Source organism: Oncorhynchus gorbuscha, linkage group LG23 (genome assembly GCF_021184085.1).
Source record: "Oncorhynchus gorbuscha isolate QuinsamMale2020 ecotype Even-year linkage group LG23, OgorEven_v1.0, whole genome shotgun sequence".
In the NCBI taxonomy this organism is placed as follows: domain Eukaryota; kingdom Metazoa; phylum Chordata; class Actinopteri; order Salmoniformes; family Salmonidae; genus Oncorhynchus; species Oncorhynchus gorbuscha.
Window position 1 is genome coordinate 18,315,211 of NC_060195.1, and position 72,089 is coordinate 18,387,299.

At 44.1% G+C, this 72,089-nt stretch overlaps 2 protein-coding genes and 1 pseudogene across 3 annotated transcripts; 2 read left to right on the forward strand and 1 right to left on the reverse strand.

Annotated features, from left to right (window-relative positions):
* Positions 1–10,803: 10,803 nt before the first annotated feature.
* Positions 10,804–42,561, reverse strand: LOC124010360 (monocarboxylate transporter 8-like). Of its 2 annotated transcripts, none has more exons than XM_046322724.1 (8): positions 41,559–42,561; positions 27,534–27,678; positions 25,607–25,844; positions 25,208–25,462; positions 19,326–19,469; positions 17,240–17,468; positions 11,675–11,929; positions 10,804–11,454 (listed from the first exon to the last, which is right to left on the reverse strand). In XM_046322724.1, exons 1-7 carry the CDS (start codon positions 42,064–42,066, stop codon positions 11,691–11,693), a joined length of 1,758 nt encoding a protein of 585 aa, XP_046178680.1. In that variant the 5' UTR covers positions 42,067–42,561; the 3' UTR covers positions 10,804–11,454; positions 11,675–11,690. The 2 variants fall into 2 exon arrangements, with proteins under 2 accessions (XP_046178680.1, XP_046178681.1); XM_046322725.1 differs by having other exon boundaries at positions 41,563–41,668.
* Positions 42,562–60,988: 18,427 nt separating this feature from the next.
* LOC124011686 (leucine-rich repeat neuronal protein 4-like) lies at positions 60,989–63,929 on the forward strand. Its single transcript, XM_046325169.1, has 2 exons — positions 60,989–61,223; positions 62,723–63,929. Exon 2 carries the CDS (start codon positions 62,725–62,727, stop codon positions 63,526–63,528), a length of 804 nt encoding a protein of 267 aa, XP_046181125.1. The 5' UTR covers positions 60,989–61,223; positions 62,723–62,724; the 3' UTR covers positions 63,529–63,929.
* Positions 63,930–63,996: 67 nt separating this feature from the next.
* On the forward strand, positions 63,997–68,069 carry LOC124011687 (annotated as a pseudogene).
* Positions 68,070–72,089: the final 4,020 nt, after the last annotated feature.

A 72,089-nucleotide genomic window follows, 5' to 3' on the forward strand; every position in this document is an offset into this window, starting at 1 on the left:
ATGAAGTGTCATATCTAGGTTGTCCCTAGAAACAATAGGGTTTAGTTGTGTTCAATAGTTTTACAGTATGACTCACTGTGTTCTGAAGGGGAGAAGGTCGCCCTCTTCTGGAGACAATGTGTAAGTGCATCACTTAGCTACTGTTCGGTCCCTACAGGCCAACCAAGCAACCTATCCTTCCTACAAGAGCCATCTATATAGCCCCTTCCCCATTCACACACAGGAGAAAGCAGACAGTAACAGAAAACCATCTGTGCAACATTTTGGCAACAACCCCCGTCTCCAGCCACACAGTCCCCTGCTCCCAAACACTGTACTTAAAACTAATTCACTCAAAACTAAATATCCACCCATCCATCCATCCCAGGCCAGGCTCAGACCTGCTTAGCCTGAATGTAAGCCACCAGAGAGGGGTGCAACAGGGTAGTACAACATGCCTGACTGCTGGTAGTTCTAAGACCTCACCAGAATTCTGGTGGTTATTTTCTGGTGCATTCAACGGCGCATGCTCGCTAACTCATGTTTGATAGGCAATTACGGTGATGCGGCCTCTGCAGAAGTCAGCCCATTCAAACGTCTTGCGCTTCGCTTATCAGCGCACTGAGCGCAGTTGAGAAGTTGTCAAGGAAGTGTGTTTAAACAAGACCTCACACCATCACCTACCGTCAACCAATCATGTCAATGCAGCTATAAGGAGTCCTCCACACGTGTCACCGACCGCCATATGGAGCCTCTGACCACATTTTTGGATCAATCATAAATTGTATTTCAGTGAGTGGGTCAAATGGGAGAGCGGGGAGCAGAGTGAGAGTCTACATTCCAAATGGCACCCTATTCCCTATGTAGTGTACCCTATTTCTTATGTGTAGTGCACCCTAACGGCTCTGTTCAAAAGTAGGGCACTATGACAGACAATTTATGCTTGATCCGAAAATGTGGTCAGAGGCGCCATATGGATGGTGTTGCACAATCGCGGAGTCTCTGGGGGCATGCAGAGGCCACATTGAGTTCCATACTGAATCGCTGTATAAACACAAACTCACTTCCTTGACAACTTCCGTCACAACAGCTCTGCGCTGCGAAGCGCAAGAAGTATGAATGCCCTTATTTCTGCAGAGCCCATATCACTGTAAATGCTGCACTGCCAATGCAGATGTGAGATTGACCGTATAGCGATTTTAAAGGTAATAGGGTAAACTACATAGGGAATAGGGTGCCATTTGGGATGTAACCAACAGCTTGACACTTGGCTGCACTGATCATGGAAATATGTCGCAGTCAGGGCACGGATAACAGGCATCATTTCATTTATCCCTGAGTCATACTGAGACTGAGCTAACAGAACATCACATCATTTAATTTATCCCTGAGTCATACTGAGACTGAGCTAACAGAACATCACATCATTTAACATCACATAACACATTTACGGTAGTCATAGCTACTGTCAGACATAACGAAACCATGTTCATATGCAAATATGGAAGTTATTCACAGGGCTAAAATATACACTGTTTCCCAATTAGTCAGACATAATATCACATAGTTTAAACTATAGCATATCGAAATATGCCAGTTAGTCAGAGGGCAGTTAACACACACCATGATGCTCAGCCCCTCAGTGCATTTTGCAATGAGTCATACTGTGTCTCTCACACACACACACACACACACACACACACACACACACACACACACACACACACACACACACACACACACACACACACACACACACACACACACACACACAGTTACTAGTATGTTATTTCCAGAGACATACAGTATAATGCTGTGGATGGCATTACTCAGCTGGCCAGAGAACTCATGCAGTTCCCATCATATTACACGATAACAAACTGTTTTATTACAGATCCAAAATAATGTATCTAGCAGCATCTTCATTTAAAATCTTGTGGTTCCGAGCATTTCTGGAAAAAATACAATGGAAAATATATATATCTGAAAAGTTGAGGTTCAGGAAGAGATTGGTGACCGTTGGTAGGAAATATGAGGTGAGAGTTGTGATGAAAATAACAGCAGAAACATTGTGCAAGAGATCAGATAAAATATTAAATAAACAAGGGCAGCACAGTCATGTACAGTCTACAGGTGACAGTCAGGGTGATGTACAGTCTACGGGTGACAGTCAGGGTGATGTACAGTCTACGGGTGACAGTCAGGGTGATGTACAGTCTACGAGTGACAGTCAGGGTGATGTACAGTCTACGGGTGACAGTCAGGGTGATGTACAGTCTACGGGTGACAGTCAGGGTGATGTACAGTCTACGGGTGACAGTCAGGGTGATGTACAGTCTACGGGTGACAGTCAGGGTGATGTACAGTCTACGGGTGACAGTCAGGGTGATGTACAGTCTACGGGTGACAGTCAGGGTGATGTACAGTCTACGGGTGACAGTCAGGGTGATGTACAGTCTACGGGTGACAGTCAGGGTGATGTACAGTCTACGGGTGACAGTCAGGGTGATGTACAGTCTACGGGTGACAGTCAGGGTGATGTACAGTCTACGGGTGACAGTCAGGGTGATGTACAGTCTACGGGTGACAGTCAGGGTGATGTACAGTCTACGGGTGACAGTCAGGGTGATGTACAGTCTACGGGTGACAGTCAGGGTGATGTACAGTCTACGGGTGACAGTCAGGGTGATGTACAGTCTACGGGTGACAGTCAGGGTGATGTACAGTCTACGGGTGACAGTCAGGGTGATGTACAGTCTACGGGTGACAGTCAGGGTGATGTACAGTCTACGGGTGACAGTCAGGGTGATGTACAGTCTACGGGTGACAGTCAGGGTGATGTACAGTCTACGGGTGACAGTCAGGGTGATGTACAGTCTACGGGTGACAGTCAGGGTGATGTACAGTCTACGGGTGACAGTCAGGGTGATGTACAGTCTACGGGTGACAGTCAGGGTGATGTACAGTCTACGGGTGACAGTCAGGGTGATGTACAGTCTACGGGTGACAGTCAGGGTGATGTACAGTCTACGGGTGACAGTCAGGGTGATGTACAGTCTACGGGTGACAGTCAGGGTGATGTACAGTCTACGGGTGACAGTCAGGGTGATGTACAGTCTACGGGTGACAGTCAGGGTGATGTACAGTCTACGGGTGACAGTCAGGGTGATGTACAGTCTACGGGTGACAGTCAGGGTGATGTACAGTCTACGGGTGACAGTCAGGGTGATGTACAGTCTACGGGTGACAGTCAGGGTGATGTACAGTCTACGGGTGACAGTCAGGGTGATGTACAGTCTACGGGTGACAGTCAGGGTGATGTACAGTCTACGGGTGACAGTCAGGGTGATGTACAGTCTACGGGTGACAGTCAGGGTGATGTACAGTCTACGGGTGACAGTCAGGGTGATGTACAGTCTACGGGTGACAGTCAGGGTGATGTACAGTCTACGGGTGACAGTCATGGTGATGTACAGTCTACGGGTGACAGTCAGGGTGATGTACAGTCTAAGGGTGACAGTCAGGGTGATGTACAGTCTACGGGTGACAGTCAGGGTGATGTACAGTCTACGGGTGACAGTCAGGGTGATGTACAGTCTACGGGTGACAGTCAGGGTGATGTACAGTCTACGGGTGACAGTCAGGGTGATGTACAGTCTACGGGTGACAGTCAGGGTGATGTACAGTCTACGGGTGACAGTCTACGGGTGATGTACAGTCTACGGGTGATGTACAGTCTACGGGTGATGTACAGTCTACGGGTGACGATGTACAGTCTACGGGTGACAGTCAGGGTGATGTACAGTCTAAGGGTGACAGTCAGGGTGATGTACAGTCTACGGGTGACAGTCAGGGTGATGTACAGTCTACGGGTGACAGTCAGGGTGATATACAGTCTACGGGTGACAGTCAGGGTGATGTACAGTCTACGGGTGACAGTCAGGGTGATGTACAGTCTACGGGTGACAGTCAGGGTGATGTACAGTCTACGGGTGACAGTCAGGGTGATGTACAGTCTACGGGTGACAGTCAGGGTGATGTACAGTCTACGGGTGACAGTCAGGGTGATGTACAGTCTACAGGTGACACGGTCAGGGTGATGTACAGTCTACGGGTGATGTACAGTCTACAGGTGACACAGTCAGGGTGATGTACAGCCTATGGGTGATGTACAGTCTATGGGTTATACAGCAAAAGCTAAAGAAGAAGAAACTAGGTAGGTGTGGTCAGAAGTATGCAGATGTGGGATACGTCCCAAACGGCCCTCTATTCCCTATATAGTGTGTTTGTTTTTTTACCAGGATCCATAGGGCTGTGGTCAAAAGTAGTCCGCTATAAAGGGAATAGGGCTCCATTTGGAACAGATACTTGGTGTACATCAGCCCAAGGACATAATAAAAAGAGGACTATATTTGACCTTATCTAACAGCCCTGTCTAACACACACTGGGCTGGATCAGACAAAAAAATGATATATTGTTTGGGAGAAAACTCCCAAAAGATCACCGGGGTTCAGAATGCTATGGCTGCTATGGGGTGAGATACAATTAAAATACCAACAATATTAGGAAACAAAATGTAATAATGTAGTTATTTTAGCCGTGTACATATGAAGATGTATAATGAGATGATTCTACTCTCATTGAGTACATGCAAGCCTATGTGACCATTCCTTGAACTGGTACTGGGCCTAGACATTTCAGGTGCAATATGCACTAGTGCCCACTCAGAAACCACTGCAGAGACAACAGGACTTTGACTAACCAAACAGTGGTTCAGCAAACAACACCATGAAGGCTGCATGTTTCACCATCAGTCATTATCCACTCCTGTCCAAATATGTCTCAGTGGTTAAAAATCGCGTATTTCAATAGCTGATCTCATCAAAACAGAAACAGAACAATGACCAGTGCCAAACTAAACAAGAGAATGAACAAAAGTACATCTTGTAGTGTTTGATTACTCATCTACAGTATAAGAATAAGGATGCTTGGTGAGCCAACAGCATAGCCAGGTAGGACCAGACTGAATGCTGCACTCACAATGGTTGAATCTGGTTTAAACCAGGCTATATCCAGCAAGCTCTCTGACCAACTATAGGAGAATGATCCAAATAAATCATCAATAAGTACATTTACATTTACATTTAAGTCATTTAGCAGACGCTCTATTGTATTGCAGCTTGCATGATCAAACAAGGTTTCCTCTTTCCATCTATCCTAAGGATGATAATGCACGGTGAGCAAGCGGGCTCTCCGACCAGATGTAGGAGATATAGGAGCAGCATGGCGGTGAGATCAACAGAAGAGAGAAGAGACGGAGGAACTTAATGAGGTAGAGATAACTTGGTGACCCTTGTCCACTCAGTCTGCAGCCTTAATGGAGGCTAGGACCATAGGGATAAAAGCTATATTATAATGGCAGGTACTGAACTGTCAGAGGGAATGACATTTAGAGAAGCAGGAAGGAAAAATAAAGAGTTTAAAAAGTATGGATCACAGCCAGATGGGGGAGACGGAAGGTACATCTCATATACACATACAGGTCTGACCAGAGCATCTAGTAGAGCAACAATAATGAGTATTAATAACTGGAGTTTTTGGGAAGATGTTGGCAGTATGTGTAGCTCTGTGGCTCTGAAACTAACAGCTGGTATAAAACTACTACAAGCAACCATTTCATTTCACTTGGAAGTATGATGTCATGATTTGAAGAATGCCAATATATTTAACTAGATTACTGAGGTCTTTGTCCTCTCTCCGTTTCCCTCTCTGTCCCACCATTAGTTCTAGGCTGTGTCCCAAATGTCACTCTATTCCCTTTATAGTGTGGTACTTTTGACCATAGGGAATAGGGTGCCATTCGGAGGACTCATATTCAACCCGTCTGTCGTGCGTAAAATGTAGTATCATGTAGGTAAAGTGGTCCGTTTAAAATGTATGAAATGTAACAGCAACTGCAATTTATTGAATTTCACTACTAGGGTGAAATCTCCATGAGACAGTATCTGGTTATTACCGTGACGACGCATGAACCCAACAACCAGTATGTTGTCATCTGAAGATAAGAAGCAGCAAACTCATCAACAAAGAGTCATCAGTTTGATGTGGACCAATGGAAATCATGCTGAAAAAAGGACCTAGCCAATGAGTGCATGCATGTAATATCAATCGTTCTCTGGTCTGTGGACCAATGCCCAAACACACACAGCAAAAACTATGGCCTTTCGATTCAAAATTAAGCTCAATGCACTTCATGTAGATTTGGATTGTTTGCAAAAAACCTGGCAGACTAAAAGGTTATTTTTCTTTTCTTTCCAATTTTCACTTAGTCATATATTGACGCCAATGGGAGTCTGAAAGTGGATGTTAGGATTCACCCCCATAGGAATAACAAGATCCAAATGCCACTGTAAGAGACAGATCGTAAAAACAAATTTTAAAAACCATTTAGAAACATAAAAACAACAAAAACAAATCTGCAGAGTAAATAAAACATTGGCAAAACTTCTCAGAGGTGTGTTTACTTTAAAGTATCTGATTGACTTAAAGTCTTAGAAATGTGACTGTTAAAAAATCCATTTAAGGCTCTACAAAGTCAGAAGCCGGTAAATAATGTTCTGTTTGGTCTGGTACTCTCTATCCGTAGCTCCGCCGTGGCACAGGTTACATGGAAAAACTGCATAAGTACGTACAGTGGGGAGAACAAGTATTTGATACCTGCAAAATCGGCAGTGTTTTCCTACTTTCAAAGCATGTAGAGGTCTGTCATTTTTATCATAGGTACACTCCAACTGTGAGACGGAATCTAAAACAAAAATCCAGAAAATCACATTGTATGATTCTTAAGTAATTAATCTGCATTTTATTGCATGACATGAGTATTTGATAACCTACCAACCAGTAAGAATTCCGGCTCTCACAGACCTGTTAGTTTTTCTTTAAGAAGCCCTCCTGTTCTCCACTCATTACCTGTATTAACTGCACCTGTTTGAACTCGTTACCTGTATAAAAGACACCTGTCCACACACTCAAACAGACTCCAACCTCTCCACAATGGCCAAGACCAGGGAGCTGTGTAAGGAAAACAGGGATACAATTGTAGACCTGCACAAGGCTGGGATGGGCTACAGGACAATAGGCAAGCAGCTTGGTGAGAAGGCAACAACTGTTGGCACAATTATTAGAAAATGGAAGAAGTTCATGATGACGGTCAATCACGCTCGGTCTGGGGCTCCATGCAAGATCTCACCTCGTGGGGCATCAATGATCATGAGGAAGGTAAGGGATCAGCCCAGAACTACACAGCTGGACCTGGTCAATGACCTGAAGAGAGCTGGGACCACAGTCTCAAAGAAAACCATTAGTAACACACTACGCCGTCATGGTTTAAAATCCTGCAGCACACGCAAGGTCCCCCTGCTCAAGCCAGCGCATGTCCAGGCCCGTCTGAAGTTTGCCAATGACCATCTGGATGATCCAGAGGAGGAATGGGAGAAGGTCATGTGGTCTGATGAGACAAAAATAGAGCTTTTTGGTCTAAACTCCACTCGCCTTATTTGGAGGAAGAAGGATGAGTACAACCCCAAGAACACCATCCCAACCGTGAAGCATGGTGGTGGAAACATCATTCTTTGGGGATGCTTTTCTGCAAAGGGGACAGGACGACTGCACCGTATTGAGGGGAGGATGGATGGGGCCATGTATCGCGAGATCTCTGCCAACAACCTCCTTCCCTCAGTAAGAGCATTGAAGATGGGTCGTGGCTGGGTCTTCCAGCATGACAACGACCCAAAACACACAGCCAGGGCAACTAAGGAGTGGCTCCGTTAGAAGCATCTCAAGGTCCTGGAGTGGCCTAGCCAGTCTCCAGACCTGAACCCAATAGAACATCTTTGGAGGGAGCTGAAAGTCCGTATTGCCCAGCAACAGCCCCGAAACCTGAAGGATCTGGAGAAGGTCTGTATGGAGGAGTGGGCCAAAATCCCTGCTGCAGTGTGTGCAAACCTGGTCAAGAACTACAGGAAATGTATGATCTCTGTAATTGCAAACAAAGGTTTCTGTACCAAATATTAAGGTTTGCTTTTCTGATGTATCAAATACTTATGTCATGCAATAAAATGCAAATCATACAATGTGATTTTCTGGATTTTTGTTTTAGATTCCGTCTCTCACAGTTGAAGTGTACCTATGATAAAAATGACAGACCTCTACATGCTTTGTAAGTAGGAAAACCTGTCAAATCGGCAGTGTATCAAATACTTGTTCTCCCCACTGTATGTGGCTGAGGTGACTTCGTTTTAGTGGCTTTTCCAAGATGGAATCGCCATTGAGACCTATAGTACAATACAAAATTGAAACCGATGTGTTCTTCCTTGATCGATCAGAAACAAAAAATAAATTGAAACTTGCAAAATATAACTGCAATAAGTTATCATAATAACAGAAATATTTCAAATGTCCTATATTATGCCCTAGATCTACACTACCGGTCAAAAGTTTTCAAACACCTACTCATTCAAGGGTTTTTCTTTATTTTTACTATTTTATACATTGTAGAATAATAGTGAAGAAACTATGAAATAACACATGGAATATGAAAAAAAAAGTGTTCATCAAAATACAAAATATACAGTTGAAGTCGGATGTTTACGTACACATACAGTGGGGCAAAAAAGTATTTAGTCAGCCACCAATTGTGCAAGTTCTCCCACTTAAAAAGATGAGAGAGGCCTGTAATTGTCATCATAGGTACACTTCAACTATGACAGACAAAATGAGAAAAATCCAGAAAATCACATTGTAGGATTTTTAATGAATTTATTTGCAAATTATGGTGGAAAATAAATATTTGGTCACATACAAACAAGCAAGATTTCTGGCTCTCACAGACCTGTAACTTCTTTAAGAGGCTCCTCTGTCCTCCACTCGTTACCTGTATTAATTGTCACCTGTTTGAACTTGTTATCAGTATAAAAGACACCTGTCCACAACCTCAAACAGTCACACTCCAAACTCCACTATGGCTAAGACCAAAGAGCTGTTAAAGGACACCAGAAACAAAATTGTAGATCTGCACCAGGCTGGGAAGACTGAATCTGAAATAGGTAAGCAGCTTGGCATGAAGAAATCAACTGTGGGAGCAATTATTAGGAAATGAAAGACATACAAGACCACTGATAATCTCCCTCGATCTGGGGCTCTACGCAAGATCTCACCCCGTGGGGTGAAAATGATCACAAGAACGGTGAGCAAAAATCCCAGAACCACACGGAGGGACCTAGTGAATGACCTGCAGAGAGCTGGAATGAAAGTAACAAAGCCTACCATCAGTAACACACTACGCCGCCAGGGACTCAAATCCTGCAGTGCCAGACATGTCCCCTTGCTTAAGCCAGTACATGTCCAGGCCCATCTGAAGTTTGCTAGAGAGCATTTGGATGATCCAGAAGAAGATTGGGAGAATGTCATATGGTCAGATGAAACCAAAATATAACTTTTTGGTAAAAACTCAACTCGTCGTGTTTGGAAGACAAAGAATGCTGAGTTGCATCCAAAGAACACCATACCTACTGTGAAGCATGGGGTGGGAAACATCATGCTTTGAGGCTGTTTTTCTGCAAAGGGACCAGGACGACTGATCCGTGTAAAGGAAAGAATGAATGGGGCCATGTATCGTGAGATTTTGACTGAAAACCTCCTTCCATCAGCAAGGGCATTGAAGATGAAACGTGGCTGGGTCTTTCAGCATGACAATGATCCCAAACACACCGCCCGGGCAACGAAGGAGTGGCTTTGTAAGAAGCATTTCAAGGTCCTGGTGTGGTCTAGCCAGTCTCCAGATCTCAACCCCATAGGAAATCTTTGGAGGTAGTTGAAAGTCCGTGTTGCCCGGCAACAGCCCCAAAACATCACTGCTCTAGAGGAGATCTGCATGGAGGAATGGGCCAAAATACCAGCAACAGTGTGTGAAAACCTTGTGAAGACTTACAGAAAACGTTTGACCTCTGTCATTACCAACAAAGGGTATATAACAAAGTATTGAGATTATCTTTTGTTATTGACCAAATACTTGTTTTCCACCATTTTTTTGCAAATAAATTCATTAAAAATCCTACAATGTGATTTTCTGGATTTTCTATCTAATTTTGTCTGTCATAATTGAAGTGTACCTATGATGAAAATTACAGGACACTCATCTTTTTAAGTGGGAGAACTTGCACAATTGGTGGCTGACTAAATACTTTTTTGCCCCACTGTAGGTTGGAGTCATTTTTCAGCCACACCACACATTTCTTGATAACAAACTATAGCTTTGGTAAGTCGGTTAGGACATCTACTTTGTGCATGACACAAGTCATTTTTCCAACAATTGTTTACAGATGGATTATTTCACTTATAACTCACTGTATCACAATTCCAGTGGGACAGAAGTTTACATACACTAAGCTGACAATTGGAGGTGTACCTGTGGATGTATTTCAAGGCCAACCTTCAAGCTGAAATAAATCATTCTCTCTACTATTATTCTGACATTTCACAATCTTAAAATAAAGTAGTGATCCTAACTGACCTAAAAAAGGGAATTTTTATTTGGATTAAATGTTAGGAACTGTGAAAAACTTAATTTAAATGTATTTGGCTAAGATGTATGTAAACTTCTGTATTTTATATTTGAGATTCTTCAAATAGCCACCCTTTGCCTTGATGACAGCTTTACGACATGATTCCATATGTGTTATTTCTTAGTTTTGATGTCTTCACTATTATTCTACAATGTAGAAAATAATTTAAAAAAAATAAAGAATAATGAAAAGGTGTTCTAAAACTTTTAACCGGTTTATATAATGAAACACCTACAGACAGAAAGAACATAACATTAAATAAAGTGTGAGATGCTTGTGGTCTAGACAGAGAAGTACAAAGTACTCCATTCAATTACTCTAATACCATTTATCTTTCTGAATAATCTGAACATACTGAAGCATATTAAAACATTTACATACTCTGATTCCAGACTTAACAGAATTTTACAAATATTTGTTTTCAGGCGGCCAGCTCTATATGGTACACACTTATTGTGTGAATTCACATTTTGAAGTCTAAAACCATTTTAAATGAGCTGAAAGACACAGGGAACGAGTGCACTGTTTTGGACTGTGTGACGCCCAGGTCCTATGATAATGCCAATCGTCTCTCTCTTCGTTCAAGTAGGATGATCAGTGACATGTTCCTCCTTTATTTCAGAGGGGGGAAAAACTTCTCCCCCTCTTTCCTTAGGCCATAGGAAACACTATAAGGAATGAATGGCGTTCAGAGAGGAGAGGGCTTTCTATAGAAACTGTGTCAGAGGTTGAGAGGTACATCATCAGGTAGTCCGTGGTCAGGGGCCGGGGTTCAGGGGCCGGGGTTCAGGGGCCGGGGGAAGGGAGGAGGTGCAGGGACGGACAGATCTCAGGTGCTGGTGAATAGAATCCCTGAGAGCAAGAAGAAGGAAGAGAAAAATATAAAGTATCTGTGTGTGTGTGTGTGTGTGTGTGTGTGTGTGTGTGTGTGTGTGTGTGTGTGTGTGTGTGTGTGTGTGTGTGTGTGTGTGTGTGTGTGTGTGTGTGTGTGTGTGTGTGTGTGTGTGTGTGTGTGTGTGTGTGTGTGTGTGTGTGTGTGTGTGTGTGTGTGTGTGTGTGTGTCCTCTCATACCTTTGTGTAGTGCTCCTCAGATGTGTGTCTCCACATCAGTGTACCCAGGCATCATGTTTCCGTTAGAGCAGGCTGCCGGGGGCAGCATATGATCCCTGCTGGGGTCATCCGGCCCCCCATCCTGACCCGCAAAGGCTCTCTGCTGCCGCCGGTGTATCAGGGGCACAAAGAACAGCACAATGCCCCCCACGATGGGAGGACCCCCTGCCAGGTAGAAGGCCACGTTGTAATCACCACAGTAGTCATGCAGGAGTCCTGGGGTACAAGGGAGGGAGAAGTTTCAGATGTAGTGTATAGAAGCACTACTTGTTACTCAAGATAGAATCACTGAGCAAATCTCAATTGTATTTCCATGATTCCTCGTGTCCACTCTCAACGTCTCTTTCTCAAAATGAATTGGTGGAGAAGATCTAAGGGAGCAGCTTTGATATTTCCTTGATTCCTTGTGTCCACTCTCAATGTCTCTTTCTCAAAATGAATTGGTGGAGAAAATCTAAGGGAGCAGCTTTGATATTTCCTTGATTCCTCGTGTCCATTCTCAACATCTCTTTCTCAAAATGAATTGGTGGAGAAGATCTAAGGGAGCAGCTTTGATATTTCCTTGATTCCTTGTGTCCACTCTCAATGTCTCTTTCTCAAAATGAATTGGTGGAGAAAATCTAAGGGAGCAGCTTTGATATTTCCTTGATTCCTCGTGTCCATTCTCAACATCTCTTTCTCAAAATGAATTGGTGGAGAAGATCTAAGGGAGCAGCTTTGATATTTCCTTGATTCCTTGTGTCCACTCTCAATGTCTCTTTCTCAAAATGAATTGGTGGAGAAGATCTAAGGGAGCAGCTTTGATATTCTCCCACTATCTTGGTGATTCAAGTTGTTTTACCTGTTTGTCTGTTTTATTCCAGGAACTTGCTCAGAACTTATCATTAGCGTTCTTAAAAATGTCTAAGAAGCTAAGAAATAGTTTATTATTCTGGAGGGCTGTCAGATGGTACAGCATCAGCAGTCAGGCGCCAGCTCGGGGCATGTCTTTGCGTGATTATTTTTTACAGGGTAACCATAGAAGCCACGTGTACCACTAAATTGGGGTACATTTTGATAAAACGTTCCTCAGCAAAGTGTGGCTAGTGTATGTCCAGGGTGATGGGCAACACTGGCCAAAATATTCAGTCAGGAGCTAGCTAGCTATGTGGCCCTGCCATAAGCAAGAACTGAAAATGACAGATAATTCCTCCAACATCTGGCACTAAGAAAATAAAGAAATAAAGAGAGAGAGAGAGAGAGAGAGAGAGAGAGAGAGAGAGAGAGAGAGATATTCAGCCAGGCCTCACAGGATGCAATGTCAATACAGAACACTGAGGCTCTGAGAAGGAGGACGAGCCGGGAGACAGACCGGGGTTTAAATATTATTTAGAATCTTTCAATTACTTAAGTCATGCTTGATTGAGCTTGCCTGGTGTGATGTAATCACTTATTCAGTCTACTAAAGTGTAGTCTGCAAACCTCGCACATTACATTTACATTTACATTTAAGTCATTTAGCAGACGCTCTTATCCAGAGCGACTTACAAATTGGTGCATTCACCTTATGACATCCAGTGGGACAGTCACTTAACAATAGTGCATCTAAAACTTAGGGGGGGTGGGGTGAGAGGGATTACTTAACCTATCCTAGGTATTCCTTAAAGAGGTGGGGTTTCAGGTGTCTCCGGAAGGTGGCACCTGAAACCACATCTGGCACTCAAGGCAGATTCAAGCAAAGCTCAATGTATAAACAAATATATCTAACACTATTTGAACCCAGGTCTGCCGGGAGGCGAGCAGACAGGCTTATGTCTAGTCTGGGTGCTCCTGCTGCAGACTGACGGGGCATGATTCCTCCTCCTTCTCACTGGGATCTCTGGAGTGTTTTCAGCCAGAGAAAACTATTCTGAATATTGCAGATAGACATATAATGACTCCATATTCAACATGACTGATACTTGTTCTACGTAATACATTTCTATCAGAAACATTGCATCACTCTGAACAGCACCCTGGTGGTCTGAACAGAAATGTGGCGAGTGGAGGGTAGCAGAGCCCCATAAATGCAACCATAATGTCTACAACCCATCGCTAAATTATCCACTATCCGAGACTACTACTCCGTCTGTAACAAATTACCAGCCCTGGTGCTCTTTGGGCCCTGGTGAAAAATAGTGCACTCTAAAGGGGATAAGGTGGCATTCGGGATGCACACTCACTCTATTTACTCTATAGACCAGCTACATTCAGAACCAGGACCAATGACGTACATAAACGCAGTGTATGTATATGGAGGAGACATGTCAGCTCAACGGCATGATAAACACAAAATACATTATTCTAATCCTACCCCATTTATAATTCCATATGGAATGTGGCTATCCTCAAATAACTTACAGTGCCTTTGGAAAGTATTCAGACCCTTTGACATTTTCCATATTTTGCTAGGTTACAGCCTTATTCTAAAATTGACTAAAACGTTTCCCCCTAATCAATCTACACACAATAACCCATAATGACAAAGCAAAAACATGATTTTATAAAAAATATAAAAACTGAAATATCATATTTCCATATGTATTCAGACCTTTGGCAGCTATTACAGCATCACGACTTCTTGGGTATGATGCTACAAGCTTGGCACGCCTGTATTTGGGGAGTTTCTCCCATTCTTCTCTGCAGATCCTCTCAAGCTCTGTCAGGTTGGATTGGGAGCGTCGCTGCACAGCTATTTTCAGGTCTCTCCATAGATGTTCGTTTGAGTTCAAGTCCGGGCTCTGGCAGGGCCACTCAAGGACATTCAGAGACTTGTCCCGAAGCCACTCCTGTGCTGTCTTAGCTGTGTGCTTAGGGTCGTTGTCCTGTTGGAAGGTGAACCTTCGCCCCCAGTCTGAGTCCTGAGCGCTCTGGAGCAGGTGTTTAATCTATCCTGACTAGTTTAACCTCTATCCTGACTAGTCTCCCAGTCCCTCCTGCTAAAAAACATCCCAACAGCATGATGCACCGTTGGGATGGTGCCAGGTTTCCACTAGAAGCAACGCTTGGCATTCAGGACAAAGAGTTCAATCTTGGTTTCATCAGACCAGAGAATTTTGTTTCTCATGGTCTAAGAGTCTTTAGGCAAACTCCAAGTGGGCTGTCATGAGCCTTTTACAGAGGAGTGGCTTCAGTCTGGCCACTCTACCATAAAGGCCGATTGGTGGAGTGCTGCAGAAATGGTTGTCCTTCTGGAAGGTTCTCCCATCTCCACAGAGGAACTCTTGAGCTCTGTCAGACTGACCATCGGGTTCTTGGTCACCTCCATGACCAAGGCCCTTCTCCCCAGATTGCTCAGTTTGGCCGGGCGGCCAGCTCTAGGAAGAGTCTTGGTGGTTCCAAACCTCTTCCATTTAAGAATGATGGGGGCCACTGTGTTCTTGGGGACCTTCAATGCCGCAGACATTTTTTGGTACCTTAACAAAAACTGTTTTTGCTTTGTCATTGTAGGGTATTGTGTGTAGATTGCTGAGGATGTTTTTTTTATTTAATCTATTTTAGAATAAGGCTGTAACATAACAAAATGTGGAAAAAGTCAAGGGGTCTGAATACTTTCCAAAGGCACTATATATGATACTACTACAGTGCCTTGAGAAAGTATTCGGCCCCCTTGAACTTTGCGACCTTTTGCCATATTTCAGGCTTCAAACATAAAGATATAAAACTGTATTTTTTTGTGAAGAATCAACAACAAGTGGGAGACAATCATGAAGTGGAACGACATTTATTGGATATTTCAAACTTTTTTAACAAATCAAAAACTGAAAAATTGGGCGTGCAAAATTATTCAGCCCCCTTAAGTTAATACTTTGTAGCGCCACCATTTGCTGCGATTACAGCTGTAAGTCGCTTGGGGTATGTCTCTATCAGTTTTGCACATCGAGAGACTGAATTTTTTTCCCATTCCTCCTTGCAAAACAGCTCGAGCTCAGTGAGGTTGGATGGAGAGCATTTGTGAACAGCAGTTTTCAGTTCTTTCCACAGATTCTCGATTGGATTCAGGTCTGGACTTTGACTTGGCCATTCTAACACCTGGATATGTTTATTTTTGAAACATTCCATTGTAGATTTTGCTTTATGTTTTGGATCATTGTCTTGTTGGAAGACAAATCTCCGTCCCAGTCTCAGGTCTTTTGCAGACTCAATCAGGTTTTCTTCCAGAATGGTCCTGTATTTGGCTCCATCCATCTTCCCATCAATTTTAACCATCTTCCCTGACACTGCTGAAGAAAAGCAGGCCCAAACCATGATGCTGCCACCACCATGTTTGACAGTGGGGATGGTGTGTTCAGGGTGATGAGCTGTGTTGCTTTTACGCCAAACATAACGTTTTGCATTGTTGCCAAAAAGTTCAATTTTGGTTTCATCTGACCAGAGCACCTTCTTCCACATGTTTGTTGTGTCTCCCAGGTGGCTTGTGGCAAACTTTAAACAACACTTTTTATGGATATCTTTAAGAAATGGCTTTCTTCTTGCCACTCTTCCATAAAGGCCAGATTTGTGCAATATACAACTGATTGTTGTCCTATGGACAGAGTCTCCCACCTCAGCTGTAGATCTCTGCAGTTCATCCAAAGTGATCATGGGCCTCTTGGCTGCATCTCTGATCAGTCCTCTCCTTGTATGAGCTGAAAGTTTAGAGGGACGGCCAGGTCTTGGTAGATTTGCAGTGGTCTGATACTCCTTCCATTTCAATATTATCGCTTGCACAGTGCTCCTTGGGATGTTTAAAGCTTGGGAAATCTTTTTGTATCCAAATCCAGCTTTAAACTTCTTCACAGCAGTATCTCGGACCTGCCTGGTGTGTTCCTTGTTCTTCATGATGCTCTCTGCACTTTTAACGGACCTCTGAGACTATCACAGTGCAAGTGCATTTATACGGAGACTTGATTACACACAGGTGGATTGTATTTATCATCATTAGTCATTTAGGTCAACATTGGATTATTCAGAGATCCTCACTGAACTTCTGGAGAGAGTTTGCTGCACTGAAAGTAAAGGGGCTGAATAATTTTGCACGCCCAATTTTTCAGTTTTTGATTTGTTAAAAAAGTTTGAAATATCCAATAAATGTCATTCCACTTCATGATTGTGTCCCACTCGTTGTTGATTCTTCACAAAAAAATACAGTTTTATATCTTTATGTTTGAAGCCTGAAATGTGGCAAAAGGTTGCAAAGTTCAAGGGGGCCGAATACTTTTGCAAGGCACTGTATGCTAGCTCGAGACTTGACTTTTCTCGTTGGGAAAGAATCGGTTCCTGTAGAGGAGAAACTAACCATCTTTTTATTATGTTGGCTTCCACTCAAGTTTTGAGGTGATACTCAGCAGCGATTGCCTGTCATATAGGAATAAACCATATCTTTATCACGTTGGCTCCCACTCCTAAGTTGAGGTGATACTCAGCAGCGATTGCCTGTCACATAGAAGTAAACCATATCTTTATCACCTGGCATTCAAAATGTTTGGAGGTCAGTGTTTAGTAACCCAAGGAACCGATAGTACTCACCAGCGATGGGGGGTCCTGCGGTCATGGGCAGGGCCATGAGTCCCAGTAGGTATCCTATAGCCTGGGAGGCCTGCATGGGGCCCACAAGCTCAAAGGCTATAGGAGCCATGATGGTGATGAAGCAGCCATCACACAGCCCTAGGAACACACACACTACAATCAGCCCCTCAAACACCGTGCACTGGGGGATCATCATGGACATCAGCCCCAGCACCATGAACGACACCGACTGGGGGAGAGAAGAGCAGGGACAAAAAACACGCAATAATTAATGCCATTTAGCAGACACTTTTCTCCAAAGTCACTTGGAGTACAGTGGTGTGGGCGTACATTTTAATTTGGGTGGCATTGTGTAACGTGTCGGAGAGAAGAGTCTTGGGTTAATGTTGTCCAATAACTCTACAGACTAATACCTTCTCCCTTATACACTCTTCCACTTCATACAGAAACAACAAAGAAACTGACCAACATGGCAAACAAGTCCATGTTAAATACTTTCAACCACTTCAATTAGTTCCATTTTATCAAGCGGAGCGAGTATTTTACTACACTACCGTTCAAAAGAATGGGGTCACTTAGAAATGTCCTTGTTTTTGAAAGAAAAGCCATTTTTTGGGGGGGGGGGTTACATACACTTAGATTGGAGTCATTAAAACTCGTTTTCAACCACTCCACATATCTTTTGTTAACAAACTATAGTTTTGGCAAGTCGGTTAGGTCACCTACTTTGTGCATGACAGAAGTAGTTTTTCAACAATTGTTACCAGATAGATTATGGTACCATTCTTTATTCATGGTTGTGTTCTTAGGCAAAATTGTGAGTGAGCCCACTCCCTTGGCTGAGAAGCAGCCCCACACATGAATGGTCTCAGGATACTTTACTGTTGGCATGACACAGGACTGATGGTAGCGCTCACCTTGTCTTCTCCGGACAAGCTTTTTTACGGATGCCCCAAACAATCGGAAAGGGGATTCATCAGAGAAAATGACTTTACCTCAGTCCTCAGCAGTCCAATCCCTGTACCTTTTGCAGAATATCAGTCTGTCCCTGATGTTTTTCCTGGAGAGAAGTGGCTTCTTTGCTGCCCTTCTTGACACCAGGCCTTCCTCCTAAAGTCTTCGCCTCACTGTGCGTGCAAATGCACTCACACCTGCCTGCTGCCATTCCTGAGCAAGCTCTGTACTGGTGGTGCCCTGATCCTGCAGCTGAAGCAACTTTAGGAGACGATCCTGGCGCTTGCTGGACTTTCTTGGGTGCCCTGAAGCCTTCTTCACAACAATTGAACCGCTTTCCTTGAAGTTCTTGATGATCCAATTAATGGTTGATTTAGGTGCAATCTTACTGGCAGCAATATCCTTGCCTGTGAAGCCCTTTTTGTGCAAAGCAATGATGATGGCACGTGTTTCCTTGCAGGTAACCATGGTTGACAGAGGAAGAACAATGATTCCAAGCACCACCCTCCTTTTGAAGCTTCCAGTCTGTTATTCGAACTCAATCAGCATGACAGAGTGATCTCCAGCCTTGTCCTTGTCAACACTCACACCTGTGTTAACAAGAGAATAACTGACATGATGTCAGCTGGTCCTTTTGTGGCAGGGCTGAAATGCAGTGAAAATGTTTTTGGGGATGCAGTGAAAATGTTTTTGGGGATTCAGTTAATAATAATAATAATAAATGCCATTTAGCAGACGCTTTGCAATTCATCTGATCACCCTTCCCAACATTCTGGACTATATGCAAATTGCCATCATACAAACTGAGGAAGCAGACTTTGTGAAAATGTATATTTGTGTCATTCTCAAAACTTTAGGCCACAACTGTACATCATATTTCTGATCAATTTGATATTATTTTAAAGTACAACAAATGGTATTTTCTTTAAAAAACAAGGACATTTCTAAGTGACCCCAAACTTTTGAACGGTATTGTATGTATTTGAAATAGTCATGTATTTGAAGTATTTAGTAGCAGTCACCACCCAGAGGAAAAGACCAAGGGGATGTGGCTGACGTGCTTACCCATATTTAAACATCGGAATTGGTTCCAATTAAGCTGACAATTGAATGCCGAAGAGGGTTACTTCACCTGCATCCAGATCTTCTTGGCTCCGGGAATGAGGTCTCCTACTTTCCCGAAGAGGAGGCGTCCCACACCAGATGAGGCTCCTATACACACCAATAGGATCCACTCCTTCTGGGGCTCCTTGAACTGCTCCTTCACGAAGTTCATCTGGTGGAAAAGAACAAGAGGAATACTTTAAAATGTCCATTGCTTAGAGCCTCCCAAGTGGCGCAGTGGTCTAAGGCACTGCATCGCAGTGCTAGCTGTTGGGTTGTGTGGGTTCGAGTCCAGGCTCTGTCGCAGCCGACCGCGAATGGGAGGCCCATGGGGTGGCGCACAATTGGCCCAGCGTTGTCCGGGTTTGGGAGGGTTTGGCCGGCAGGGATATCCTTGTCTCAACGTGCACTAGCGACTCCTGTGGCGGGCCTGGCACAGTTGGCCAATTGGATACCACGAAAAAGGGGTGAAAAGAATCTAATTGCTGCTTTCAAACCAAGCCCCCTGGATACATACACCCCTGAGGGGTTGGAAGCAGCCACACCAAGCCCCCTGGATACATACACCCCTGAGGGGTTGGAAGCAGCCACACCAAGCCCCCTGGATACATACACCCCTGAGGGGTTGGAAGCAGCCAAACCAAGCCCCTGGATACATACACACCCTGAGGGGTTGGAAGCAGCCAAACCAAGCGCCCTGGATACATACACACCCTGAGGGGTTGGAAGCAGCCAAACCAAGCCCCTGGATAGATACATACATACCCTGAGGGGTTGGAAGCAGCCAAACAAAATACAGAATTGCACATCAAATGCGTAGTAATTTCTTGATATGTCCTCATGGATTCTTTCATGTGTGTTATTCCAACGTTGAAATCATCAATGGGAAGGGATTTCAATGGAGAAACAGGGATATTTTCTCCTTATAACATTTCAAATTTCCATAACCATTCCTTGGAATAACACATTTTTTTCATCAACGTCCCACTGTCAGAAGAACTGTCAACAATGAAGCAGGAAGAGGCGGAGCTATAGGTGAGCGATTTCCTTTCTCTCCTCTCCGCCCAACACCTGAATCTGATCCAAAACACAAAACCCTCTGAAGTCCATTCCTGATCAGAAGCTTCTCTCCCTGAGGAAACATGTGAAGTGGTTCCTCTGCTTTGATTCTGCACTACATGGCACCAGCATAACATCAAGGGCCATAGGATACCCATGTTTAGGGCTGACCTAAAGCAAAGAGCACAACAAAAAGGCTCTGGGGCCTGAGAAAACAGGACTGGCTCTGGGACCTGAGAAAACAGGACAGGCTCTGGGGCCTGAGAAAACAGGACAGGCTCTGGGGCCTGAGAAAACAGGACAGGCTCTGGGGCCTGAGAAAACAGGACAGGCTCTGGGGCCTGAGAAAACAGGACAGGCTCTGGGGCCTGAGAAAACAGGACAGGCTCTGGGACCTGAGAAAACAGGACAGGCTCTGGGACCTGAGAAAACAGGACAGGCTCTGGGACCTGAGAAAACAGGACAGGCTCTGGGGCCTGAGAAAACAGGACAGGCTCTGGGGCCTGAGAAAACAGGACAGGCTCTGGGGCCTGAGGAAACAGGACAGGCTCTGGGGCCTGAGAAAACAGGACAGGCTCTGGGGCCTGAGAAAACAGGACATGCTCTGGGGCCTGAGAAAACAGGACAGGCTCTGGGACCTGAGAAAACAGGACAGGCTCTGGGACCTGAGAAAACAGGACAGGCTCTGGGACCTGAGAAAACAGGACAGGCTCTGGGACCTGAGAAAACAGGACAGGCTCTGGGACCTGAGAAAACAGGACAGGCTATGGGACCTGAGAAAACAGGACAGGCTCTGGGACCTGAGAAAACAGGACAGGCAGTGGGGAGGCTGCCAGAAACATCTGACTTGTCTAGCAGAACTTCACACTACACATCTACCGCTCTCTGTCCCTCCCTCTCTCTTTCTACTCCTTCCCTCCCTCTCTCTTTCTACTCCTTCCCTCCCTCTCTCTTTCTACTCCTTCCCTCCCTCTCTCTTTCTACTCCTTCCCTCCCTCTCTCTTTCTACTCCTTCCCTCCCTCTCTCTTTCTACTCCTTCCCTCCCTCTCTCTTTCTACTCCTTCCCTCCCTCTCTCTTTCTACTCCTTCCCTCCCTCTCTCTTTCTACTCCTTCCCTCCCTCTCTCTTTCTACTCCTTCCCTCCCTCTCTCTTTCTACTCCTTCCCTCCCTCTCTCTTTCTACTCCTTCCCTCCCTCTCTCTTTCTACTCCTTCCCTCCCTCTCTCTCTCCTTCCGTCCTCCTTCCTCATACATCTAGGATTTTTAACGTAAGATACTGCTGTGACAAGGTGTCTCCTTGATATTCCTCACATCACCATGCAACAATGTCACTAGCTGCTTATTTTAGATAAGTGGGTCTGTCTGACAACCTAACCCAACACACAATGAATGTAACCTAACCCAACACACAATGTAACCTAACCCAACACACAATGTAACCTAACCCAACACACAATGTAACCTAACCCAACACACAATGTAACCTAACCCAACACACAATGTAACCTAACCCAACACACAATGTAACCTAACCCAACACACAATGTAACCTAACCCAACACACAATGAATGTAACCTAACCCAACACACAATGTAACCTAACCCAACACACAATGTAACCTAACCCAACACACAATGTAACCTAACCCAACACACAATGAATGTAACCTAACCCAACACACAATGTAACCTAACCCAACACACAATGTAACCTAACCCAACACACAATGTAACCCAACACACAATGTAACCTAACACACAATGTAACCTAACACACAATGTAACCTAACACACAATGTAACCTAACCCAACACACAATGTAACCTAACCCAACACACAATGTAACCTAACCCAACACACAATGTAACCTAACACACAATGTAACCTAACCCAACACACAATGTAACCTAACACACAATGTAACCTAACCCAACACACAATGTAACCTAACACACAATGTAACCTAACACACAATGAATGTAACCTAACCCAACACACAATGTAACCTAACCCAACACACAATGTAACCTAACCCAACACACAATGTAACCTAACCCAACACACAATGAATGTAACCTAACCCAACACACAATGAATGTAACCTAACCCAACACACAATGTAACCTAACCCAACACACAATGTAACCCAACACACAATGTAACCTAACACACAATGTAACCTAACACACAATGTAACCTAACCCACAATGTAACCTAACCCAACACACAATGTAACCTAACCCAACACACAATGTAACCTAACCCAACACACAATGTAACCTAACCCAACACACAATGTAACCTAACACACAATGTAACCTAACCCAACACACAATGTAACCTAACACACAATGTAACCTAACCCAACACACAATGTAACCTAACCCAACACACAATGTAACCTAACCCAACACACAATGTAACCTAACACACAATGTAACCTAAAACACAATGTAACCTAACACACAATGTAACCTAACACACAATGTAACCTAACACACAATGTAACCCAACACACAATGTAACCTAACACACAATGTAACCTAACACACAATGTAACCTAACACACAATGTAACCTAACCCAACACACAATATAACCTAACCCAACACACAATGTAACCTAACACACAATGTAACCCAACACACAATGTAACCTAACCCAACACACAATGTAACCTAACCCAACACACAATGTAACCTAACCCAACACACAATGTAACCTAACCCAACACACAATGTAACCTAACCCAACACACAATGTAACCTAACCCAACACACAATGTAACCTAACCCAACACACAATGTAACCTAACCCAACACACAATGTAACCCAACACACAATGTAACCCAACACACAATGTAACCCAACACACAATGTAACCTAACCCAACACACAATGTAACCTAACCCAACACACAATGTAACCTAACCCAACACACAATGTAACCTAACCCAACACACAATGTAACCTAACCCAACACACAATGTAACCTAACCCAACACACAATGTAACCTAACCCAACACACAATGTAACCTAACCCAACACACAATGTAACCCAACACACAATGTAACCTAACACACAATGTAACCTAACACACAATGTAACCTAACACACAATGTAACCCAACACACAATGTAACCTAACACACAATGTAACCTAACACACAATGTAACCTAACCCAACACACAATGTAACCTAACCCAACACACAATGTAACCTAACCCAACACACAATGTAACCTAACCCAACACACAATGTAACCTAACCCAACACACAATGTAACCTAACCCAACACACAATGTAACCTAACCCAACACACAATGTAACCTAACCCAACACACAATGTAACCTAACCCAACACACAATGTAACCTAACCCAACACACAATGTAACCTAACCCAACACACAATGTAACCTAACCCAACACACAATGTAACCTAACCCAACACACAATGTAACCTAACCCAACACACAATGTAACCTAACCCAACACACAATGTAACCTAACCCAACACACAATGTAACCTAACCCAACACACAATGTAACCTAACCCAACACACAATGTAACCTAACCCAACACACAATGTAACCTAACCCAACACACAATGTAACCTAACCCAACACACAATGTAACCTAACCCAACACACAATGTAACCTAACCCAACACACAATGTAACCTAACCCAACACACAATGTAACCTAACACACAATGTAACCTAACACACAATGTAACCCAACACACAATGTAACCTAACCCAACACACAATGTAACCTAACCCAACACACAATGTAACCTAACCCAACACACAATGTAACCTAACCCAACACACAATGTAACCTAACCCAACACACAATGTAACCTAACCCAACACACAATGTAACCTAACCCAACACACAATGTAACCCAACACACAATGTAACCTAACCCAACACACAATGTAACCTAACACACAATGTAACCTAACCCAACACACAATGTAACCTAACACACAATGTAACCTAACCCAACACACAATGTAACCTAACACACAATGTAACCTAACCCAACACACAATGTAACCTAACCCAACACACAATGTAACCTAACCCAACACACAATGTAACCTAACCCAACACACAATGTAACCTAACCCAACACACAATGTAACCTAACCCAACACACAATGTAACCTAACCCAACACACAATGTAACCTAACCCAACACACAATGTAACCTAACCCAACACACAATGTAACCTAACCCAACACACAATGTAACCTAACCCAACACACAATGTAACCTAACACACAATGTAACCTAACCCAATTCACAATGTAACCTAACCCAACACACAATGACACAACCTAACACAACAACACACACAATGTAACCTAACCCAATTCACAACAACACAAGCTAACCCAACACAACACAATATGACACGACCTAACCCAACACAATGTAACCTAACCCAACACACAACGTAATCTAACCCAACACACAACGTAACGCAACACAATATTACACAAGAGTTCCTCTTAAGTCGACTTGGTGAACTCTTGGTCAGAAAGTCTAGTTTTCCTACATACGATAAGATGCCAATTAAGCTGACACTAGAAGCAGTTAGGGTGACATTATTTTCCCCTCGCTAACACAGCTGCGCTGTAAACCAACACACAGCAACATTCTAAATTGAAATTGTTAAAGAAAAGTGACATCATAAATTGTGCTGCAGATTATTATAATTCTATCATTATAATTTCACTCACAGAATAGGTGTGAAAACGGTGCCCTAAATACAACACAATATCAAGAAAATGGTCAAATCTTGAAGAAATTGTATTGATGGTCTCTGAGCCCTTACCAAGTGGATGTAAGGCACAAAGTAACCCAGCACAGCTGTAGACACCCCGAACGCCCACACCCGGTAGGTGACGATGTGGAACACCTTCACGTTAAAGGCCTTCCGGACCTGGGTCTGGGCCCTGCTCCAGCGGCTTCCTCGGGCAGGGGCTCCTGGCTGGGTTGTGGACCCAGCGGGGCCCCCTGGTTCTGGTGGTCCCATTGGAGCTCTCTGGGGCAGCAGGGGTCTGAAGGTCAGGGCCAGCAGGGCCTGGACCTGTTAAGTTTAAAAGAACAAAAAGAAACACTTGTTCAAAGTCGAATCTGACGTTTACTTCAACGAGTCACATCATTCAAAATCAGGAAAACGTAAATAAACAGGCTGTGTAATGGATTATCATTGAACACATTACAACAGTACCAGCATGAAGAGGCTGAGGATCTGGAAGGTTCTGCTGAGACCCAGCGGCTCCACCACCTTGGTGAGCAGCACCGGGAGGCCCATGGAGAACAGGCTGCTGCCCGCCGTCACCACGCCGTTGGCCAGGCCCAGCCGCTGCCGGAAGTAGTGGCCCAGGATCACCAGGGAGGGCTGGAAGGCAAAGGAAGAGCCACAGCCAAACAGGATCCCATAGGTGAAATACCGTAGGCTGAGGGACCTGGGCGAGCAGGGGTAGAGGTAATAAAACACTGGAAAACTAATATATGTCAATTCTAACGGGTGAAGAGGCAGGCGATCTCACCACTGTGCTTTGTTCCACACTAGCATAACTTAGCACCTAGAATATACAGTGCATTCGGAAAGTATTCAGGCCCCTTGACGTTTTCCACATTTTGTTACATTACAGCCTTATTCTAAAATAAATTAAATGAATTGTTTTCCTCACTCTACACACAATACCTCGTAACGACAAAGCAAAAACAGGTTTTTCGAAATGTTTGCAAATGTATTAAAAAGAAAAAACGGAAATACCTTATTTACGTAAGTATTCAGACCCTTTGCTATGAGACTAGAAATTGAGCTCATATGCATTCTGTTTCCATTGATCAATCTTGAGATGTTTCGACAACTTGATTGGAGTCCACCTGTGGTAAATTCAATTAATTGGACATAATTTGGAAAGGCACACACCTGTCTATATAAGGTCCCACAGTTGACAGTGCATGTCAGAACAAAAACCAAGCCATGATGTTCAAGACAGGATTGAATGCCAAGCATCACATCTGGAGGAAACCTGGCTCCATCCCTATGGTAAAGCATGGTGGTGGCAGCATCATGCTGTGGGGATGTTTTTCAGCAGCAGGGACTGGGAGACTAGTCAGGAATACAGGAAAGATGAACGGAGCAAAGTACAGAGAGATCCTTGATAAAAAAAACCTGCTCCAGAACGCTCAGGACTGGTGCGAAGGTTCACCTTCCAACAGGACAACGACCCTAAGCACACAGCCAAGTCAATGCAGGAGTGGCTTCGGGACAAGTCTCTGAATATCCTTGGGTGGCCCAGCCAGAACCCGGACTTGAACCCGATCAAACATCTCTGGAGAGACCTGAAAATAGCTGTGCAGCAACATTCCCCATCCAACCTGACAGAGCTTGAGAGGATCTGCACAGAAGAATGGGAGAAACTCCCCAAATACAGGTGTGCCAAGCTTGTAGTGTCACACTCAAGAAGACTTGAGGCTGTAATTGCTGCCAAAGGTGCTTCAACAAAGTACTGTGTAAAGGATCTGAATACTTATGTAAATATGATATCGTTTTTTATTTTGTAATACATTCTAAAAACCTATTTTTGCTTCGTCATTATGTGCTATTGTGTATAGATTGATGAGGGGGAATTTTTTTGATTTAATCAATTTTAGAATAAGGCTGTAACGTAACAAAATGTGGAAAAAGTCAAGAGGTCTGAATACTTTCCGAATGCACTGTATATCCAATACTTTACTTCCTTATAAGTAGTAAGTTAGTGTAAATTCTGGAACAGAGCCTGTGACACCCTAACGTGAATGTGTAATGCTCAAGTCACTGAGGGCAGGACGTGTAAATTGTGTGCAAAAGGAGTGGCAAAACATACAAGGACAGTTCTAAAGATTGTGGAGGGTTCTAGAAGGGCTCTAGAGTAGATGGGTTGTAATAGTTCTAGAGTAGATGGGTTGTCATAGTAATAAACGGTGTGGAGTGTTCTAATGATTCTAGAATGTTTGGAGGGTTCTAGAAGGGCTCTAGAGTAGATGGGTTGTAATAGTTCTAGAGTAGATTGGTTGTCATAGTAATACACGGTGTGGAGTGTTTTAATGATTCTAGAATGTTTGGAGGGTTCTAGAGGGGCTCTAGAACAGAAGTTTGTTACTTTGCGAAGGCGGTGCTGAGGAGTCCGATGAAGGCCACGGTGGCCCCGCCCACAGCTGTCTTCCTGCAGCCAAAGTGATCGGTGAACATGGAGACCACCGGGGAACAGAAGAAGATCATGCCCATCGCCAGGGCCCCCACCCAGGCTGGAGGCAGGGAGGAGAGGGAGGGACAGGTCGGGAAGAGGTAGTGGTAGAGGGAGGGATATTGAAGGTAGTGAGAGATGGATTGAGGAAAGCAAAAAATTGTTATTATAATCCACACATTAACAGGATTATTTTCCATATTGATACAGTCAAAATGTAACCTCAAAGCCATTTCCAAGCAACATGAGAGCTACCCAGATAAGAGGGTCATTAACTACAGTAAGGACAAGGTCGGATGAATCCTTTAATCTGTGTCCTTCAACATGGTACTTGTTACAGTACATGTATGTCAACTGATAACGGGTCTGTGGTGTCTGGACAGTCTGTCTGAAGTACATGTCTGCAACCTATGCACTGCTTGCAAAATATTTACAACCAGTGTACAACCTCTGTGCAACCTTTCACAGCCAACCTGCTGACAAACTCCAGAAGCCAACATGTGTGTGCACTGCAGAAGAACATGTCAACCTCGATTTTGGTCAGGCCAGGGTGTGATGAGCCGCCAGAGTCTCCCTTCTGTCATGAGCCGCCAGAGTCTCCCGCCTGTCATGAGCCGCCAGAGTCTCCCGCCTGTCATGAGCCGCCAGAGTCTCCCGCCTGTCATGAGCCGCCAGAGTCTCCCGCCTGTCATGAGCCGCCAGAGTCTCCCGCCTGTCATGAGCCGCCAGAGTCGCCAGTCAGCATGGAGCAGCCAGAGTCGCCAGTCAGCATGGAGCAGCCAGAGTCGCCAGTCAGCATGGAGCAGCCAGAGTCGCCAGTCAGCATGGAGCAGCCAGAGTCGCCAGTCAGCATGGAGCAGCCAGAGTCGCCAGTCAGCATGGAGCAGCCAGAGTCGCCAGTCAGCATGGAGCAGCCAGAGTCGCCAGTCAGCATGGAGCAGCCAGAGTCGCCAGTCAGCATGGAGCAGCCAGAGTCGCCAGTCAGCATGGAGCAGCCAGAGCCGTCAACCTGCCTGAGCTTCCTCTCAGTCCCGAGCTGTCCCTCAGTCCCGAGCTGCCCCTCAGTCCCGAGCTGCCCCTCAGTCCCGAGCTGCCCCTCAGTCCCGAGCTGCCCCTCAGTCCCGAGCTGCCCCTCAGTCCCGAGCTGCCCCTCAGTCCAGTGGGGCCCTTGGTTAAGGTTAGGGGGGGTACTGTCACGCCCTGGCCTTAGTATTTTGTGTTTTCTTTATTATTTTGGTCAGGCCAGGGTGTGACATGGGTATTTATGTGGTGTGTTTTGTCTAGGTTTTTTTTGTAGGTTATGGGATTGTGGTTTAGTGAAGTAGTCTAGGTAAGTCTATGGTTGCCTAGAGTGGTTCTCAATCAGAGGCAGGTGTTTATCGTTGTCTCTGATTGGGAACCATATTTAGGCAGCCATATTGTTTGAGTGTTTCGTGAGTGATTGTTCCTGTCTCTGTGTTTGTTGCACCAGATAGGGCTGTTTCGGTTTTTCACGTTTCTTGTTTTTGTAGAAGTATATTGTTCATTTTTTATCTTTAATAAAGATGTATAAAGGTAACCACACTGTGTTTTGGTCCGCCTCTCCTTCTTTGGAAGAAAACCGTAACAGTACCCTCCTCATGTAACCTGAAGAATAACAGCTGATCTAGTATAATATTAACATGCTGTATCCTCCTCATATAACGTGTAGAATAACAGCTGATCTAGTATAATATTAACATGCTGTATCCTCCTCATATAACCTGTAGAATAACAGCTGATCTAGTATAATATTAACATGCTGTACTCTCATATAACCTGTAGAATAACAGCTGATCTAGTATAATATTAACATGCTGTACCCTCCTTATATAACCTCTAGAATAACAGCTGATCTAGTATAATATTAGCATGCTGTACCCTCCTCATATAATCTGTAGAATAACAGCTGATCTAGTATAATATTAACATGCTGTTCCCTCATATAATCTGTAGAATAACAGCTGATCTAGTATAATATTAACATGCTGTACCCTCCTTATATAACCTCTAGAATAACAGCTGATCTAGTATAATATTAACATGCTGTATCCTACTCATATAACCTGCAGAATAACAGCTGATCTAGTATAATAATAACATGCTGTTCCCTCCTCATATAATCTGTAGAATAACAGCTGATCTAGTATAATATTAGCATGCTGTACCCTCCTCATATAACCTCTAGAATAACAGCTGATCTAGTATAATATTAACATGCTGTTCCCTCATATAATCTGTAGAATAACAGCTGATCTAGTATAATATTAGCATGCCGTTCCCTCCTTATATAACCTCTAGAATAACAGCTGATCTAGTATAATATTAACATGCTGTACCCTCCTTATATAACCTCTAGAATAACAGCTGATCTAGTATAATATTAACATGCTGTTCCCTCGTCATATAATCTGTAGAATAACAGCTGATCTAGTATAATATTAACATGCTGTATCCTCCTTATATAACCTGTACTGTATAATAATAACCATGTTTTTTAATGCGACTTTGAGATTCCATTTGTAATACATACACTAAAATAAATCTATTATTATTACTACTCAGCCATGGATAGAGATTCAGGCATTTATGACTATGATAATAACAACATGTTGTACTACTGTGCCCAATGGAGTTAACGTGTTCTGACTACTGCACACAGAGACATGCTTGACCCACTGGGGAATACCATCCCTGGGTCTTAAGGGCCAAAGGTAGCTTTAATGTCTCCAGTCTGTTCTGAGTCCAACAGAGTGGGGTTGCATCCCAAAAGGCACCCTAATCCCTATATATATATTATTTTGGTGACATTTGGTTTGCGTAATGGGTCAATGAACATTAGAATGTATGGTTGGGAGGACGACAACAGAAGAGAGACCTGTTCATGTGAGAACTGCCCTTGGCAGCCATTTAGTGTTTCATCTTCCCCGGCCAAAGCAGTAAGCAAACATGGCAAAATGATATTTGTCAATAAGACAGGCAATATGTTGGAACGCGGTCCAGGTTACAGTAGAATATAGATCAGATGCTAACTTGTTACAATGTAGAAAACATGGAGAACGTAGAGTTGAAGTCAGAAGTTAACATACTCTTAGGTTGGTGTCATTAAAACTCGTTTTTCAACCACTCCACAAGTTTCTTGTTAATTAACAAACTATAGTTCTGGCAAGTCAGTTAGGACATCTACTTTGTGCATGACACAAGTAATTTTTCCAACAATTGTTTACAGACAGATTATTTCACTTATAATTCACTGTATCACAATTACAGTGGGTCAGAGGTTTACATACACTAAGTTGACTGTGCCTTAAACAGCTTGGAATATTCCAGAAAATTATGTCATGGCTTTAAAAGCTTCTGATGGGCTAATTGACATCATTTGAGTTAATTGGAGGTGTACCTGTGGATGTATTTCAAGGCCTACCTTCAAACTCAGTGCCTCGTTGCTTGACATCATGGGAAAATCTAAGAAATCAGCCAAGAACTCAGAAAAATAATTGTCCTCTGGTCTAATGAAACGAAAATGGAACTGTTTGGCTATAATGAGCATCGTTATATTGGGAGGAAAAAGGGGGAGGCTTGCAAGCTGAAGAACACCATCCCAACCGTGAAGCACAGGGGGGGCAGCATCATGTTGTGGGGGTGCTTTGCTGCAGGAGGGACTGGTACACTTCACAAAATAGATGGCATCATGAGGCTGGAAAATTAGGTGGATATATTGAAGCAACATCTCAAGATATCAGTCAGGAAGTTAAAGCTTGGTCGCAAATGGGTCTTCCAAATGGACAATGACCCCAAGCATCCTTCCAAAGTTGTGGCAAAATAGCTTAAGGACAACAAGGTCAAGGTATTGGAGTGGCCACCACAAAGCCCTGAAAAAAAGTGTGTGCGGGCAAGGAGAACTACAAACCTGACTCAGTTACACCAGCTCTGTCAGGAGGAATGGGACAAAATTCACCCAATTTAAATGCTACAAAATACTATTTGAGTGTATCTAAACTTCTGACCCACTGGGAATGTGATGAAAGAAATAAAAGCTGAAATAAATCATTATCTCTACTATTATTCTGACATTTCACATTCTTAAAATAAAGAGGTGATCCTAACTGACCTAAAACAGGGATTTTTTACTAGGATTAAATTTCAGGAATTGTGAAAAACTGAGTTTAAATGTAGTTGGCTAAGGTATATGTACTGTACCAGTAAATCATTGTAGGGTTTTTCTCACTCTCCTTCCCTCCTCTCAGGCCCCAGACTGCATGGTGGTTCCTCAGATGCCAGGGGGAGACTGTTAGCTATTTAAAGAGACAGTGACCACACTTATTGTGTGAGCGCACTATTCTCCCTGTAATCTCCCTAACATGTGAAATCAACACTTTTTCACATTAAATTACTTCACCAATCACTGCGGATAGAGCAGGCAAGATAGTTGTTTACATACATGATGGACAAACAAATGGGGAGAGAGCAAGAAAGGGTTGAGGAAGAGGCTTGAAGTGCTGGGAATCTTGTTATGACCTGCATCATCAGAATTAGGTCCACAGAATTACAACGTCAGCACAGTAGCCTACAGTACCGTCAGTACAGCAGCCTAGGGTAACTTCAGTACAGCAGCCTAGGGTAACTTCAGTACAGCAGCTTAGGGTAACTTCAGTACAGCAGCCTACGGCAACGCCAGTACAGCAGCCTACCATAACGTCAGTACAGTAGCCCGTGGTAACGTCAGTATGGTAACGTCAGTACAGTAGCCTATGGTAATGTCAGCACGGGAACGTCAGTACAGTAGCTATGGTAACGGCAGCATGGGAACGTCAGTAGAGTAGCTATGGTAACGTCAGTACAGTAGCTATGGTAACGGCAGCATGGGAACGTCAGTAGAGTAGCTATGGTAACGTCAGTATGGTAGCCTACGGTAACATCAGTACAGTAGCCTACGGTAACGTCAGTATGGTAACGTCAGTACAGTAGCCTATGGTAACGTCAGTATGGTAATGTCAGTACAGTAGCCTATGGTAACGTCAGTATGGTAACGTCAGTACAGTAGCCTATGGTAACGTCAGTATGGTAACGTCAACACAGTAGCCTATGGTAACGTCAGTATGGTAACGTCAGTATGGTAATGTCAGTACAGTAGCCTATGGTAACGTCAGTATGGTAATGTCAGTACAGTAGCCTATGGTAACGTCAGTATGGTAACGTCAGTACAGTAGCCTATGGTAACGTCAGTATGGTAACGTCAACACAGTAGCCTATGGTAATGTCAGTATGGTAATGTCAGTACAGTAGCCTATGGTAACGTCAGTATGGTAACGTCAGTATGGTAACGTCAGTACAGTAGCCTATGGTAACGTCAGTATGGTAACGTCAGTATGGTAACGTCAGTACAGTAGCCTATGGTAACGTCAGTATGGTAACGTCAGTACAGTAGCCTATGGTAACGTCAGTATGGTAACATCAGTACAGTAGCCTATGGTAACGTCAGTATGGTAACGTCAGTACAGTAGCCTATGGTAATGTCAGTATGGTAACGTCAGTATGGTAACGTCAGTATGGTAACGTCAGTACAGTAGCCTATGGTAACGTCAGTACAGTAGCCTATGGTAACGTCAGTATGGTAACGTCAGTATGGTAACGTCAGTATGGTAACGTCAGTACAGTAGCCTATGGTAACGTCAGTATGGTAACGTCAGTACAGTTGCCTATGGTAATGTCAGTATGGTAACGTCAGTATGGTAACGTCAGTATGGTAACGTCAGTATGGTAACGTCAGTACAGTAGCCTATGGTAACGTCAGTATGGTAACGTCAGTACAGTAGCCTATGGTAACGTCAATATGGTAACGTCAGTACAGTAGCCTATGGTAACGTCAGTATGGTAACGTCAGTACAGTAGCCTATGGTAACGTCAGTATGGTAATGTCAGTACAGTAGCCTATGGTAACGTCAGTATGGTAACGTCAGTACAGTAGCCTATGGTAATGTCAGTATGGTAACGTCAGTATGGTAACGTCAGTATGGTAACGTCAGTATGGTAACGTCAGTACAGTAGCCTATGGTAACGTCAGTACAGTAGCCTATGGTAATGTCAGTACAGTAGCCTATGGTAACGTCAGTACAGATGCCTATGGTAACGTCAGTATGGTAACATCAGTACAGTAGCCTATGGTAACGTCAGTATGGTAACGTCAACACAGTATCCTACGGTAACGTCAATAGAGTAGCCTACGGTAACGTCAGTATGTTAACGTCAGTACAGTTGCCTATGGTAACGTCAGTATGGTAACGTCAACACAGTAGCCTACGGTAACGTCAATAGAGTAGCCTACGGTAACGTCAATACAGTAGCCTATGGTAACGTCAGTATGGTAACGTCAGTACAGTTGCCTATGGTAACATTAGTATGGTAATGTCAGTACAGTTGCCTATGGTAATGTCAGTACAGTTGCCTATGGTAACATCAGTATGGTAACGTCAGTACAGTTGCCTATGGTAACGTCAGTATGGTAATGTCAATACAGTAGCCTAAGGTAACGTCAATACAGTAGCCTATGGTAACGTCAGTATGGTAACGTCAGTACAGTTGCCTATGGTAACGTCAGTACAGTTGCCTATGGTAACATCAGTATGGTAATGTCAGTACAGTTGCCTATGGTAATGTCAGTACAGTTGCCTATGGTAACATGAGTATGGTAATGTCAGTAAAGTTGCCTATGGTAACGTCAGTAAGGTAATGTCAGTATGATAACGTCAGTACAGTTGCCTATGGTAACGTCAGCATGGTAATGTCAGTATGGTAACGTCAGTACAGTTGCCTATGGTAATGTCAGTACAGTTGCCTATGGTAACGTCAGTACAGTTGCCTATGGTAACATCAGTATGGTAATGTCAGTACAGTTGCCTATGGTAATGTCAGTACAGTTGCCATTGGTAATGTCAGTACAGTTGCCTTTGGTAACGTCAGTACAGTTGCCTATGGTAACATCAGTATGGTAATGTCAGTACAGTTGCCTATGGTAATGTCAGTACAGTTGCCTATGGTAATGTCAGTACAGTTGCCTATGGTAACGTCAGTACAGTTGCCTATGGTAACATCAGTATGGTAATGTCAGTAAAGTTGCCTATGGTAACGTCAGTAAGGTAATGTCAGTATGATAACGTCAGTACAGTTGCCTATGGTAACTTCAGCATGGTAATGTCAGTATGGTAACGTCAGTACAGTTGCCTATGGTACGGTCAGTACAGTTGCCTATGGTAACGTCAGTATGGTAATGTCAGTATGGTAACGTCAGTACAGTTGCCTATGGTAATGTCAGTACAGTTGCCTATGGTAATGTCAGTATGGTAACGTCAGTATGGTAATGTCAGTATGGTAACGTCAGTATGGTAACGTCAGTACAGTAGCCTATGGTAACGTCAGTACAGTAGCCTATGGTAACGTCAGTATGGGAACGTTAGTACAGTAGCCTATGGTAACGTCAGTATGGGAACATTAGTACAGTAGCCTATGGTAACGTCAGAATGGTAATGTAAGTACAGTAGCCTATGGTAACGTCAGTATAGAAGCCTATGGTAATGTCAGTACAGTTGCCTATGGTAACGTCAGTATGGTAATGTCAGTATGGTAACGTCAGTATGGTAACGTCAGTACAGTAGCCTATGGTAACGTCAGTACAGTAGCCTATGGTAACGTCAGTACAGTAGCCTATGGTAACGTCAGTACAGTAGCCTACAGTAACATCAGTACAGTAGCCTATGGTAACATCAGTATGGGAACGTCAGTACAGTAGCCTACGGTAACGTCAGTACAGTAGCCTATGGTAACGTCAGTATGGTAACGTCAGTACAGTAGCCTATGGTAACGTCAGTATGGTAATGTCAATACAGTAGCCTATGGTAACGTCAGTATGGTAACGTCAGTACAGTTGCCTATGGTAATGTCAGTATGGTAATGTCAATACAGTAGCCTACGGTAACGTCAATAGAGTAGCCTACGGTAACGTCAATACAGTAGCCTATGGTAACGTCAGTATGGTAACGTCAGTACAGTTGCCTATGGTAACGTCAGTATGGTAACGTCAATACAGTTGCCTATGGTAACGTCAGTATGGTAATGTCAATACAGTAGCCTACGGTAACGTCAATAGAGTAGCCTACGGTAACGTCAATACAGTAGCCTATGGTAACGTCAGTATGGTAACGTCAGTACAGTTGCCTATGGTAACGTCAGTATGGTAACGTCAGTACAGTTGCCTATGGTAACGTCAGTATGGTAATGTCAGTATGGTAATGTCAGTATGGTAACGTCAGTACAGTTGCCTATGGTAATGTCAGTACAGTTGCCTATGGTAACGTCAGTATGGTAATGTCAGTATGGTAACGTCAGTACAGTTGCCTATGGTAATGTCAGTATGGGAACATTAGTACAGTAGCCTATGGTAACGTCAGTACAGTAGCCTATGGTAACGTCAGTATGGTAACGTCAGTACAGTTGCCTATGGTAATGTCAGTATGGTAATGTCAATACAGTAGCCTACGGTAACGTCAATAGAGTAGCCTACGGTAACGTCAATACAGTAGCCTATGGTAACGTCAGTATGGTAACGTCAGTACAGTAGCCTATGGTAACGTCAGTATGGGAACGTTAGTAGAGTAGCCTATGGTAACGTCAGAATGGTAATGTAAGTACAGTAGCCTATGGTAACGTCAGTATAGAAGCCTATGGTAATGTCAGTACAGTTGCCTATGGTAACGTCAGTATGGTAATGTCAGTATGGTAACATCAGTATGGTAACGTCAGTACAGTAGCCTATGGTAACGTCAGTACAGTAGCCTATGGTAACGTCAGTACAGTAGCCTATGGTAACGTCAGTACAGTAGCCTACAGTAACATCAGTACAGTAGCCTATGGTAACATCAGTATGGGAACGTCAGTACAGTAGCCTACGGTAACGTCAGTACAGTAGCCTATGGTAACGTCAGTATGGTAACGTCAGTACAGTAGCCTATGGTAACGTCAGTATGGTAATGTCAATACAGTAGCCTATGGTAACGTCAGTATGGTAACGTCAGTACAGTTGCCTATGGTAATGTCAGTATGGTAATGTCAATACAGTAGCCTACGGTAACGTCAATAGAGTAGCCTACGGTAACGTCAATACAGTAGCCTATGGTAACGTCAGTATGGTAACGTCAGTACAGTTGCCTATGGTAACGTCAGTATGGTAACGTCAATACAGTTGCCTATGGTAACGTCAGTATGGTAATGTTAATACAGTAGCCTACGGTAACGTCAATAGAGTAGCCTACGGTAACGTCAATACAGTAGCCTATGGTAACGTCAGTATGGTAACGTCAGTACAGTTGCCTATGGTAACGTCAGTATGGTAACGTCAGTACAGTTGCCTATGGTAACGTCAGTATGGTAATGTCAGTATGGTAATGTCAGTATGGTAACGTCAGTACAGTTGCCTATGGTAATGTCAGTACAGTTGCCTATGGTAACGTCAGTATGGTAATGTCAGTATGGTAACGTCAGTACAGTTGCCTATGGTAATGTCAGTATGGGAACATTAGTACAGTAGCCTATGGTAACGTCAGTACAGTAGCCTATGGTAACGTCAGTATGGGAACGTTAGTAGAGTAGCCTATGGTAATGTCAGTACAGTTGCCTATGGTAATGTCAGTACAGTTGCCTATGGTAACGTCAGTACAGTTGCCTATGGTAATGTCAGTACAGTTGCCTATGGTAATGTCAGTATGGTAATGTCAGTATGGTAATGTCAGTATGGTAATGTCAGTATGGTAACGTCAGTACAGTTGCCTATGGTAATGTCAGTACAGTTGCCTATGGTAACGTCAGTATGGTAATGTCAGTATGGTAACGTCAGTACAGTTGCCTATGGTAATGTCAGTACAGTTGCCTATGGTAACGTCAGTATGGTAATGTCAGTATGGGAACATTAGTACAGTAGCCTATGGTAACGTCAGTACAGTAGCCTATGGTAACGTCAGAATGGTAATGTAAGTACAGTAGCCTATGGTAACGTCAGTATAGAAGCCTATGGTAATGTCAGTACAGTTGCCTATGGTAACGTCAGTATGGTAATGTCAGTATGGTAACGTCAGTATGGTAACGTCAGTACAGTAGCCTATGGTAACGTCAGTATGGTAACGTCAGTACAGTAGCCTATGGTAACGTCAGTATGGTAACGTCAGTACAGTTGCCTATGGTAACGTCAGTATGGTAATGTCAGTATGGTAACGTCAGTACGGTAACGTCAGTACAATAGCCTATGGTAACGTCAGTACAGTAGCCTACAGTAACATCAGTACAGTAGCCTATGGTAACATCAGTATGGGAACGGCAGTACAGTAGCCTACGGTAACATCAGTACAGTAGCCTACGGTAACGTCAGTATGGTAACGTCAGTATGTTAACGTCAGTACAGTTCCCTATGGTAACGTCAGTATGGTAATGTCAATACAGTAGCCTACGGTAACATCAGTACAGTAGCCTATGGTAACGTCAGTATGTTAACGTCAGTACAGTTGCCTATGGTAACGTCAGTATGGTAATGTCAATACAGTAGCCTACGGTAACGTCAATAGAGTAGCCTACGGTAACGTCAATACAGTAGCCTATGGTAACGTCAGTATGTTAACGTCAACACAGTAGCCTATGGTAACGTCAGTATGGTAATGTCAGTATGGTAACGTCAGTACAGTTGCCTATGGCAATGTCAGTACAGTTGCCTATGGTAACGTCAGTATGGTAATGTCAGTATGGTAACGTCAGTACAGTTGCCTATGGTAATGTCAGTACAGTTGCCTATGGTAACGTCAGTATGGTAATGTCAGTATGATATCGTCAGTACAGTTGCCTATGGTAATGTCAGTACAGTTGCCTATGGTAATGTCAGTATGGTAACGTCAGTACAGATGCCTATGGTAATGTCAGTATGGTAACATCAGTATGGTAATGTCAGTAGAGTAGACAATGGTAATGTCAGTACAGTAGACAATGGTAATGTCAGTACAGTAGACAATGGTAATGTCAGTATGGTAACATCAGTACATTAGCTATGTTAACATCAGTAGGCTATAGTAAAGTCAGTATGGGAACGTTAGTACAGTAGCCTATGGTAACGTCAGTATGGGAACGTTAGTACAGTAGCCTATGGTAACGTCAGTACAGTAGCCTATGGTAACGTCAGTACAATAGCTATGGTAACGTCAGTTAAGTAGCCTACGGCAACGTCAGTATGGTAATGTCAGTACAGTAGCCTACGGCAACGTCAGTATGGTAATGTCAGTACAGTAGCCTATGGTAACGGCAGTATGGTAATGTCAGTACAGTAGCCTACGGCAACGTCAGTATGGTAATGTCAGTACAGTAGCCTATGGTAACGGCAGTATGGTAATGTCAGTACAGTAGCCTGTTAATGTCAGAACAGTAGAATATTGTAATGTCAGTATGGTAACGTCAGTACAGTAGCCTACGGTAACATCAGTACAGTAGCCTATGGTAACGTCAGTACAGTAGCCTACGGTAACGTCAGTACAGTAGCCTACGGTAACGTCAGTACAGTAGCCTGCGGTAACGTCAGTACAATAGCCTATTGTATTGTCAGTAAAGTCCACGGCCACTAGGAGCACCGCCTCTGGGTGAGTGTTTTCTTGTTTGCTTATGGCGGAATACAGCTCATTGAGTGCGGTCTTAGTGCCAGCCTCAGTCTGTGGTTGTATGTAGACAGCTATGAAAAATACAGATGAAAACTATAGGTAGATTGTGTGGTCTACAGCTTATCATGAGATACTCTACCTCAGGCGAAACTTTGAGACTTTCTTAGATATTGTGCACCAGCTGTTATTTACAACAATACATAGTCCGCCGTCCCTTGTCTTACCAGACGCCACTGTTCTATTCTGCTGATACAGTATATAACCAACTGTATGTTGATAATGTCGTCGTTCAGCCACGACTCCGTGAAGCACAAGATATTACAGTTTTGAATGTTCCTTCGGTCATCAATTTTATTTTCCAAAGATTTTCTAGCAGAATGGAAGTGGGGGTTTGTTTGATTTGATCGCCTATGAATTCTCAGAAGGCAGCCCGCCCTCCTGCCTCTTTTTCTCAGCCTTCTCTTCACCCAAATGATGTGGCTCTGGGCCTGTTCCTGGGAAAACAGTATGTCATTCACGTCGGCCTTGTCGAACTCGTTAAAGGAAAAATGGATTCTTCCAGATCGTGGAGAGTAATCGCAGCTCTGATGTCCAGAGGTTATTTTCGGTCATAAGAGACGGTCGCAGCAACATTATATACAAAATAAGTTTAAAAAAATAAGATACAAACAATGCAAAGAACCCAACACACAATTGGATAGGAACAGGTAAAACATCAGCCTTCTTCTCCAGCGCCATCTTGGCAATGGGCATTGATTTCACAGAGTTCGCATCAATGTCAATTCTACTTTATGTCTCACTCTGAAGAGGTATTAGGAGTGGGTACTGGCCTAGGCACTGCACTTAGGGTGGGCTCAGCTGAGAAATGTGATTCTGTGCCAGGCAGTCTATAAGCCCCTTCTGCACCGAAGTTTGCCGGGGCGAGCTAGTCTTGCTTAGGGATCTGACTGCAGCTCACCAATCTAATCCCTTTTGATATGATAACAGTGGACACCTTTTTCAAGATTAGAAATCAGGATCCTGGATGGACCCAAACATTAAAAAGTTTTAACGAAGGAAAAAATGAGAGGGAGAGGTCTTGACAATTGTCATCAGATTACACAGGGGTTGTTGTTTTGGGAACGAGGAAAGGACTCTCCAGTGGATAATGACCTAAAAGTTTCAGTTGAAAACCTGTGCATGTGTACACTTCCATTCCAATAATGTATACGGAGTTAACAATGAACCTAGGCCTACATCAAACCCATTCTGAGAACTGAGAGTGTTAGAGAGAAGACAATTGGATTTCTTTATAGCCACAAACATGTTTCATCCTAACAATTTAAGTGGTTGAGACAACTCAAGGTGTCATGGTGGCTACTAAACTGATGAACTCCAACTGAGCTGCAGCTCAATGATAACTGAGCCGTGGACAGACTATAGCCTCACCTATCCCAAAATGTCTGTCCTTCCTCCCTCCCTCCTCACCCATTGTGAATCATTTATAGAAAAACAAACTAACTGCACATCCCTGGCATGCATCAGGGCCTGTATACACTAAGAGTTGTTCCTCATACTGTAGATCATAATGCATTAGATCACATGGACAGGATGGGAACTGATCCTTGATCAGCATGCCTACTCTGAGATGCTTTGTGAGTACATACGGCCCTGGTGTAGTGAGGCAAAAGAGCTGTATGTGTGTGTTATGGGGAAAAAAAGCCTATTAAGCTCTAAACAGGTTAGAGGTGAATATGGAGGACACAATACAACAGGGGGCTTTGGTAAAACTGACAGGCAACCAGAGGGCTTCTTTTAGTGACACACACTTGCGACTTTGTCAGGTGGAAAATACATTAACAATATGAGGAGAACATAAGGACAACAACATGAGAACAGTATGTTATCCAGAGATATGACAGAATTAGAGCCGTGATCAGAAAGTTAATTCAAGGAAACTCTGGTGCTATATGGCCTAGGTATAGTCTATATATTAACTTGACGTCTTCAAACAGATGATAATGATGATGAGACTGAAGTAGTCACCTAAATTCTCATCACAAGCAAAAATGGCTTGGGGGTAGAAGCTGCAAAGATGGATATGATCAATAATGACATTTTTTATTTTATGTTTTACTTCAATATCGTCTTGAGACAATGCTGAGCATGCTTCTGGTTCTGGCTATGTTTATTTTACCTTCAACAGTAATTCATCATCAGTAGGCTCATTTTAACAGGTGCAACAGTCACAGGACAGACTCACCTACTTTAAACTGCGACGTTTTGTCATTGGGGTCTGCGTGGTCTTCCACCAGCATCATGTGGAGGATACCGAAAGAGTTCTGTATCCCGAAAATGGATCCATTACACCAGGTAGCAGCGAAAACAACTAACCAGCCGAACCCGCCCTCGGGTGGGACGAACCCGGGGCTCTGCCCTGGTGCCGAGGACTGAGACTGGGAATTCGGGGACACGCCGGGTTTACTATCGAGACATCCAGCCTCTATTAGCTGGATAGTGCTGTCCTCGTGTGGGATCTGGCATTCGCCATCTCCCAGGTCCTGTCCCTGGTCCTCCTGTGCGTGCTGATTCTCCTGGTCTTGGGGAGAACCACCGTTGTGCGCCATTTCAGAGTCTGCAGTAGCCTCATCACAGTGTTCGGTCGGCGGCTCGCCACTCAATGCTTCCTCCTTGGTCTGATTGTCTCCTATCCCATTGATCCTCCCCTCATCCTGTCTAGTATAGGGGTTACTGTTGTGTTCTGGCTGCATCGCTCATGCATCAGATGGCGACAGTAGCCTACTGATTGACAAGGATTGTCTATAATAAAAACGAAGTCGGTTTCTTTCTGCTCTGCTCTTCCAAGAATAGTAGACAAAGTGAAGTCACTGCACCAATAGCAGTATCCGAACTGTCGCTATAAAATCGATTGTATGGTGAAAGGACAGGCACGTATTATTTATCATGGTATCAGATGTCCCCGTAGCCTATTTCTAGGGGAAATTATGACGCCAGAAAATATTTAACTTGCTTTCCTGCTCCGTGCAAAATGTAAATCAACCTAGGAAAACGTCTGCTGCTCGCCAATCTCGTGCTCCGGAGTGCACGGAGTCTCTACTCTACATCGTGTAGCCTAATCTGTAAATAAATGAGTTTCGGCTCCTCCTCTTTCATTTGTTTAATTTTACATTGGAATATGTGGATCTATCGGCCGGGGGCTTTCAGGATCACGGTGTCAACACAGAAAGCAACCTTCATTCAACAAATTTGCCCCCGCCTCCACGTCCTCGTCACCAATGGCCGAGTTTAACGGGTTTAACATTCCTGCAGTGTGAGATTACGAAAATACTCGAATGTCGCCCCCACGCATTCTGCTGTCTCTGACAAACACTACTCAAACTACTTTGGAAAGCGCCGCCGCAGCTCAGTGAATGACGTTGATGGAGTGAGTTTACAATTGTAGAAGACTACAGTTTATTCAGCAGGATGTTGTATCTATACCTTATGTCATGCCTTATTGGAATGGATTTATTGATAATATCTGTTGGAAAAAAGTTTGGATGTTGCCACAAACATACCTACTTGTTAACAAAATTAAGGAAGTTTCCTTTAAAATTATTCATAAATATTATCCTGCCAACCACTATATGAAGAAGTTTAAGGAAAACATCAACTCAAATTGCTCCTTTTGTAATGACCACCCAGAGACAGTTGTACATCTTTTTTGGCATTGTATGCATGTAAGAAAACTGTGGCAAGAGATCAGTAGGTTTATAATTGAACACATTTATGAAGATTTTACACTATTGTGGAGAGATGTACTGTTTGGATTCTTTACATACAATAGAAATAAGCGGAATCATTTTTATGTAATTAATTTCATTATTCTTTTGTCCAAATTTCATATACACAAATGTAAATTTACAAACAGAAAACCACATTTTCGTATCCTACAAAAAATAAATTGAACTGTATTTTAAGACGGTTAAATGTTCTACTAATAAAAAAGCTGTTAGAATTGTAAGTATATGCATGTCCCTTAAGGTCCTTGTGTAATTGTAATTTGATATTGTACCCCCTAGCTCGATTGTCCATTGTTTGTAATCTATGTATGCTTGTGTTCCCTCATGTGCTTTATGTATTGATTTGTTGTTAATAAAAATATATTAAAAATAAAAAATAAAATAAAAAAAGACTACAGTTTATCGCGGAAAAGTGTCAATGTAACAATTTCTCGGCGCAACTTTGTATCCGGTGTATAGCAGCTGATTTAATTTCACTACATGTTACAACCTTCTATTTTATCAGCAAATATGCACAGTTTACATCCCATACATCGGCGTTTTAGACCAGGATAAATAGCGTTTAGACGTTATTTACATCTAATGGTGAAGAACTGAGGCTTGAAAAGCAAGCTTCTATATTTGCATTCACACAGGCAGTCCCTGTTCAACTTTTTTGACGTAATGGTTAATGTGTGGGTTTGATATTAGGATTTGGGTTCGAAACCCGGTCGGGTTGTTATCATTGACTCTACTCCTTAAAGGGGTCAATCAGCAGTTTTTATAAGTACCCAATATTCTTCAACAATATAATTTAAATGCCTAATGAGTTTAGTTCATACCCCACCAGAACCCCAAATATAAGTTTGTAAGGTAAATGTAAAAAAAAAATATATATATATATATATAGCCTCAAAACACGGTTAAAATTAAACTATAATTTTGATATCATCGTCTTTGCATCCACAACTCTATGAATTTAAGAGGTTACATTCCTCCAGGCCCATCTCTCAGCTTTTTACCAAAGCAGGTGCGGGGAGTATGCTGTTTTATTGTTTATATTCTAGGCAAGAACAAATTCCTATTTTCAATGACGGCCTAGGAACAATTGGTCAACTGCCTGTTCAGGGGCAGAACGACCTTGTCAGCTCAGGGGTTTGAACTTGCAACCTTCCGGTTACTAGTCCACTGCTCTAACCACTAGGCTACCCTGCCCTTGCCACCCTAAACTTCCCTAAATTACACATTTTTATCTACCACTTCCGAGTCCATTGGAGAGGATCAGTTTGAGCTAAATTAGGTATAGAATCACTGGTCTACAAATAGTTTCCCCTGCCAAACAATCGGCTTTGTGCAATTAAGATTAGTAGAGGAAGCCTCCCCACCGAACACACAACCAGACAATGATGGATTTCCTAGGATTTTCTACCTGCAGCAAACCTAGTGGATAATGGTGAAAACACTGGTATAAAAATAAAACAAATAACCAACCAAAACAACTGGCCCTATTCATAGACTACAGCTGTGATCATATACAACTGGCCCTATTCATAGACTACAGCTGTGATCATGTACAACTGGCCCTATTCATATACTACAGCTGTGATCATATACAACTGGCCCTAGTCATATACTACAGCTGTGATCATATACAACTGGCCCTAGTCATATACTACAGCTGTGATCATATACAACTGGCCCTAGTCATATACTACAGCTGTGATCATATACAACTGGCCCTAGTCATATACTACAGCTGTGATCATATACAACTGGCCCTAGTCATATACTACAGCTGTGATCATATACAACTTGCCCTATTCATATACTACAGCTGTGATCATATACAACTGGTCCTAGTCATAGACTACAGCTGTGATCATATACAACTGGCCCTATTCATATACTACAGCTGTGATCATATACAACTGGCCCTATTCATATACTACAGCTGTGATCATATACAACTGGCCCTATTCATATACTACAGCTGTGATCATATACAACTGGTCCTAGTCATAGACTACAGCTGTGATCATGTACAACTGGCCCTATTCATATACTACAGCTGTGATCATGTACAACTGGCCCTATTCATATACTACAGCTGTGATCATATACAACTGGTCCTAGTCATAGACTACAGCTGTGATCATGTACAACTGGCCCTATTCATATACTACAGCTGTGATCATGTACAACTGGTCCTATTCATATACTACAGCTGTGATCATGTACAACTGGTCCTAGTCATAGACTACAGCTGTGATCATATACAACTGGCCCTATTCATATACTACAGCTGTGATCATATACAACTGGCCCTATTCATATACTACAGCTGTGATCATATACAACTGGTCCTATTCATATACTACAGCTGTGATCATATACAACTGGTCCTAGTCATAGACTACAGCTGTGATCATATACAACTGGCCCTATTCATATACTACAGCTGTGATCATATACAACTGGCCCTATTCATATACTACAGCTGTGATCATATACAACTGGCCCTATTCATATACTACAGCTGTGATCATATACAACTGGTCCTAGTCATAGACTACAGCTGTGATCATGTACAACTGGCCCTATTCATATACTACAGCTGTGATCATGTACAACTGGCCCTATTCATATACTACAGCTGTGATCATATACAACTGGTCCTAGTCATAGACTACAGCTGTGATCATGTACAACTGGCCCTATTCATATACTACAGCTGTGATCATGTACAACTGGTCCTATTCATATACTACAGCTGTGATCATGTACAACTGGTCCTATTCATATACTACAGCTGTGATCATATACAACTGGCCCTAGTCATAGACTACAGCTGTGATCATGTACAACTGGCCCTAGTCATAGACTATAGCTGTGATCATGTACAACTGGCCCTAGTCATAGACTATAGCTGTGATGTACAACTGGCCCTAGTCATAGACTATAGCTGTGATCATGTACAACTGGCCCTAGTCATAGACTATAGCTGTGATCATGTACAACTGGCCCTAGTCATAGACTATAGCTGTGATCGTGTACAACTGGCCCTAGTCATAGACTACAGCTGTGATCGTGTACAACTGGCCCTAGTCATAGACTATAGCTGTGATCATGTACAACTGGCCCTAGTCATAGACTATAGCTGTGATCATGTACAACTGGCCCTAGTCATATACTATAGCTGTGATCATATACAACTGGCCCTAGTCATAGACTATAGCTGTGATCATGTACAACTGGTCCTAGTCATAGACTATAGCTGTGATCATGTACAACTGGTCCTAGTCATAGACTACAGCTGTGATCATGTACAACTGGTCCTAGTCATAGACTATAGCTGTGATCATGTACAACTGGTCCTAGTCATAGACTACAGCTGTGATCATGTACAACTGGTCCTAGTCATAGACTACAGCTGTGATCATGTACAACTGGCCCTAGTCATAGACTACAGCTGTGATCATGTACAACTGGCCCTAGTCATAGACTACAGCTGTGATCATGTACAACTGGCCCTAGTCATAGACTACAGCTGTGATCATGTACAACTGGCCCTAATCATTGACCACAGCTGTGATTGTGTGCAATAGTTAACTTTCACCATTGGATGGGGCCAATATGCCACAGTTGACACACAGGATGTGTTTAGTTGACAGTGTGGTTAGGATTGATTGACCAATCTCATGTTGGGAGATGGAGAAACCTCTCTTTAGCCAAATTAAGATTCTTGGTTAGCTGTGATTGAATTTATGTAGGCCTAATTAGGTCAATGTCGAGGTAGAAACAAGCTAGTGTCCGACATCCATGGGTCACATTCCTATGGATGTCTTGGAAAACATCTTAAGCCAATACCCAATAACATCCTGTCTTAATTGCTTTTGAAATGAACACCTCACCTGGCCTATCTCAGTGTATAGCTAAGCACCCTTTGTCCCTTGGGGTCGATACACTGTTGGGTGGCGTTGTTTAATAATCATATATTTCATCATTAGATCACTACATTATAAGATTTATCTCTGTGGGAGCATGATCCCACTCCTTTATGAGGCCTATAAATAAATGATTGAGGAGTTCTGTTTCTAGAACTTTCCCAGCGATTCACACATGTAAGGGCTCAAAGGTCAAGGGGCCCAGGAGAAGGTTGGTCAAAGATTTCCTGTTGATTCTGGGATTCTTTAATTCCTCTGAGAGGTGGAGGCGGGTGATCCAGGCTCAAGAACACAGAGGAATGACTGGGACTGGGGGCGGGCGGGCGGGTGATCCAGGCTCAAGAACACAGAGGAATGACTGGGACTGGGGGCGGGCGGGTGGTCTCCCAGCAGAGAAAAGACAGACTTTATGTAACCATATGGGGGAATTCTGGAGGCAGACATTTAATTTCATTAAGGCTGAATGATGCAGACTGGAACTGACTGAAAGAAAGAAGGTGAGAAAGAGAGGGTGAGATGGAGAGACACAGAGAGGGTTAGTGGGAGAGAGGGTGAGATGGAGAGACACAGAGAGGGTTAGTGGGAGAGAGGGTGAGATGGAGAGACACAGAGAGGGTTAGTGGGAGAGAGGGTGAGATGGAGAGACACAGAGAGGGTTAGTGGGAGAGAGGGTGAGATGGAGAGACACAGAGAGGGTTAGTGGGAGAGAGGGTGAGATTGAGACACAGAGAGGGTTAGTGGGAGAGAGGGTGAGATGGAGAGACACAGAGAGGGTTAGTGAGAGAGAGGGTGAGATGGAGAGACACAGAGAGGGTTAGTGGGAGAGAGGGTGAGATGGAAAGACACAGAGAGGGTTAGTGGGAGAGAGGGTGAAATGGAGAGACACAGAGAGGGTTAGTGGGAGAGAGGGTGAGATGGAGAGACACAGATAGGGTTAGTGGGAGAGAGGGTGAGATGGAGAGACACAGAGAGGGTTAGTGGGCGAGAGGGAGGTTAAGAAAGAGAGGGTGAGAGAGAGCGAGGGGGGAGAGGTGCAGGTAATGTAAGTAGTGTTCAGCATGCCTGAACATGCAGCATCCAGCAGGGATGGGGTGGAGCTGGCAGAACCATTATCACACTGTTGTGACTCACATCAAGTGATTTACCCTCAGGGTTCTGAAAGCGATACAGTTTGTTCTATAGAATTCAATTAACTGGTTTATTCCCAAGCTGTACTCCATAGCTGATGTCTGTGATCCTGGTGTGGTTCGCATTGGAAGCAAGGTGTCACCCTCATACCTGTAGTCTTTGGCACACGGTGATGCACTCGGGTAGAAAACCTTCAGATAAAACAATATTTTGTGTGACACACTGAGCTCGACAGTCTCGACAGTCTCCTGACGTGACATGCATGGTTTCATCTCAGTGTGTGTGACCAGACAGAAGCTAGCATTGATTGTCCCTGACAGTCTAGACTCCCTCATTATCCACGTAAAAGTCCATTGGCAATTCATCAATGTGAAAACAAATGGAATGAATAGGTGTTTATTGTTTCTAATAATAAAGTGTTCTAGGCCTGCTGCATTAGTAGTACCAGCACTCACATACCCAGTGATCCCTGCCTATAGATATGACATGTCCCATGTTTCCATCTGGTTAGAAACAGACTAAAGTAGCAGTTAACAACAAAACAAAGAAGAGGAAACGCTGAAGGGAATGTGTGTCTGTGTGTGTTGTCAGTGTTCTTCCATTCTTGTCAGAGAAATGTCATGTCAGCATTATTTATGAGCTGTCATGTTAGCATGACTTATTATTATTTTTTATTTCACCTTTATTTAACCAGGTAGGCTAGTTGCGAACAAGTTCTCATTTACAACAGTGAGCTGGTCAAGATAAAGCAAAGCAGTGCAACACAAACAACAACACAGAGTTACACATGGAGTAAACAAACATACAGTCAATAAATAACACAATATAAAAAGTCTATGTACAGTGTGTGCAAATGAGGTAAGATAGGGGAGGTAAGGCAATAAATAGGCCATAGTGGCAAAATAATTACAGTTTAGCAATTAACTTCTTACGCATACGTAGGACAGTAGCGTCCCACCAGGCCAACATCCGGTGATATTGCAGAGAACGAAATTCAAAAATACTAAATTAAAATATTTTACATTCTTGAAAATATGTGTTATACATCAAAATAAAGCTTAACTTCTTGTTAATACAGCCAAGGTGTCAGATTTCAAAAAGGCTTTATGGCGAAAGCAAACCATACGATTATCTGAGGCCCTGCATACAAATGCATGACAAATCATATTTCAACCAGGCAGTTGCGACACGCAAGTCAGAAATAGCGATATAATATATGCCTTACCTTTGAGTGATAGATGTGCAGAAGATGAATGTGCAAGTAGAGATACTGGGGTGCAAAGGAGAATGAAAAAACAACTGAATAACAGTATGGGGATGAGGCTGTTGGATGGGCTATTTACAGATGGGATATGTACATGTGCAGTGTGAGCTGCTCTGACAACTGGTGCTTAAAGTTAGTGAGGGAGATATGAGTCTCCAGCTTCAGTGATTTTTGCAATTCGTTCCAGTCATTGGCAGCAGAAAACTGGAAGGAAAGGCGGCCAAAGGGGAATTAGCTTTGGGAGTGACCAGTGAAATATACCTGCTGGAGCTCATGCTACGGGTGGGTGCTGCTATTGTGACCAGTGACCTGAGATAAGGTGGGGCTTTACCTAGCAAAGACTTATTGATGACCTGGAGCCAGGGGGTTTGGCGACGAATATGAAGCGAGGGCCAGCCAATGAGAGCATACAGGTCGCAGTGGTGGGTAGTATATGGGGCTTTGGTGACAAAATGGCACTGTGATAGACTGCATCTAATTTGCTGAGTAGAGTGATGGAGGCTATTTTGTAAATGACATCGCTGATGTCAAGGATCGACAGGATAGTCAGTTTTACGAGGGTATGTTTGGCAGCATGAGTGAAGGATGCTTTGTTGTGAAATAGGAAGCCAATTCTAGATGTAATTTTGGATTGGAGATGCTTAATGTGTGTCTGGAAGGAGAGTCCAGACACCTAAGTATTTGTAGTTGTCCACATATTCTAAGTCAGAACCGTCCAGCGTAGTGATGCTGGACGGGTGGGCAGGTATGTGCAGCGATCGATTGAAGAGCATGCATTTAGTTTTACTTGCATTTAAGAACAGTTGTAGGCCACGGAAGGAGAGTTGTATGGCATTGAAGCTCATCTGTTGGTTAGTTAATACAGTGCCCAAAGAAGGACCAGAAGTATACAGAATGCTGTCATCTGGGTAGAGGTGGATCAGAGAATTAATAGCAGCAAGAGCGACATCATTGGTGTATACAGAGAAAATAGTCGGCCCGAGAATTTAACCCTGTGGCACCCCCATAGAGACTGCCAGAGGTCCGAACAACAGGTCCTCGAATTTGACACACTGAACTCTGTCTGAGAAGTGGTTTGTGAACCAGGCGAGGCAGTCATTTGGCAAACCAAGGCTGTTGAGTCTGCCGATAAGAATGTGGTGATTGACAGAGTCGAAAGCCTTGGCCAGGTCGATGAATACAGCTGCACAGTATTGTCTCTTATCGATGGCTGTTATGATATTATTTAGGACCTTGAGCGTGGCTGAGGTGCACCCATGACCAGCTCGGAAACCAGATTGCATAGCGGAGAAGGTACGGTGGGATTCAAAATGGTCAGTGATCTGTTTGTTAAATTGGCTTTCGAAGCCCTTAGAAAGGCAGGGTAGGATAGACATAGGTCTGTACCAGTTTAGGTCCAGAGTGTCTCCCCCTTTGAAGAGGAGGATGACCGTGGCAGCTTTCCAATCTTTCAGGATCTCAGACAATACGAAATAGAGGTTGAACAGGCTAGTAATAGGGGTTGCAACAATTTCGGTGGATAATTTTAGGAAGAAAGGGTCCAGATTGTCTAGCCCGGCTGATTTGTAGGGGTCCAGATTTTGCAGCTCTTTCAGACCATCAGCTATCTGGATTTGGGTGAAGGAGAAATGGGGGAGGCTTGGACAAGTTGCTGTGGGGGGTGCAGGGCTGTTGACAGGGTAGGGGTGGCCAGGTGGAAAGCGTGGCCAGCCATAGAAAATTAATTATTGAAATTCTCAATTATCGTGGATTTATCAGTGTTGACAGTGTTTACTAGCCTCAGTGCAGTGGGCAGCTGGGAGGAGGTGCTTTTATTCTCCATGGACTTTAGTGTCCCATACATTTTTTGAGTTTGTGCTGCAGGATGCAAATTTCTGTTTGAAAAAGCTAGCCTTTGCTTTCCTAACTGCCTGTGTATATTGGTTCCTAACTTCCCTGAAAAGTTGCATATCGCGGGGGCTATTCGATGCTAATGCAGTATGCCACAGGATGTTTTTGTGCTGGTCAAGGGCAGTCAGTTCTGGAGGGAACCAAGGGCTATATCTGTTCCTGGTTCTACATTTTTTTGAATGATGCATGCTTATTTAAGATGATGAGGAAAGCACTTTGAGGTCAATATCCTTCCAGGACACCCGGGCCAGGTTGACTAGAAAGGCCTGCTCGCTGAAGTGTTTTAGGGAGCATTTGACAGTTATGACGGGTGGTCACGGATGCAGGCAATGAGGCAGTGATCGCTGAGATCCTTGTTGAAGACAGCAGAGGTGTATTTGGAGGGAGGGTTGGTTAGGATCATATCTATGAGGGTGCCCGTGTTTAAGGGTTTGGGGTTGTACCTGGTAGGTTCATTGATCATTTGTGTGAGATTGAGGGCATCAAGACTAGATTGTAGGATGGCTGGGGTGTTAAGCATGTCCCAGTTTAGGTCACCGAACAGCACGAGCTCTGAAGATAGATGGGGGCCAATCAATTCACATATGGTGTCCAGGGCACAGCTGGGGGCAGAAGGTGGTCTGTAGCAAGCGGCAACGGTGAGAGACTTGTTTCTGGAAAGGTGGCTTTTTAAAAGTGAAAGCTCAAATTGTTTGAGCACAGACCTGGATAGTAAGACAGAACTCTGCAGGCTATATCTGCAGTAGATTACAACTCCTCCCCCTTTGGCAGTTCTATCTTGTCTGAAAATGTTATAGTTAGGGATGGAAATTTCAGTGTTTTTGGTGGCCTTCCTAAGCCAGGATTCAGACATGGCTAGGACATCCGGGTTGGCGGAGTGTGATAAAGCAGTGAATAAAACAAACTTAGGGAGGAGGCTTCTAATGTTAACATGCATGAAACAGAAACAGAACATGCAGAAGTCAACAAATGAGAGTGCCTGGGGAATAGGAGTGGAGCTAGGCACTGCAGGGCCTGGATTAACCTCCACATCTCTAGAGGAACAGAGGAGGAGTAGGATAAGGGTACGGCTAAAGGCTATAAGAACTGGTCGTCTAGTATGTTCGGAACAGATCGTAAAAGGAGCAGGTTTCTGGGCGAGGTAGAACAGATTCAAGGCATGTGATGTCATGTTAGCATGATTAATGTGATGTCATGTTAGCATGATTTATGTTATGTCATGTTAGCATGATTTATGTTATGTCATGTTAGCATGATTCATGTCTTCAGTTGTACAGTGCATTCGGAAAGTATTCAGACCTATTTACTTTTTCCACATTTTGTTATGTTACAGCCTTATTCTAAAATGGATTAAATAAAAACATTTCCTCATAAATCTACACACAATACCCCATAATGTGAAAGCAAAAACAGTTTTCTAGAATATTTTTGCAAATGTATAAACCTATAAAAATGGCTTATTTACATAACCATTCAGACCCTTTGATATGAAACTCGAAATAGAGCTCAGGTGCATCCTGTTTCCATTGATCATCCTTGAGCTGTTTCTACAACTTGATTAGAGTCCACCTGTGGTAATGTCAATTGATTGGATATGATTTGAAAAGGCAAACACCAAGCCATGAGGTCAAAAAATTCTGCAGAATTGAAGGTCCCCAAGAACACAGTGTCCTCCATCATTCTTAAATGGAAGAAGTTTGGAACCACCAAGACTCGTCCTGGAGCTGACCACCCAGACAAACTGAGCAATCTGGGGAGAAGGGCCTAGGTCAGGGACAGTGGCGACCCGCCATTCAGGGCAGAGCCCCATCTGTTTTGAACATTATATTTCTTGCAAACAAAATGTGGTGGGACAGTTGCCTGTTTTGCATGTTATTTTGATATTAGTACGTCACATCAGTTTGCAAACAATGTAAAAAATATATATATAAAATCCTTGAGTTAATAAAGCTGCATACAAACATGGTCTCTTTTTTGCTTTCTTGAGTAAGGCAGCTCCAAAATGCAGGTGTTTCAGCCTAGCTCAGGGCTTTCTGTGGTGGTGGGTCAGCCAGTGGAAATACGGAGGGCAGGGGTTGGTAATCCTCTCTAGGTGCGCCGTGATTGTCTCAGTGTTTTGTCACTCATGGGGAGACTACGTCACTGCCAAATCTAAGGGTAGAGCTCGAAAATTCAAGCCCCTTGGGTACTGCCATCGGATTACATTATAAGTGCCCATCCAAGTAGGCTCAAGGTCATTGGTCACAGATAAAATGACATCAAGTCACTTTATATCTACAGTAGCTTTGATTGGACTGATCATGTCAACATCATACATTCAAAATCTTAGCTAGCAGTCATCATCATGAATCAAATTGACAATCTACTGGCAAATCCTTTTAAATCCTTGTCAAATATAAACTTTTAATAATGAAGAGAAATTATAGATAAAACGTATCGGTGCTCATCGGCCATTGGACATAAACATTACACAACAAGTTAGAAATCGCAAATTCAACAATGAGTGGTTTGTAGGAATCCGTGGCTAACTGCAAGTATTGCAATGTCACGGAATTCTATGAGTGGTGGGTGTAGAGTCAGGCGCAGAGAGCAATACTTCCAATGGATGTGTTTATTTCACTTGGTCTAGCCAACAATCAGGCAATGACCATAAATCAGGTATGTCTCCAAAAAACAGGAAATAACATACAACAAATTACGCAGGAGAAAAACAACTTCACCACTGACAGTAGGAATAAGCCCGCACAAAAGCAGGCGGGCATTGGAAGTTTAAATAGACCATAAAAGTCCATTGATGAACCAAAATAAGCAACAGGTGAAAACAATCAATACAAATACAAAACCAAAAAAAGGGATCGGTGGCAGCTAGTAGACCGGTGACACCGAGCACCGCCCGAACAGGGAGAGGAGCCACCTTCGGTGGAATTCATGACAGTGCCCCCCTCTGACGCGCGGCTCCCGCAGCGCGCCGACACCGTTCTCGAGGATGACCCGGATGGAGAGGATGGAGGCGGTGGAATTCACCTGGCCAGTCCTGGCAATACGACCACAGAAACCTACCCACATCCTGGTTCCCCCTCTCCACCTGCCCATTGCTCTCGGGGTGAAAACCTGAGGTCAGGCTGATCGAGACCCCCAGACGCATGAACGCCCTCCAAACCCGGGACGTGAATTGGGGACCCCGATAAGAAACGGTGTCCTCAGGCACCCCGTAGTGCCGGAAGACGTGGGTAAACAGGGCCTCCACAGTCTGCGGGGCCGTAGGGAGACCGGGCAACGGGAGGAGACGGCAGGACTTCGAAAACCGATCCACAATGACCAGGATTGTGGTGTTCCCCTGAGACGGGGGAAGGTCGGTGAGGAAGTTCACCGACAAATGTGACCAAGGTCGTTGTGGAACGGGGAGGGGCTGTAACTTCCCTCTAAGGCAGGTGTCTAGGAGCCTTACTCTGAGCGCACACCGAACAGGAGGAGACATAAAACCTCACGCCCTTAGCTAAAGTGGGCCACCAGTACCTCCCCCTAAGACCCTGCAGCGTCCTGTCAATTCCCGGATGACCTGAGGAGGGTAACGTGTGGGCCCACCGGATCAATTTGTCACGAACACCAAGCGGCACGTACTTCCGACCCACTGTACACTGTGGTGGCGTGGTTTCTAACCGTGACGCCCGCTCGATGTCCGCGTCCACCTCCCATACCATCGGTGCCACCAGACATGAGGCTGGAAGTATGGGAGTGGGATCGAGTATCATAGAGACGGGACAGTGCGTCAGCCTTATTGTTACGGGAACCTGGTCTATAAGAGATGGTGAAACGAAATCTGATAAAAACATGGCCCACCTTGCCTGGCGAGGATTCAGTCTCCTCGCTGCCCGGATGTACTCCAGATTACGGTGGTCAGTCCAAAGGGTGTTTAGCCCCCTCAAGCCAATGTCTCCACGCCTTCAGAGCTTTTACCACAGCCAGCAACTCCCGGTCCTCCACGTCACGTCATAGTTTCGCTCCGCCGGACTGAGCTTCCTCGAAAAAAAGCGCAGGGGCGAAGCTTCGGTGGCGTGCCCGAGCGCTGTGATAGCACGGCTCCAACCCCAGCCTCGGACGGGTCCACCTCCACCATGAATGCCAAAGAGGGGTCCTGATGAGCCAATACGGGAGCATCGGTAAACAGCGCCTTCAGACGACTAAAAGCTCTGCTCGCCTCCGCTGACCACCGCAAATGCACCGGTCCCCCATTCAGCAGTGAGGTAATGGGAGCAGCCACCTGGCCAAAACATCGGATAAACATTGTCAACATGGCCAAAACACCTGATAAACATCCGGTAGTAATTGGAAAACCCTAAGAACCGCTGCACCTCCTTTACTGTGGTCGGAGTCGGCCAATTGCGCATGGCTGCAACGCGGTCTCACTCCATCACCACCCCAGATGTGGAAATGTGATACGCCAGGAAAGAGACGGCTTGTTTGGAGAACACACATTTCTCAGCCTTGGTGTACAGGTCTTGCATGCTCCAACAGTCGCCCAAGTACCCTGCGCACCAGAGACACATGCGCGGCGCATGTGGCGGAATAAATAAGAATGTCATCAATATAAACCACCACCATCTGTCCGTGCAGGTCCCTGAGAATCTCGTCTACAAAGGATTGAAAGACGGCTGGAGCATTCTTCAACCCATGCGGCATGACGAGGTACCCATAATGGCCAGATGTGGTACTAAATGCTGTCTTCCACTAATCTCCCTCCCGGATACGCACCAAGTTATACACACTCCTGAGATATAGTTTTGTAAAAAAGCATGCTCTGTGAAAGGATTCCACCTCTGCAGCGATGAGAGGTAGCGGGTAACTAAACCCCACTGTGATGGAATTTAGACCTCTATAATCAATGCACGGACGCAGTCCTCCCTCCTTCTTCTTCACAAAAAAGAAACTTGAGGAGACGGGTGACGTGGAGGGCCGAATGTACCCCTTTCTCAGAGATTCAGTGACATATTTCTCCATAGCCAACATCTCCTCCTGTGACAGTGGGTACACGTGACTCCTGGGAAGTGCTGCGTTTACCTGGAGGTTTATCGCACATTCCCCTCGTTGATGAGGTGGTAATCGGGTCACCCTCTTTTTACAGAAAGCGATAGCCAAATCGGCATATTCTGAGGGAACAGTGGACTCTCTGTTCTGGACTCTCAACCGTCGTTGCACCGATGGAAACTCCTATACACCTACCTGAACACTCCTCTGACCACCTCTTAAGAGCCCCCTGTTTCCATGAAATCTTGGGATTGTGAATAGCCAACCAGGGAATCCCCAGCACCACTGGAAATGCAGGAGAATTAATGAGGAAGAGACTAATCTGCTTCTTATGACCCCCCTGCGTTACCATGTTCAGTGGAACCGTGGCCTCCCTGACCAGCCCTGACCCTAACGGTCGACTATCTAGGGAGTGCACGGGCAAGGGTTGGCCTATCTGCACCAACAGAATCCCTAACATATGAGCGAACCCGTGGTCCATAAAAATCCCAGCTGCACCTGAATCGACTAGTGCCTTTTGCTGGGAAGAGGGTCAAAACTCAGAGATTAGTACAAACATATGACCAACAGGGAGCTCTGGGGGATTCTGGTGCTGACTCACCCGGGGTGTCCGAGCAGTGCTCTGCCTGCCCTCTCGACTCCCAGACGAGCTCCTCCAGCACCAGTCAGCAGTGTGCCCTCTCCGACCACAACTGGTGCAGGAGGATGCTCCTCCGGTCACCCTAGATGTAGCACACCTAACTCCATGGGTGTTGGAGCTGGAGTGCTGGGGGGTGGAACAAACAGAACTCGCTCTGGACGCCCGCGAGCAGCTAACAGGTTGTCCAGACGGATTTACATGTCGTTTAGTTCGTCTAGTGTAATGGTGGCGTCCCGACAAGCTAGCTCCCTGCGGACATCCTCCCGGAGGCTACACCGGTAATGGTCCCTCAGGGCCCTGTCATTCCACCCCGCTCCAGTGGCCAGGGTCCGAAATTCCAGCGCGAAGTCCAGCCGTTCACCCGCCGCTCGACCCTCCGGTGTGTGGTTGATCACAGCCCGGAAACGGCAGGTGAACTCAGGGTAATGGTCCCTCACTGACTCTGGACTGTCACAGACCGCATTGGCCCACTCCAGGGCACTGCCCGTCAGGCAGGAGACGAGGACGCTCACACTCTCCTGTCCCGAGGGAGTCGGGCAAACGGTGGCCAGGTAAAGCTCTAGTTGTAGCAAGAACCCCTTGAACCCGGCAGCCATTCCATCGTACTCCATCGGGAGCGCAAGCCGAAAAACGCTGGGTTCGGACGCCGCCGGAGAAGTTGGTAGTGCAGGCTGAAGAGGAGGAGGGAGGCTGCTCCTCTCCTATCTCTCCATTCTGTCCATCATTGGATCCATCAACGTTCCAATCCGGTGTAGGATGGCTGTGTGATGGAGGACCCGTTCTTCCATGGATGGGAGGGGGGGCTCAGCGGCTCCTGCTGACTCCATGTTCTGGTGCGGGCTTCAACAGGTGAAAACAATCAAGACAAAACCAGCAGAAAACAAAAAAGGATCGGTGGCAACTAGTAGACCGGTGACGACGACCGCCGAGCGCCGCCCGAACAGGGAGAGGAGCCACCTTCGGTGGAAGTCGTGACATGCAAAGCAATCACTAGCCTGGTATACAGTGGAGTGGAATCCAGCATGATTTCTGCCGCGTTCAAAACAACTGTTAACTTGGAACTGGGAAATCTGACTTCAGTGAGTTCAAAACAACTGGGAACTCGGGACAAAGCTAGATCCGACTGGGAAAATACGTTTTGAATGGTCATCCAACTCAGAATTGTAAATTGGGAACATGGGCCTCTTTCTCGAGCTACGACTTGAAGATCATTGACGTCATCATGATTCAACCTTGTTTTTTTTTAGTTCCCATTTCTCTTGAAAGCACCATAAATCAGGAGAATGCCAGACTTGGATGACAAAGTTTGATGACAAAATTTGCCCACAAAGGAATGCCGCACCACCTTCCTGTTCAAGTGAGCACAGCACAACAATGTGAGTCAAAAAATGTATTGTATGCAGCTGCATAAATTATGTAATATGCTAGGGAGATATGTATACTGTAGCTAAGAAAGTAATACTAGTAATACTAAGTGTATGTTGTGTAGTAAGCCCATGTGCCTCACCCTAATAATTTGGTCTATTTTTCCCTCTTAATTTCGTGTACTGTTCTGAATTGGTGGTGCACATGTAGCCTATAACCTGTTTTAGAGAAATGTAATCATTGAATATTGTAAGAGCTTTCATTGTCTGCTTATATGCCCTCTTTATTTATCATATGGTTCTGACTTGATGTACAGGGTGAACACTGTAAGAATGGCACGTGTTCTGAATTCTGTTGCTGTACATTTCAAAAGTGCTGAACAAATAGTTTTATTGACTATGTACGTCCAAGCTCGCGCATTAATGTCTTAATGAAAATTACAGATGAACTCTTATCCGCTTTTCGTCCCCTTATGTCATAGTTTGTAGATCTCAATTGACAGTAGAAACCACATTTGTTTAAGCAAGTCAGCCATATCATCTGTTTTTTTAAAGGCAGTAAATGAGGCTGAATGAACTGTTTTGCTGCCAGACAAGGCTCCACTGATAGCCAGGAGGTGCAGTGGTAAGGTGTTGGGACTCTGCTGTTGGGACACTGCTGTAGGGACAACTTTATGTAGGTTTGTGGGCACGGTTTGTCACCGTTGTAGTGCAATTCATGTATTTGTTTGTGTTGTGTTGTGTAGTGGCTTTGCTGGTATGCATCCCCCCCAAAAATGTTTGTTTCCCCCACCAAGATTTACATTCTAAAATCGCCACTGGTCAGGGAGTTGACCAAGAACCAGTTGGTACCACTGACAGAGCTCAAGAGTTCCTCTGTAGAGATGGGAGAACCTTCCAGAAGGACAACCATCTCTGCAGCACTCCACCAATCAGGCCTTTATGGTAGGCCTGAACAAGTATTCAAATGGCATACCTTAATATAAAATGACTCAAGTCATGAAAATGACTCAAGTGAAAGTAACCCAGTAAAATACTGATTTTAAATGGACTTTAGTACAGTGGTGGAAAAAGTACTAAATTGTCATACTTGAATAAAAGTACAAAGTAAAAGTAAATGCTATACATCAAATTCCTTGTATTTAGCAAACCAGACGGCACAATTCCATTTTTGTATTTGTTTTTTTTTGACAGCCAGGGCCATGCTCCAACACTCAGACATGCTTTACAAAGGAAAGCATTTATGTTGAGTGAGGCAGTAGAGAAGACCAGGGACGTGTGTGAATTGGACCTTTTTCCTTTACTGCTAAGCATTCAAATTGTAACTAATACTTTTGGGTGCCAGGGGAAATGTTTGGAGTAAATAGTACATAGTGGAGTAAAAAGTACATAGTGAAGTAAAAGTAAAAGTAGACGAAAATATAAATAGTAAATTAAAGTACAGATACCCCCAAAAACGACTTAAGTAGTACTTTAAAGTATTTTTCCTTTAGTATTTTACACCACTGCCAAATACAGGTGTGCCAAAGTTGTAGTGTCATACCCAAGAAGACATGAGGCTGTAATCGCTGCCAGAAGTGCTTCAACAAAGTGCTGAGTAAAGGGTCTGAATACTTATGTCAATTTATTTTTGCTTTTTTCTTTATATATAAATTTGCAGAAATGTCTAAAAACATGTTTTTCTTTGTCATTATGGGCTATTGTGTGTTGATTGATGAGAAGAAAACGTGTTTAAATACACTTTAGAATAAGGCTGTAACATTACAAAATGTAGAAAAAGTCAAGGGGTATGAATACTTTCCGAATACACGGTGTATACCTATAGTCTCACTCCATGATACATACATTGTTTCTTCATACATAAATGATTCACTTGAACTTCAGATAAGTATAGACTAGTCCTTGCATAACACCCACCAATAAAGTTACAACTCATAATATTTTAGGTTTAAGTTGACATGTTGGGGGTAGTATCAGGTGACCACATCTTATAGTCAAGATGAGGTGTCATGTTGTGGATTGTAGTAGTAGATAACAACTCAGGGTATGGGGGTATCAGTGAGGTGTTGGGTAGCGGTAGTATTTGCGGTGTAGCATGGGACAAAGAGGAAGCTAAGTGATTCCTGCTTTGATTCTGATTTCCTGGTTCGCTCTCTTTATCAGTCAGATGCTGGTACTTCTGTCATGTCCCAGCTTGTCCGCCTTGCCAGCACTCCTTATAAGGACTGGAGCCCAACCCCTATCCTTCAGGTTTGCAACAATGCACACCATGGAGATTGTAACAATACACATGCATGCTCAAACATTTCCTCCCTCCCTCACACACTCAAGCATTCACCCTCACACACGCTGACACACTCCTGCACACACTGGAATGTGAGTATGTGAGTCACATGCTTTAAAAGGATCTGATCCCAAACTCGTGTTCTATGCACATACATTACACACAAAAATACATGGGCACTTTCTCATACAATTATGTCATGAACAGCCAACATACTATATACCTCCTCATAGAAAAACACACTGACACACACAAACAAGCCAGCTCAAGCTTGCCTACTGCTACTGATGAGTAAATTAGTATGCAAGGAGGGACACATACGAACAGTACACCCTCCCCCTAACAGAAAGAGCCAAGGAGACCTGGAGTGAGAGAGTGAGATAGAGAGAATTGAATTGAGAGAAAGAGAGGGGGGGAGCACGGAGTTTAGAAATGAGGGGGTGTTAAAAAAGGAGGGTAAAGTTTGGTGAGAATAAAAGAAGACGCTGGTTTGGAGAAAGAGAGAGGGAGGGAAAGAGAGAGAATGTGAGAGTTAAGAAAATAACAAAGAAGAGTGAAGAGGGATTGCGGGAAGAGACATTAGATATCCTATTATTCTACAATTCAGGTAAAGTAAAATATGGAACTACTCGCATTGGTATGTTATAGTTTTCTTTCACTTGGTTGCTATGGTGATGTTTGAGAGCATGACTGTACTCATGTTTCTTGCATTTTCACACCCACCTAAAAAGATGATGAATGATTGATTAACCTAGTCAACATCAACTCAGATTAAGCCATACAACAACTTGAATCATTTAGAATGTTGCTGTGTTACTCTGTAGATGAAAGTATGTGGAAGCTAAATAGAGGACTAGCATGTGTTGAGAGTTCAGCTCGGGTTCCCACAGATTTGTCTGGCACGCTGCCAACTGAGAAGAGAGCACTAGCTGGTGGACACTCCATCCTCCCTTTGTTGTGTTTTTAATGGTTACTCGTCTGAGCCAATGAATGTTCATTATTAAAGCCCTAACAAGTGACCCTTCACCTACATACATTTGGCACTCCTATAGAACCCCAGGATGCTTATCTACCACAGGAGGTTAGTGGCACATTAATTGGGGAGGACGGGCTCGTGGTAATGGCTGGAGCGAAATAGGTGGAATGGTATCAAGTACATCAAACACATGGTTTGATGCCCTTCCATTCGTTCCATTGCAGCCATTATTATGAGTCATCCTCCCCTCAGCAGCCTCCACTCCACTCTGCTTTATGTATAATAGTGACTAAATGTGGTGGGCAGCGTTGTCCATCTTTGTAACCTTTGTACAGAATTAATTCTGTCTTTCTTTTTTTAACTCCTTGAGAATCAGGTTTGTTAGTTTATTCTCTCTGTGAACCAGTTGTCCATTATCTCACTGTGAATCGGTTGTCCTACAGTACATTATCTCACTGTGAATCGGTTGTCCTACAGTACATTATCTCTCTGTGAACCAGTTGTCCATTATCTCACTGTGAATCGGTTGTCCTACAGTACATTATCTCTCTGTGAACCAGTTGTCCTACAGCACATTATCTCTCTGTGAACTGGTTGTCCTACTGTACATTATCTCTCTGTGAACCAGTTGTCCTACAGCACATTATCTCTCTGTGAACCAGTTGTCCATTATCTCACTGTGAATCGGTTGTCCTACAGTACATTATCTCTCTGTGAACTGGTTGTCCTACTGTACATTATCTCTCTGTGAACCAGTTGTCCTACAGCACATTATCTCTCTGTGAACCTGTTGTCCGACAGTACATGATCTGTCTGTGAACTGGTTGTCCTACAGTACATGATCTGTCTGTGAACTGGTTGTCCTACAGTACATTATCTCTCTGTGAACCGGTTGTCCTACAGTACATTATCTCTCTGTGAACCGGTTGTCCTACAGTACATTATCTCTCTGTGAACCGGTTTTCCTGCAGTACATTATCTCTCTGTGAACGCACTGTTCCTACAGTACATTATCATTCATATCTTTCTGTCTGTTGTATCCTGTGCCTCCTCCTGTATGGGTTCACATGGTCATAATGTGGGAGGTAATTCCGACTTGTGGTTATAATCTTTCCATTTCTGTTCCACAGAGATGATGTCATTCTGCTGGAACTTGGCTGCAATGCTCCTTCTACTATTACTGACCCCTGACCTGCTTCCCACCCGCCTCATCAACACCCGCCCTGTTCTCACACACGCCGTTCCCACCTCCCCACCAGTTACATACCCCAAGATCCAATACGTTACCGGCGTGGGCTTCGACTACGACGAAGATGACTACACTGAAGAGGATGCTTCCCATCTCCCTCCTAACCACATAAAATCCTCATCAGCTTCTACTCTAGTTCCGATGCAGTCCAAGCCCTGTGACTACCATCCCTGCCAGGACAACCAGCTCCCCTGCTCCCAGCTCTCTGCCCAGACCGGATGCCTCTGCCCTGGTCTAAGTGGGGCAGGCGAGCTCCCTCATGCTCCACACCTCCAGAAGCTAGTGCCAGGCGCTCATGGTGGGGCAGAGATACGGTGGTGCGCCCCAGCCTCTGTGGTATCTGGGTACCGGGTCGTGATCGAAGATCGAAGAGGAGAACCTCTCCAGTTCGGGAGTGATTCTCGGAGCGGGGTGCTGGGGGAACTAGAGGCAGGAGTCAAGGTGTGTGTGGAGGCGGTGAACAAGGCGGGGGCCAGCGCCCCCTCGAAGCTCTCCTGCCTACACTTCGACCCCCCTGAGGCCACCAACCTGGCCATAAGGGCGGGGGTTATCGGAGGGGGGCTGGGATTTCTTCTGCTCCTTTTCCTGGTCACCCTGGTCCTCTGGAGGCGACAGACATGTAAAAAAGGGGAAAACTCAGCAAAGGGGTTGGGGAACCCCTCCTACAGCAAGGAGGGAATACTGTGATCCAGTTTTGGGATTACAGACGGTACAGTGGTTCAGTAGTACAGGCGACCCCTAGAGAGAATGTAGGAGTAAAGCAACTGGGATGGGACAGAGCCAAAATGGCTTCCCTCACCAGTGACTCACCAGCACTGTGCTCAGGTTGTTCAGAATCCTGCACTTATGAATATAGGAATGAAAGAACTTTGGACTTTTGTGAACTAAATAACCCTAACAAAATATTAAGAGGCGTTGTGACTAAAGAGACTGCAGGTTGTTTGCTGGCAAATTAACTTGCGTACAGAAGGATCAAGACAGGGCAGTTATGGCAGTCAAATTCATGTGTAGAATAAATAAAACTAACTGAATACTCATGAATAACAAAAGCAATTGTTAATTCTAATAAAAGTGTTTTCATAATTTTGTCAGAGTTTGTGTGAGTGATTGTTTTTAACAGAAGGGACAAAGTAGTTTGATAAAACTAAATTAATATTGTTGGAAGTAATATAAGTTCCTATTACAGTAATGCAACTTTTATTTTGAAACTTGAGTTTGATGTGCTGTTGAAGATCCGTCTGATTGGCTAAAGCTTCAATACTGGCTGAAGTGCCTCGTTTTTAAGAATGTCGTCCAATGATTACCGCTCAAACAATCAACATGGAACGAATGAGGAAATACAGTACAACATGAGAAGATTCCATTCAAATGGGCACCGATAAACAAGATGGAAAACTCAGGTAAGTACGTATTCTACGACTGTATTGTGCATTTACCTTCTTCGTGCAGTTCGCAGCGCCGCTTGATCATCTATCTCTGTGAGCCATAATACGACAGTACATTGGATCAAATGTCAATCATTGATTTTGTCAGTGTAACACCAGGGTTATTTTTTATTTCACCTTTATTAACCAGGTAGGCTAGTTGAGAACGAGTTCTCATTTACAACTGTGACCTGGCCAAGATAAAGCAAAGCAGTGCGACACAAACAACAACACAGAGCTACACATGGAACAAACAAACATACAGTCAATAACACAATAGAACATAAGTCTATGTACATGTGTGCAAATAAGGTAAGATAAGGGAGGTAAGGCAATAAACAGGCCATAGTGGATAAGTAATTAAAATTTAGCAAATGAACATTGGAGTGATAGATGTGCAGAAGATGAATGTGCAAGTAGAGATACTGGGGTACAAAGGAGCAACAAATAATAATAACGGTATGGGATGAGGTAGTTAAATGGGCTATTTACAGATGGGTTATGTGCAGTGATCTGTGAGCTGTTCTGACAGTTGGTGCTTAAAGTTAGTGAGGGAGATATGAGTCTCCAGCTTCAGTTATTTTTTTATTTTTTTATGTGTAATTTGTTCCAGTCATTGCAGCAGAGAACTGGAAGGAAAGGCAGGTAAAGGAGGAATTGGCTTTGGGAGTGACCAGTGAAATATACCTGCTGGAGCGCGTGCTGCTATGGTGACCAGTGAGCTGAGATAAGGCGGAGCTTTAACTAGCAAAGACATACAGATGACCTGGAGCCAGAGGGTTTGGCGACGAATATGAAGCGAGGGCCAGCCAACGAGAGCATACAGGTCGCAGTGGTGGGTAGTTTTTTGGGGCTTTAGTGACAAAATGGATGGGACTGTGATCCCATCCAATTTGCCTAGTAGAGTGTTGGAGGCTATTTTGTAAATTACATCGCTGAAGTCAAGGATCGGCAGGATAGTCAGTTTTACGAGGGTATGTTTGGCAGCGTGAGTGAAGGATGCTTTGTTGCAAAATAGGAAGCCGATTCTAGATGTAATTTTGGATTGGAGATTCTTAATGTGAGTCTGGAAGGAGAGTTTACAGTCTAACCAGACACCTAGAATATGTGGACAATTACAAATACTTAAGTCAGAACCATCCAGAGTAGTGATGCTGGATGGGCGGGCAGGTGCAGGCAGTGATCAGTTGAAGAGCATGCATTTAGTTTTACTTGCATTTAAGAGCAGTTGGAGGCTACGGAAGGAGAATTGTATGGCATTGAAGCTCGTCTGGAGGGTAGTTAACACAGTGTCCAAAGAAGGGCCAGATGTATACAGAATGGTGTCATATGCGTAGAGGTGGATCAGAGAATTACCAGCAGCAAGAGCGACATCATTGATGTATTCAGAGAAAAGATTCGGCCCGAGAATGGAACCCTGTGGCACCCCCACAGAGACTGCCAGAGGTCCGGACAACAGGTACTCCGATTTGACACACTGGACTCTGTCTGAGAAGTAGTTGGTGAACCAGGCGAGGCAGTCATTTGAGAAACCAAGGCTGTTGAGTCTGCCGATAAGAATGTGGTGATTGACAGAGTCGAAGGCCTTGGCCAAGTCGATGAATACAGTATTCTCTCTCATCGATGGCAGTTATGATATCATTTAGGACCTTGAACGTGGCTGAGGTGCACCCATGACCAGCTCGGAAGGAGAAATGGGGGGTGCAGGGCTGTTGACAGGGTAGGGGTGGCCAGGTGGAAAGCATGGACAGCCGTAGAAAAATGCTTTTTGAAATTCTCAATTATTGTGGATTTATCGGTGATGACAGTGTTTCCTAGCCTCAGTGTAGTGGGCAGCTGGGAGGAGGTGCTCTTATTCTCCATGGACTTTACAGTGTCCCATAACTTTTTGGAGTTTGTGCTGCAGGATGCAAATTTCTTTTTGAAAAAGCTAGCCTTTGCTTTCCTAACTGCCTGTGTATATTGGTTCCTAACTTCCCTGAAAAGTTGCATATCGCGGGGGCTATTCAATACTAATGCAGTACGCCACAGGATGTTTTTGTGCTGGTCAAGGGCAGTCACGTCTGGAGTGAACCACGGGCTATATATGTTCCTGGTTTTTCCTATTTTTCACTAGGCAAGTCAGTTAAAGAACAAATTCTTATTTTCAATGACAGCCTAGGAACAGTGGGTTAACTGCCTGTTCAGGGGCAGAATGACAAATTTTGTACCTTGTCAGCTCGGGGATTTGAACTTGCAACCTTTCAGTTACTAGTCCAATGCTTTAACCACTAGGCTACCCTACTTAGATTGTGAGGAAAGCACGTTTAAAGAATAACATCTTCTACTGACGTAATGAGGTCAATATCTTTCCAGGATACCCGGGCCAGGTCGGTTAGAAAGGTCTGCTCGGTGAAGTGTTTGGGAGCGTTTGACAGTGATAACGGGTGGTCGTTTGACCGCAGACCCATGACGGACGCAAGCAATAAGGCAGTGATCAGCACGAGCTCTGAGGATAGAAGGGGGGCAATCAGTTCACATATGTTGTCCATGGCACAGCTGGGGGCAGAAGGTGGTCTGTAGCAAGTGGCAACGGTGAGAGACTTGATTCTGGAAAGGTGGATTTTTAAAAGTAGAAACTCAAATTGTTTGGGCACAGACCTGGATAGAAAGACAGAACTCTGCAGGCTCTCTGTGGTAGATTGCAACTCCGCCCCTTTTTGCAGTTCTATCCTGTCGGAAAATGTTATAGTTAGTGATGGATATTTGGATTTGATAGGCAATGTGTGCTTTGAAAGTGGCTGGTCGTGTGCTATCATGCAATGACTCAACTTTTCTTCTGTCTTTTTTGGGGGCAATGTCTGTAATCTCACTGTCTGACTCATTTGTGGAATACTTTTTATTTTCTTACACATTTATTTCCACAAAGAAATGTTATGGTCAGTGCCAGGAAGCAGCATGAAGGTAGTTGTAAAGCCTTGACATCATGGTGTTGCATGTAGCAAATTGACTTCTCCACAGATAAGGATATCTCCTACTCTGACCTCAAGGCCCTTCTGGCCAAGAACAACTGCCCAGAAGGTTGATGTACGGACCAAAGAGGAGGTAGACAGAGGACACATTCCAGGATCAATCCATATTCCAGGTGAGCTTCAGTCGAAGTCCTTGAGTTGAGTTACACTCTCAGGTCCAATTGGGATTTACTTGTCCGGAGTCCAAACCTTTGGAAAAATAATGAACCCCAATTCACATGGGAATAATTCAGCCCAAAATTTGCTAAACAGGATTGATGAATTGTTGTTGTCAATGAGCCAGCTATTTTGGTATATTTATTTTATTGTAAATTGAGCCGTATTGTAAACTTCCTGTGTCTCCTCTCCTAGTTGATACAGTGGAGAGTGCCCTAGTGCCCTAGCGCTGGACCCTGCTGAGTTCCAGGCAAAATACGGGGTGCTCAAACCCCCCCTGGATGCCCCTGAGGTGGTGTTTCACTGTCAGATGGGCCGACGAGGAGGCGTGGCCACAGACAAGGCACGAGGCCTGGGATTCCGAAAGTACGAGTATACGTTTTGACAATACTGCTCTGTATACTGTCTGATGCCTTGGGAATTTTCGGTAAATGAGGACGTCTGCCTTCTCTAATTTCAGGTCCTTCAACTATGCCGGAGGATACCAGGAGTGGTCTGAGAGAGGGGAAATGAGGTGCACGATTAGCCTGCATTGTGAAACCAAAGGATTAAAATGCACAAATTATGCTGAAACATTTTTCTACTTTTACTTGTTTTTGTGCTATACTTTAAAATAAAGATGGAGAATAAGATTGTACAATTAGACATTTTGTGTTGTTTTTTTAATCACGTTTCCCAATAGTGCTCCACTGTTCCCATCTTCTACCTCTACCATGGCTGTAGCCTTGGACTGCTTATTGCCTTCAGTAAGACTTTCCTCTAAACCAATCCCCTTTCCCCTCATCCTCCTCATGGACGGTACAGCTGAAGTTGCACCATGGCACATTAGGGCTTATCCAGGTGATACACATCTACATCCCATAGACAGAGGGAAACCCCTGGCTTTGCCTGTAATGAGTCCATTATCGGACATGTTATCAGACATGTAGTGTATGTGTGTTTAAAAAAATAATAATAATAAAAAAGCTCTACAACTTCTGGACATTACTACTATGTCACCAAAGCAGACTGCTCTCGTGGTAAATGTAAAACTCTGGGAGTTGCTATCCAATAATACTGTAGTAATGCCTATGTAATGCTGTGTTGCTAGTAGTGTTTAAACAGTAGTATGTTCTCTGCGTGACATATAGTCCTTTCTTGTGCAGTTTGGCAGACATACAGCTGTCAGAGGAATGAATACTACGAGAAGGCATGGAGGCCCCAACATGACATTACATTTACATTTTACATTTAAGTCATTTAGCAGACGCTCTTATCCAGAGCGACTTACAAATTGGTGCATTCACCTTATGACATCCAGTGGAACAGTCACTTTACAATAGTGCATCTAAATCTTAAACGGAAAATCAAAAGAAATAGGGGGGGTGAGAGGGATTACTTACCCTATCCTAGGTATTCCTTAAAGAGGTGGGGTTTCAGGTGTCTCCGGAAGGTGGTGATTGACTCCGCTGTCCTGGCGTCGTGAGGGAGTTTGTTCCACCATTGGGGGGCCAGAGCAGCGAACAGTTTTGACTGGGCTGAGCGGGAGCTGTACTTCCTCAGTGGTAGGGAGGCGAGCAGGCCAGAGGTGGATGACATCAAGCTGTAACGGAACACATGTTTATCCAGTTCAGTGTTGTCCTCTACTAACATCGTTATCACTCACAGGATGGATGAAATCACACTTTGTTTGACCTTCATATTTAGTTGGGTCAAATTTATAATATGTAAATGTTTGCTCAAAAACCACAGCACTTCCTATTGATATCCCAGTTTATTTAGACTTTGTTCGAATCGGAAGCAAAAGCACACAGTACATGGATGGATGTCTGAATATGAGGGATGAATAATAACAGGGGGTAAAATGCTTTAATAACAGTGGTTGTGGTAACAACTTTAAAGGTCTTAAATAAACAAACCAAGGCCTTTAACTTATTTACCCATTGCTGACGCTGTCGCTATGTAAGTGCCTTCTTCAGTCTAGAGGAATCCATTCCCTGAAGGTCCTCCATAGTCACCTGCACCACCTACACACATAGGTCATGAAGAAGAGTGTTTATACTCAGAACACAACAGCACTTTTAGAAAATCAGCAACAGAAATCTATAATGTAGAATAACATTTAAATAGTAAAATAAAGGCAATCAATACTAATAACCCATTATAAACCTAGTGTGAATATCAACCCAAGTCAAGAGCAGAACCCATAGCAAAGACTTTTGCTTCAAATACACATTTGACCTTTAACCTCTGTGTCTGACCTATTTTCAGTCTCTCGGTCCCAGCTTTGATGCACCTGTACTGACCTCGCCTTCTGGATGATAGCGGGGTGAACAGGCAGTGGCTCGGGTGGTTGTTGTCCTTGATGATCTTTATGGCCTTCGTGTGACATCGGGTGGTGTAGGTGTCCTGGAGGGCAGGTAGTTTGCCCCCGGTGATGCGTTATGCATCTGGAGAGCCTTACGGTTGTGGGCAGAGCAGTTGCCGTACCAGGCGGTGATTGTGCATCTGTAGAAGTTTGTGAGTGCTTTTGGTGACAAGCCGAATTTCTTCAACCTCCTGAGGTTGAAGAGACGTTGCTGCGTCTTCTTCACGATGCTGTCTGTGTGGGTGGACCAATTCAGTTTGTCTGTGATGTGTACGCCGAGGAACTTAAAACTTACTACCCTCTCCACTACTGTTCCATCGATGTGGATAGAGGGGTGTTCCCTCTGCTGTTTCCTGAAGTCCACAATCATCTCCTTAGTTTTGTTGACGTTGAGTGTGAGGTTATTTTCCTGACACCACACTCCGAGGGCCTTCACCTCCTCCCTGTAGGCCTTCTTGTCGTTGTTGGTAATCAAGCCTACCACTGTTGTGTCGTCCGCAAACTTGATGAATGAGTTGGAGGCGTGCGTGGCCACGCAGTCGTGGTTGAACAGGGAGTACAGGAGAGGGCTCAGAACGCACCCTTGTTTGTGGGGCCCCAGTGATGAGGATCAGCGGGGTGGAGATGTTGTTACCTACCCTCACCACCTAGGGGCGGCTAGTCAGGAAGTCCTGTACCCAGTTGCACAGGGCGGGTCGAGACCCAGGGTCTCGAGCTTGATGACGAGTTTGGAGGGTACTATGGTGTTAAATGCTGAGCTGTAGTCGATGAACAGCATTCTCACATAGGTATTCCTCTTGTCCAGATGGGTTAGGGCAGTGTGCAGTGTGGTTGAGATTGCATCGTCTGTGGACCTATTTGGGCGGTAAGCAAATTGGAGTGGGTCTTGGGTGTCAGGGAGGGTGGAGGTGATATGGTCCTTGACTAGTCTCTCAAAGCACTTCATGATGACGGAAGTGAGTGCTACAGCGCGGTAGTCGTTTAGCTCAATTACCTTAACTTTCTTGGGAACAGGAACGATGGTGGCCCTCTTGAAGCATGTGGGAACAGCAGACTGGGATAAGGATTGATTGAATATGTCCGTAAACACACCAGCCAGCTGGTCTGCGCATGGTCAGAGGGTGCGGCTGGGGATGCCGTCTGGGCCTGCAGCCTTGCGAGGGTTAACACGTTTAAATGTTTTACTCACCTCGGCTGCAGTGAAGGAGAGTCTGCATGTTTTGGTTGCGGGCTGTGTCAGTGGCACTGTATTGTCCTCAAAGCGGGCAAAAAAGTTATTTTGTCTGCCTGGGAGCAACGCATCCTGGTCCGTGACTGGGCTGGTTTTCTTTTTGTAATCCGTGATTGACTGTAGACCCTGCCACATACCTCGTGTCTGAGCCGTTGAATTGTGATTCTACTTTGTCTCTATACTGACAGTTTCACACGAATGCTGTCATCAATCCACGGTTTCTGGTTTGGGAATGTTTTAATCGTTGCTATAGGAACGACATCTTCAACGCACGTTCTAATGAACTCGCTCACCGAATCAGCATATTCGTCAATGTTGTTGTTTGACGCAATACGAAACATATCCCAGTCCACGTGATGGAAGCAGTCTTGAAGCGTGGAATCAGATTGGTTGGACCAGCGTTGAACAAACCTCAGCGCGGGAGCTTCTTGTTTTAACCTCTGTCTGTAGACAGGGAGCAACAAAATGGAGTCATGGTCAGCTTTTCTGAAAGGAGGGCGGGGGAGGGCCTTATATGCGTCGTGGAAGTTAGAATAGCAATGATCCAAGGTTTTACCAGCCCTGGTTGCGCAATCGATATGCTGATACAATTTAGGGAGTCTTGTTTTCAGATTAGCCTTGTTAAACCCCAGCTACAATGAATGCAGCCTCAGGATATGTGGATTCCAGTTTGCAAAGAGTCAAATAAAGTTTGTTCAGAGCCATCAATGTGTCTGCTTGGGGGGGGAATATATACGGCTGTGATTATAATCGAATAGAATTCCCTTGGTAGATAATGATTGTGAGGAATTCTAAATCAGGTGAACAGAAGGACTTGAGTTCCTGTATGTTGTTGTGACCACACCATGTCTCGTTAACCATAAAGCATACGCCCCCGCCCCTCTTCTTACCAGAAAGATGTTTGTTCCTGTACGCGATGCATGGAGAAACCAGACTCCGACTCCGATAGCGTCTCTCGAGTGAGCCATGTTTCCGTGAAGGAAAGAACATTACAGTCTCTGATGTCCCTCTGGAATGCTACCCTTGCTCGGATTTCATCAACCTTGTTGTCAAGAGACTGGAAATGGGCGACAAGTATG

Bases quoted from the DNA above. Each gene is read 5' to 3' on its own strand.
- LOC124010360 (XM_046322724.1), bottom strand. From the start codon at position 42,066: ATGCAGCCAGAACACAACAGTAACCCCTATACTAGACAGGATGAGGGG. The intron at 25,463-25,606 runs GTACTGTTGTAA...TAAACTTAACAG, and splicing joins TCCTCAGCCTCTTCATGCTG to GTCCAGGCCCTGCTGGCCCT. The intron at 19,470-25,207 runs GTAAGGGCTCAG...CTTTTCCACCAG, and splicing joins TTGTGCCTTACATCCACTTG to ATGAACTTCGTGAAGGAGCA.
- LOC124011686 (XM_046325169.1), top strand. From the start codon at position 62,725: ATGATGTCATTCTGCTGGAACTTGGCTGCAATGCTCCTTCTACTATTA.